Source organism: Clarias gariepinus, chromosome 22, assembly GCF_024256425.1.
Source record: "Clarias gariepinus isolate MV-2021 ecotype Netherlands chromosome 22, CGAR_prim_01v2, whole genome shotgun sequence".
In the NCBI taxonomy this organism is placed as follows: domain Eukaryota; kingdom Metazoa; phylum Chordata; class Actinopteri; order Siluriformes; family Clariidae; genus Clarias; species Clarias gariepinus.
Window position 1 is genome coordinate 27,125,334 of NC_071121.1, and position 72,089 is coordinate 27,197,422.

General features: G+C 38.4%; 4 protein-coding genes and 1 pseudogene across 4 annotated transcripts in view; all 5 read left to right on the top strand.

Moving 5' to 3' along the window:
- Nucleotides 1-6,886, top strand: part of LOC128510769 (cytochrome P450 2B4-like) — a 9,614-nt gene extending 2,728 nt beyond the window's left edge. The window contains exons 3-9 of the mRNA XM_053483274.1: nt 1,125-1,277; nt 1,398-1,558; nt 4,183-4,356; nt 5,227-5,368; nt 5,655-5,842; nt 6,281-6,422; nt 6,583-6,886. Of these exons, the coding sequence (XP_053339249.1) occupies nt 1,125-1,277; nt 1,398-1,558; nt 4,183-4,356; nt 5,227-5,368; nt 5,655-5,842; nt 6,281-6,422; nt 6,583-6,794 (1,172 nt within the window). The 3' untranslated portion in view covers nt 6,795-6,886. The remainder of the gene's footprint in view (nt 1-1,124; nt 1,278-1,397; nt 1,559-4,182; nt 4,357-5,226; nt 5,369-5,654; nt 5,843-6,280; nt 6,423-6,582) is intronic.
- A 9,267-nt stretch (nt 6,887-16,153) lies between these two features.
- LOC128510869 (urokinase plasminogen activator surface receptor-like) lies at nt 16,154-19,120 on the top strand. The gene is made up of 3 exons (XM_053483412.1): nt 16,154-16,274; nt 16,524-16,637; nt 18,906-19,120. The coding sequence occupies exons 1-3, from the start codon at nt 16,154-16,156 to the stop codon at nt 19,103-19,105; spliced, it is 435 nt and encodes a 144-aa protein (XP_053339387.1). The 3' UTR covers nt 19,106-19,120.
- Nucleotides 19,121-22,998: 3,878 nt separating this feature from the next.
- On the top strand, nt 22,999-26,200 carry LOC128510870 (phospholipase A2 inhibitor and Ly6/PLAUR domain-containing protein-like). The gene is made up of 6 exons (XM_053483413.1): nt 22,999-23,047; nt 23,810-23,920; nt 24,012-24,158; nt 25,368-25,466; nt 25,591-25,638; nt 25,828-26,200. Exons 1-6 carry the CDS (start codon nt 22,999-23,001, stop codon nt 26,025-26,027), a joined length of 654 nt encoding a protein of 217 aa, XP_053339388.1. The 3' UTR covers nt 26,028-26,200.
- A 1,458-nt stretch (nt 26,201-27,658) lies between these two features.
- On the top strand, nt 27,659-49,239 carry LOC128510505 (E3 ubiquitin-protein ligase TRIM35-like; annotated as a pseudogene).
- Nucleotides 49,240-61,223: 11,984 nt separating this feature from the next.
- Nucleotides 61,224-66,323, top strand: LOC128510013 (epidermal differentiation-specific protein-like). Its single transcript, XM_053481948.1, has 2 exons — nt 61,224-61,564; nt 65,207-66,323. Exons 1-2 carry the CDS (start codon nt 61,272-61,274, stop codon nt 65,916-65,918), a joined length of 1,005 nt encoding a protein of 334 aa, XP_053337923.1. The 5' UTR covers nt 61,224-61,271; the 3' UTR covers nt 65,919-66,323.
- Nucleotides 66,324-72,089: the final 5,766 nt, after the last annotated feature.

Genomic DNA, 72,089 nt, shown 5'->3' on the forward strand with positions numbered 1-72,089 from the left:
TAAAAACCTGGCAGCTGTGGTTATCAGAAATTTACTCTTAAAAGTACGGTAGCACTATTATTGGTTGTACAGGATTGCACTCATTATACTGTATTTTTAATGGATTTTAATATTTTTTTTCCTACGGTTTATAGCCGTCTAAATTACATTAACCAAGAACTTTAAATTCATGAATGGTTTTCTGCCCTTTGATCACTGTGGTAAGGACAGTCGCTAACACGCGCCACTTTGCCCGCGGCCACCGCTCACCAGCCTGTGCCCGCATGCCAGCAGGGCACTGCCCACCAGAACTGCACGTGCACACCTTTCCTTCCCTTTTTCCCTTCCTCCCTCCTTTAACCCTTTCCTTCCCTAAGTAAAATTACCCCTTTTCCGTAAGACCTCGCCACATGTCTGTTGTTGCCCCAACTTGTGCCAAACCCATTAAAAAAGACAAACATATTTAGCACCCCAGTGCAGTATGCACCTAAAAACCACAATGCAGGACAGAGGACATAAACAATTTTATTATGTTTGATAAAATAATTTTTTGTGTAAAGTTGTAATAAAAGTCCTTCTATAAAATTATATGCTTAGATTGTCTACCCAAAACACTTAAAAATGTCCACCCTGACATTTGTATATTTGATTTTGAAAATTAAAATATTGTTTTGCTCTCTTTATTTAAAAAATACATGGGACCATGCTGATGTCCAAGTCTTGAATAAATATTGATGAAATATCGATGAATGAAGTCACTGTGGTTATTCATAATAAAAAAAAAATAGTCCACCAACAATAGCAATTGTGTAGCAAGCATGGTAGTGTAGTGGTTAGCACTGTCGCCTTGCACCTCCAGGGTCCGGGTTTGACATGTGCTGTACCACCTACCTAAACATTTGTTGCAAACCAGGTACACCCCTTTATGGCAGGGGTGGTCCCTGATAACAATGGCTCATGTGGATCGTGTGCCCTGACACAATGCAAACAAACTTACAGGACTTAAAGCATCTGCGGGATACCACACACACATTCAGAGGTCTTGTAGATTGCAAAACTCAAAACTTGAGGCCGGCGGTTTTAATGTATAGCTGATCATTGTATATTATAATGATGGCTTTAATAACCTCCTCTACTTGTGTCAGGTATCGTGACTGTCACATATGGTCATGCATGGAAGCAGCAGCGGCGTTTTGCTCTCCACACACTACGGAACTTTGGTCTGGGTAAAAAATCGGCGGAGGAGCGAGTGGCAGAGGAAGCCCGCTGTCTGATCACAGAAATGCTCAAACATGAAGGTCAGCCATGTAGACAAAGTCCTAATATTGTCAGGCTGCACACCTGACAATAAGTGCTCAGGTGTTATATTTTTATCTAATCCATTCCCTGAAACTTTTATTTCATTATTCTCCCTTCAGGAAAAGCTCTTGACCCCATGCACCCCATAATGAATGCTGTCTCCAATATCATCTGCTCCATCATCTTCGGGGATCGCTTTGACTATGAAGACAAGCGTTTTGCTAAGCTCCTGGAAATCCTGAATGAAAACGCTCGGCTCTCTGGCTCAGCTGTGGGATTGGTAATGATAATGTGCATTTGGGGTCAGGGGTAGCTCAGTGGTTAAGGCATTGGACTACGGTTCGGAAGATCCCAGGTTCAAACCCCACATTGAACTACTACAGATGTGTAATGAGATAAAAAATGTAAGTCGCTCTGGATAAGAGCGTCTGCCAAATGCCTAAATGTAGTTGTTGGATTTTGAATTGTAATTGGCCTGAAGTTTTTATTGTCACGTTTTTTTTTTTTTTTTTTTTGTGGGGTGTTAATAGCTGCTTTAAGTTAAGTAAGACCAGAACTAACCTTTTTAAATGTATAATGGGTCACTTGTAAATAACAATATATATATATATATATATATATATAAACCCCAAATCCACAATCTCAGAGAATTAGAATACTGTATTGTGACAAGGTTCAATATTCTAGGCTCAAAATGTCCCACTTTAATCAGCTAATTAAGCCATAAAACCTTCAAAGGGATCCTGCAGCCTTTAAATGGTCTCTCAGTCTGGTTCAGTAGGAAGCACAATCATGGGAAAGACAGTTGTGCAGAAAACTATCATTGATAGTCATGAGGAGGGAAAGCCTCAAAAGGTAGTTGAAAAAGAAGTTGGATGTTCCCAAAGTGCTCTATCAAAGCACATTAATAGAAAGTTACAGTATGTGGAAGGGTAAAGCGTGGGGAAAAAATGTGATGACCATAGCCTGGAGAGAATTTCAGGAAAAGGCCATTTAAAAGCGTTGGGGACTTTCACAAGGTGTGGACTGAGGCTGTATTCCTCTTGTCAATTTGCTCTTGAACAACAAACAACATCAGAAGTGTCTTACCTGGGCTAAAGAAAAAAAGAACCGGTCTGTTGCTCAGTGGTCCAAAGTCCTCTTTTCTGATGAAAGCAACTTTTGCATCTCATTTGGAAACAAAGGACCCAGAGTCTGGAAGAAAATAGAAATGAAGAGGTACACAGTGCAAGATGTTTAAAGTCCAGTCGGATTACTGTGCTTAATTGGCCAGCAAACTCGCCTGACATGAACCCTATAGAGAATCTATGGGGCATTGCCAAGAGAAAGATGAGAGACATGAGACCGAACAATGCAGAAGAGCTAAAAGCCACTATTGAAGCATCCTGGTCTTCCATAACATCTCAGCATTGCCACAGGCTGATATCTTTCATGCCACGCTGCATTGAGATTGTCCCTGATGAGCAAGCTGAGTGCAACAGTGCTGAGGGAAAATCTCCCTAAGATGGCAATAGGAAGAAACCTTGAGGAACCAGTCTCAAAAGCAGACCCATCCTCATTTGCGTGAAAGCAGGCATAGCAGGAATTTACTCTGTCTTAGGCAGTTTAATATAACAGAAGATTTAAGTTAATATAAAGTCCAGTTTGTTAATGGAGGCTCAGGAACAAAACTGTAAGATTTACTTCTCAACAGAAGACACAAGTCCTCAGAAAACAGCTCTGACCACTCACGCAGCACGCAGTAATCCATGTAATGGAATCTCCAACCAGAAGCGAGGCACCAGGATGAGTCAGGAATGGTCCAGAGGGCAGAGATGGTCGAGATCACCAGTATCTCAGGAGCAGCATATGTAGCTCAACAGAGAGAGAGAGAGAGAGAGAGAGAGATACAGTAGGGAGAGAAGAGAAGAAAAAGAGAGATAACAGTTAGTTATGGTCACAGTCACATAATGTGTTGTATCAGGTAGATGTATATTTAGTGGAGAGTTCTAGCAGGCATTGTTTAGTGACAATATATTTCTTATTTTGGTGATATTCTGATAATATCATCTACAAGAGCTTTAAATGAAAGATGAGAATCTATAATCACACCAAGGTCTTTTACTGTTGTACATGAAACAGAAAGTCCATCCACAGTTACTGTGCAATAACACTAATAACGATCAGTCAAATAGGATCTGAGCCTGGAGAGGGCTGTTATCTTAATTTCTTCTACATTTAATAATCTGTAAACAAGAATAATATAATCAGTGGTGTCAAAATCTGCACCAAGGTCAAGTACCACAAGCAATTAGATGCAACCCTGATCAGAGGCCAATAGGAGATCATTTACTACTATAACAAGTGCTGTCTCTGTGCTGTAATGAGGTCTAAAACCTGACGGATACAGTTTGTGTATACAATTCCTAGGTAGAAATATATATAGCTTTTATGCTAATATATTTTCTAGGATCTAAGTGATAAAAGGGAGGTTAAATATCAGGCTGTAGTTGGACAGCTGACAGGGGTCAAGGTTAGGTTTCTCAATTATGGATTTAACTACTGCTAGTTTAAAAGATTTTGGTTCATACCGACTGCTGAGTAAGAAGTTAACTATTTTACTCAGTTATTGCTAACACAATCTGTTCTACTTTAGAGAGAAATAAACAGTAATAACTGATATGGTTTATTGCAATCATACACTGTTACCAGCAATTCTGCAGGCTTCCAGTTTATCTGGAGAATTGTAAAGAATAATCAAAACAAAGCTAGACAATGGTTTTCCTTATCTATTAAAATTCCTAGACAATATATTCCTTCAGATAGATAAACTACAGTATATACACGTATAAACCATTTCAGAAATCAGCAATTTTATTTATTTATTTTTTTACTGTACAAATTTTATATTTCTTTTTTAACTAGATCTTCAACTTGGTCCCCTTCATAAGACACCTTCCTGGTCCGCAGCAAAAGGTTCTACAGAATGCCAACGCTTTAATAGGGTTCATTCGTGAGATGATGGAGGATCACAAGAAGACACTCGACTCTGAGAACCTGCGTGACTTTATTGATGCATATCTGGTGGAAATAAGAAAGGTAAAAAGATAAGACTTTAAACCATGACATACTGGGAGTGCAATTCACATCACTTATTTAGATTACTGAGTTCCAAATACCTTCTGACCTTGAACTTTATTGCGTTCTTCTTGTGTGATATTGGCTTGAGTGAGGAGTCGGATTAAGACCAGAGCAACTATATGTTGTTTTAACCAGAATATGTCAAACTAAAGTGTTTTGGTAAAAATCTATGTAAATGCACTATAAAATGTAATTTAAAACTGATATTAAATATACAATATAAATATAAATGTTGACAGGAAGTCCTACCACTGTCATAAAAATATGAATGAATCATATGGTCACCACTCGCCTCCACAGTTTCTGGATGGACAATAGAGGCTCCTACTGTAGGTGGATTGCTGGAATAAAAAGAAAACAAAAAACGAACAAAAAAAAAAACAACACATCCATTAAAAGAACTTAGTTTTTTTTTATTAAAGAAACCTAATTTAAAGCTGTTAATCTCAATTCAAAATTATAGTTAGTTACAGTATAGACAAATCATTTTAATAATTCATAGCCCATCTATGAACATAAGGAACAATTCCTTGTAACATGTAATACGTACTGTAAAGGTTAAAAAAAAGTCTAAATAAATAAAGAATAATCTTAGACAATCTGGCAACCTTAGACTAAATGGTGTTACTGTGATTACGCACAGATTATTTAAATAATCAGAATAAAAATCCCAGGAAATACAAATGCAGGAAGTATGTTTACAACCCTATTCTAAATATGTGGAATTCCCCTCAAGTTAATTTTACTGTAACTTTTGGACTTGTGTGTTTATAGGGAAATAATTAAGTGGTGGATTTAGGCATTACAGAATATTAATGTTTTGAACAGCAAAAGTCAAATGAAGATTCAACATTTCATGAGGACAACCTGCTGATGTCCACCGCTGATCTTTTCCTCGCTGGAACTGAGACCACAGCCACCACTCTCAGATGGGGTCTGATCTTCATGATGAACCATCCAGAAATACAAGGTAGTGTAACAAATAGTCAAGCACTCATGTATAATGATGCAATCACGGAGTCTCACGATCTTGTACTCCTTCATGTATAATTTGGAGCAATTGTTGTAAGAATTAAGATTTTGTACTTTTCTATCATAAACAATGTAAATGAAACAATAAAAACATTAATAATTTCACCAAAAATTAAACTCTGGTACAAACAAATTTTTTTGTTTGTTTTTTAAAAGTTACAAATGTAAAAAGCTAACATACTATTTAAGACACTGTCAACCGATGTTGTGTGTTGTGTACTTAGATCGCTGTCATGAGGAGATCATTCGTGTGATTGGTTACGATCGTCCCCCGACAATGGATGACCGTGCGAGTATGCCGTACACACTCGCCACTGTGCATGAGATCCAGCGCATTGGGAACATCGTTCCACTTGGTGTAGTTCACCAAACTACAGGGACAACACAGCTACAAGGATACACCATCCCCAAGGTATAATATGTAGCATGTTGTCTTTAAAAATGTTTATTTATCATTGGCTTTTCACGATATTGACATGAAATTTTTGTCTCTGTCATTAATTCTGGCACAAAAATTTAATAATATGTTTAGAGGATACCAGGTTTAAAATCCACGACCACCAAGTTGCCACTGTTGGCCCTTGTGTAAAATCCTTAACCCTCAACTACTCAGATTCATAATAACATAAAAAGTCACTCTGGATAAGGGCGTTTGCCAGATGCTATATATGTTACTATGGAGGCATGTACATTTTAGAATGAGTGAATTGATATAAACCTGCAGGTTGTACAGTAGCTGCACTACTGTCAGAGATGCTGTTAGAGAAAAACAATCAACACCCTCTGAACAATTACAATCCAGAATGTAACAGCACCTATACAACATATTTTGTTTCTATTTTTATGCCAGGGAACTGAGAGCGTACCCAACCTAATGGCCATAATGCAGGATAAGGAGCACTGGAAATATCCAGACACGTTTAACCCTGAGAACTTCCTGGATGAGAACGGCCAGTTCTGCAAAAATGACTCATTTCTGCCTTTTTCCCTGGGTGAGACATAATCATCAATTGAAATCATATTTTTTAAAAACTAAGCCACATGTGTGAACTTTAGTATCAGGATGTGTTAGGTTTTTGTACTGTTGTTATATCATGAATGTATGAGGCATGTGCGTTTTGATATTATACCCTGTGTGTATGTGTGCTGTAGGTCCGAGGGTGTGTCTCGGTGAATCCCTTGCAAGGACAGAGCTTTTCATTTTCTTCACGTCTCTCCTGCAAAAGTTGCAGTTCTCCTGGCCACATGATGCCCCGCCCATTAATATGGATGGCATCATGGGTTTGGTCAGGCAACCCTACCCCTTTCATATGATTTGCCGTAGTAGGGAGCGTTCAGTGCCGAGTTCACCAGTAACACTGTAATAACTTTTGGATTTTATTAATATTTGTACATATATTTTAAAATTATTTCACTAACATAAATAAAAAATGCACAATATAAAGATAAAAACTCACACCTGGCTACTGTATATTTTGGCACCTGACCTGGTGCTGTTTTATTTTCACTATTCTATGTGTCATTTCAGAACATTTTCCCTCACCTTGTTCATTATGGATCTAAGTCTAAATCAATTCATAAAACAAAAATGGTGCTGAATAGAACCAAAAACCTTTTTCAGAGTGATGCCATAGAAGAACAAGTTTTGGTTCCTTAAAGTTCTATTTGGAAAAGTTTTTTTTTTTTTTTTTTTAAGATGGTAAATTAAGGCAGCATTACAGGTTTTCTAAGAATTCTTTGTCAGTTCAAAAGATTAAATAAAAAAAAGGTACATATATGTGCGGATATTATATTTTTATAGTTAAGAATAAAAAGGTTAAAAAACGTTGTTGTTGTTGTTACTATTAATAATAATAATAATAACAATAATTCATATTGATAATAATAATAATAATAACAATAATAATAATAATAATAATATTGCCTATAAATTATAATTGACAGATGTATGCCATGTTAAAGACATGATAGATGATCAAGTCAGAAAAATCCAAAAGAAAAATCTCCCTCTTCAGTGTTAATAATTTTTGCCTTGGTTGGCTTTAGAGTTAGGGTTATACTGCCACCTGCTGTTTTTGACATGCTCTGTCAGCATGTGTTTGTGTAGACTGATTTTTTTTTTAAACAAATTCAGAAAAAGTAAGTAAAATAAATAAACTGTTAAATGAATAAGTAAATAAAGAAATAAATTCTGAGCAGTTTTTATCAGGTCATTCTCTGCGGCCATTGACATTTTTGTTATATTGGAAAAGATGAATAAACTAAAAGTTTTGTAATTTTAATTCATTCGCTTTGGATTGTTTTTTATCCTCCCGAGCTGTCGCTAATGTCAGATGAGCAACTCCATGTCTGAGGGTCACATAAGGACACATGACCCTGTAAAGTCTCATTAACACTTAATATATAGAATTATAAACTCACTCACTCACACATCGTCTATACCACTTTATCCTGTTTTAGAGCTTGGGGCCTTTCCCAGGAGACTTAGAGCACAAAGCGGAGTGTTAATCCATCGCAGGGCATACTGTACACACACACACACACACACACACACACACACACACACACCCATTCACACGCTACAGGCAATTCGGAACAACAGTTAGCCTACTCTGCATGTCTTTGGACTGTGGGAGAAAACCGAGTGAATGACACCAAGTCCTGGGATAACATGCAAACTCTGAATAATAGACATGCCTTTACATTTTATATAAAAAGTCTTTAGTGTTAAAGCCAACACTATACATTAACAAATACGTACTGTACCATGTCTTTAGGTGGGAGTTTGATTTTTAGCAGTGACTCTCATTTTCAAGCTTCTTCCCTTTTTAAGAAATTAATCCTGAGGTATTGTTCAAAAATGAAAACAAATCCCTTCCTCCATGTGCATGCACACACACACACACACACACACACACACACACACACACGCAACGCTTTTCTTCAAAAGGTAATGAACCCTATAAAATCATGCTCATTCCCATAAATCATTTGTGTATCGAGTACGTAATGATTTTTTTACCCAGCTGGTTCTGTTTTTTTTAATTATTTTTTTTATTCTCATTTCTCATTAGTTCTCTAACTGACTTGTCAGTGTGAATCAGCATTTGCAGGATGGACCAACAAACAGACAATCTGTCCAGATCAGTGTGCTTTGGCAACCACTTTCTGTATGCAGTAGTGACTGTGTTACTGTGTGAATGTGTGTTAGTGGGATGTGAACTGCGCACCTTGAAAAGTTTCAGTTGGTAAGTTAAAGGGATTTCTGTGCTACCAGTGTGCTGTGTTTAGGGCAGTTTGTAGGGGGATCAGGGTGGTTGTGTGTACTTGTTTAAAATAAAATAAAAACTAAGTGCAAAAACTTTTACAACAGTGTGCGAAACAAGAACAACTGAAAATGCCTTTTCCTTATCATAAGTTTTTCCTTTAACCATACACAGCGGCATAAGGCCACTCTTATACCTAGCGCAGAACCAATGTCCGCTTGGAGACGGGGGTATCTGGGAGCTTTTAAAGATGCGTGTCCAGGTGTAGTATGTTTCACCTGACTGCCTACATGGCAATATTGCCAAGATCTTCCTGAGAGGGTATCCACAATATTATTATTATTATTATTAGTAGTAGTAGTAGTAGTATAAATTAATAATATTGTATATTTCTTTTTAATATTTAATCAAGCCTGGTATACATTGTTGTCTATCACTGACAAACCAATTGAAATAAATATAACTTGTATAATTAAATTCCTATATTTGTAATCACTCTGGTACGTGGAATATTAGGAGTTCAAATAAATAAAAAGGGTCAAAGTGCCAGAACTGTGTCTAAGTGTAAAACCCGGATATGAAAAAAGTGAAAGTGTCCAAATTCTGTTGCACTAATCTCAGCAACACTGTAAAAGTTAAAAGGATATTGAAAGTTGTCTCAGTTATCTTTTCAGTACGTTGCTCTTAACAGTTTGTTACAAAAACGCATGATCAGTAAGCTGTAAGGAGATGAAGATGACTGTGTCTGATAAACAAATGATTCCTGCAAGCATATATTGTCTTCCAAACATCAGACACACACACACACACACACACACACACACTGTAAAAAATGTTTTAGCTTCCTTTCAATTTACATCTTCGATCATTGTCTGTTCTGAATATTGAAGCATTTCCTAAATGTGAACAGATAATTACTCTGTTTACTTTAGGATTCATCTCACTGCTCAGCACTCATATCATTAATAAATCATAATGTTTATCATGGTGGTGTCTTTATGTGTCCCATCTTCTTATTCTCACTATTGGTTCAGTAGATCTCTCAAAACCTCAGAAACAACTTTCATGCCCTGAAAGAGAAATGAACATGCCTGACATTTTAAACTTAAACATAACACTGCTAGTCAAAATCTCTTGCAGCTGCAGTGGGGTACTTTGAAAATTTATAATTGTAGAGTTTCCTTGTCCCAACACACATCTTTATCTATCTATCTATCTATCTATCTATCTATCTATCTATCTATCTATCTATCTATCTATCCTAATGTAAAAATCACATTTTAATTATGTATTATTTAAATAATTGTGCCACGTAGACTATAGAAGCTTTAAACTTGTTTGCTGAAGCTTAGAAACACAAGGCCGAGAATAAAACAGAAACAACCTGATTGTAGTTGTCCCTGACTAAATGATAAGGTATGGACATCTGGTTGGGGTCAGATAAAGAGTTGTGAGTTTGAATGTAGGAACTTCATGTACGGGGCGTTGATTATGTTAGCAGAGATGTTTGTCTATAAAATGCTACAGCAGAGAGAAATAGATCCCATTTCTCCATGCTGCAACTGTTTGCTGTATGAGACAGGTCCTTCTGCAGAAGTTTAAATAAAACCTTTGTGACTTTGCTCTTACCCAGTGTATAAATTACTTGTCTTTATAATGTTTTCAGAATTTCCACCACACAAACAATTGAAAACAATTTGGTGTGTCTCACCTACTGCCCCCTATTGGTCAAAGCACAAACTGATTTGTGTGGTTAAATGCCTGAATTGATATAAAGTGGTCAGTATTTTGCTTATAATTGCCTGTGACAGCATCTCAATTTTTTCCCCTTTATATATCTTCTTGTGCTGTTGGGTTACACCAAAGTGACAGCAAAGAACATAAAATGGCCCACAACTCGACTTTGAATACAAGGAACTTTCCACAGAGTAAATATTGGTCTAACTTGTAAACACAACTCACGAACACTATTTACAGGCCAGCCATGGATGTACATAATAATAATAATAATAATAATAATAATAATAATAAACGGAACTATAATATTTACATGTAGGAACTGTTAACCTGAGGAATCTGAGAAGTAACTTTAATTGTATTTAATTTTTGAGGATATAAATTATACAACACACAATAAAGAGGAAGTTTGATACGCCTCCCTCCCTCAAACTAAAGTCCATTGAATTAATGTCCAGTTAAAGCCGGTAAATCTGATTTAAATATGATAGAAAACAATTTGACTGAACTTTATACTAATATACACCTACAGGCATACACACAACTTGATACATACTGTATACACACTATAAAGTTTCTTTTTAAGGCTCCAGATGTTTAATTATCTTTCAGATGTTTTATGACAAATATACTATGCAGCATAAAAAAGTGTCAAGTCACTGCAACAAGCAAAGAAAACAACTAGGGAGATTTCTGTTGGGTTAAGACCTGTTGTTGTGGAATAATTTAGATTAGATTATAAAAAAATATCCCAAGCTTTGAACATCGTAAAGGGCACTGTCCATTCCATCATTCAAAAATGGAAAGAGTAGCACAACTGCAAACCTACCAAGACATGGCTATTAGGTTAACCTGACAGATTGGCCAGGACAGCCTTAATTAGAAAAGCAGTTAAGAGGCCCACGGTAACTCTGGAGGTGGGAGAATCTGTCTGTTTGTTCACTAATGTTCTCCAACAAATACCACTAAAATACATTTACATTTATAGTTGTAATGTGACACAAAATGTATAAAAAATTGAGGGGTATGAATACTTTTGCAAGGCATTGTAAAAAGTTTGCCAATGGTATAAAATGACCAGTTGAAATGAAAAAGTTTTATAGTGAAACAAGGACGTTTTTACACACAGTGTGAGGAGAACTTACAAAATTGGACTAAACAGTCACATGGCCATAGGTACAGTAGTTAGTTAGTGAGACTATAAAAATAGATTGCTAGAGAGGGAAAAGATTGGACTTTTGAGCAGTGCAAAAAGGTCCTGTGGACTGATGAGCTCAAATGCTTATTCCAGTGCGATAGACACATCAGGGTAAGAAGGGAAGCACATAAAGCAATGCACAAATCATGAATGGTGCCTTCTGTACCAGAGTCTGGAGGCAGTGTTATAATCTAGGGTTGCTTCAGGTGATCAAGTCAATTCTCCAAAGCATCCTGACCCAATCTCATTAAATGCCTTTGGGATGTCCTGGAGAAGACACAGGGTTTGACTCTACACCCATCAATACAAGATAAATGAAATGTTGGATAGAAATAAATGTTGCAACATTGAGTATGTTTGTCAAAACACTGTCATGGCCAATGTGAGCCATAATCAATAGTGGTCCAGCAAAATTGTGTTAAAAAGTGTGTTACATGAGTGTTTTTTATGTTAATGTGGTTTCTCTTAAGTTCCCTGTTTTGCTGCAGTGTGTCATCACTCTTCCCCAACCAGTGTAAACAAATCCTGACATTCGAGTAATAATGGCAAGAAAATCTTAGGTTAAGGTATATTTAAAAAAATATATTAATTTAATACAAAATGCCTATTATTATATGAAACTTAAAAAGTTATTTTTTTATCTGAGACAGAAACTTCTACTATTTATAATATAATAATTTAAGTTAATTTAAGGTAATTACATTTCAGAAAACATTTGGGGGTTTTAAAACTTAAATTTCTTATTTTTTTATTTTTTTATTTTTTTATTTATTTTTACTAAAAATTACTTGTAGTGTTACATAATAACATTATCATAATTTACTTCATTTTCAAAATGATTTTGATTTTTAATAAAGCAAAATTGAGTAATATGTACATATTACTCAATTTTATAATATTATAATATGAATTTTGAACAATCCACTAAGGAATACAGAAAAAAAATAAGTAAAAGAAATTTCAACATGCACTTTTAGTACAGTGAGTTTTTTTCTTTTTATGATCAGTAACCTAACCCTAGCCCAAAGAAAACATTTTAAATCTATATTCAAATAAAAAGTCAACATTTGATAAATACAACAAAAGAAAGAAAGAAAGAAAGAAAGAACACATGAAGTAAGTAAAATCAGGTAAAATCTGTCTTGTTGGGACATGCTATCTTTTTTTTTTTTTTTGATATATGACATTTTGAATGGTGGAAGTTTACAACAAGAGTGTCATGTGATTTGTCTCAACTTCCCAAAGGGCTTTACATATCAATTGCTGATACTTTCCCAAGTTTTAACATTGCAACATTTCTGTATGCAAATATTCTGAAATAAAAAGGGAAAACAGTTTTCTCATCATGTGAAGTTGGTCACACATACAAACAATGTATTTTAGTATTGATTATTACATACTTATATACAGTGGCTTGCAAAAGTATTCGGCCCCCTTGAACTTTTCCACATTTTGTCACATTACAGCCACAAACATGAATCAATTTTATTGGAATTCCACGTGAAAGACCAATATAAAGTGGTGTACACGTGAGAAGTGGAACAAAAAAACATCCTTCCCCATTCTTCTTTGCTAAACAGCTCCAGCTTAGTCAGATTAGATGGACAGCGTTTGTAAACAGCAGTTTTCAGATCTTGCCACAGATTTTCGATTGGATTTAGATCTGGTCTTTGACTGGGCCATTCTAACACATGGATATGTTTTGTTTGAAACCATTCCATTGCTGCCCTGGCTTTATGTTTAGGGTCGTTGTCCTGCTGGAAGGTGAACCTCCACCCCAGTCTCAAGTCTTTTGCAGACTCCAAGAGGTTTTCTTCCAAGATTGCCCTGTATTTGGCTCCATCCATCTTCCCATTAACTCTGACCAGCTTCCCTGTCCCTGCTGAAGAGAAGCACCCCCAGAGCATGATGCTGCCACCATATTTGACAGTGGGGATGGTGTGTTCAGAGTGATGTGCAGTGTTAGTTTTCCGCGACACATAGTGTTTTGCATTTTGGCCAAAAAGTTCCATTTTGGTCTCATCTGACCAGAGCACCTTCTTCCACATGTTTGCTGTGCCCCCCACATGGCTTGTGACAAACTGCAAACGGGACTTCTTATGGTTTTCTGTTAACAATGGCTTTCTTCTTGCCACTCTTCCGTAAAGGCCAACTTTGTGCAGTGCACGACTAATAGTTGTCCTATGGACAGATTCCCCCACCTGAGCTGTAGATCTCTGCAGCTCGTCCAGAGTCACCATGGGCCTCTTGGCTGCATTTCTGATCAGCGCTCTCCTTGTTTGGTCTGTGAGTTTAGGTGGACGGCCTTGTCTTGGTAGGTTTACAGTTGTGCCATACTCCTTCCATTTCTGAATGATCGCTTGAACAGTGCTCCGTGGGATGTTCAAGGCTTTGGAAATCTTTTTGTAGCCTAAGCCTGTTTTAAATTTCTCAATAACTTTATCCCTGACCTGTCTGATGTGTTCTTTGGACTTCATGGTGTTGTTGCGCCCAATATTCTCTTAGACAACCTCTGAGGCCATCACAGAGAAGCTGTATTTGTACTGACATTAGATTACACACAGGTGCACTCTATTTAGTCATTAGCACTCATCAGGAAATGTCTATGGGCAACTGACTGCACTCAGACCAAAAAGGGCTAAATAATTACGCACACCCCACTTTGTAGTTATTTATTTGTAAAAAATGTTTGGAACCATGTATGATTTTCGTTCCACTTCTTACGTGTACACCACTTTGTATTGGTCTTTCTTTAAAATTGATTCGTGTTTGTGGCTTCATTGTTATGTGACAAAATGTGGAAAAGTTCAAGGGGCCGAATACTTTTGCAAGCTACTGTATACTATAATATACTATATATATATATATATATATATATATATATATATATCCTGACAAAAGACATCAATCCAAGTTATATACCCCTATCTCACCTACCCGGTTTTCGCGCGGTGGCCATAAGTACGGTTTATCATGATTCACAGCGAGTTTTTGGCACTGTAAGTAATTTTTTTTTATCTTTTCTGCGCAAAAAATTCAACATGTTTCATTTTTTTGCCGGTCCTTGCGGAAGCTTGCGGCCCTTACAGAACTTACAGAGCGGAATGCCAGCGGAACGTCTGCGGGCAATCGCGGTGCCTCACGGTGCCTAACTCCGCATCTTACCGTGAGTCAAACCGCATAGGTGAGATAGGGCTAGTGGGAACAACAAAGGGTTGGCTCTAGGCTACGTTTATTTGCCCCAAAAAGTCTCTTATTATGCTCTGATTTTGAATTATTTAATTAGGACAGGAAGGTCAGATGTTGCTTAGACAAACGTCTTGTCTGACCACATCTTTAAGCCACAGGTCAGACAGACGCCGTAAGAAAACTGTTCTAGAGGACTGTTCGTTGCTTGTAGAAACCCAAACATGACTGAGCAAATAATTAGAAACTGGGTCAAGACAAAGAAATAGCATACTGTAGATACACACAAGCAGGTGTTTTTATGGTTGTTTTTATGACCAAAAAATTATAAAATTATGCTCATTTTAAGAGTTATACATTTTTGTGACATCATCCCCATATTCCGGTAGTAATCTAACCTTTATAAAAGTAACATTAACTTTTATTTTCCCTGACATACACTGAACATACACTGCCTTACTGAACATTTGAGTAAGGCAGCAGGCTTCAAAGCTTCTATATAGGCACTTTTTTTTTTTACCTATGCTGTGTTGCTGGAATATATTTGTGCTGCTTGGGTTTTTGGCATTTAAACCCTATCTGCACCAGGGTTGCTGTATCCTGGCTGACCTGAATTCTGACACCAGCTCCTAACTAGTATATGCCCAAAAAGTTTTTTCACTGTGCTGTAATGTACTTGTGACAAATAATTTAATTATAATTATTATTATTATTATTATTATTATTATTATGTGAAAAAAGCAAAGCTATTTTGAGGAAATCGAGAACCATAAAAAAAACTTTATATAATATAGTATATTACTTATGCCCAGCTCCACCCAATAAACCCAGCCCACTCTGAGTTAGTATAAAATTCCACACCTTATCATGTCATCTTTTACAATAAATCCAGCCGGCTTCATCTTTTTAATATCTTTCATCCAGCAACAATGAGTACACAATTTACACTGCTGATCATCTGCATGATTTCCTCAGGAGGTAGGCAAGCTTGCACTGCCATTAGTTAGCACAATTTGGTAAGTTATTCCTTGACATATCTCGAGTAACTGACTTTGTTTTGATTCTCATTTCTCTTTAGCATTGGCACTGAAGTGTTTTCCGTATATTTACAATAGCACAATTTACCGTTACACACCCACACAGTGTCCTTCTGCGTGTGCCACTACAACCACCTCTGTGGCCATCTGTAAGTATAAGAACACCTGTTAGATTGTTTTATTTGCTTTTCTGAATTAATATTTTTTAAGGATTTTCATTGGACAATCACTGAACTTTGGACTCTTTTTCAGATCTTGTAGGTGGTATAAGTAGTGTACCCTACACTGACAGGGAGTCAATGGTTTATTGTGGCTCACCATCCACATGCGTCAACTCAAGCATAAATATTGGTTTGGTTAAAATCGCCAATAATACCAGATGCTGCAGTAATGACCTCTGCAACAACTACACTCTGCCAAGTAAAGCTAAGCACTTTTTGTGTATTCAATTAAATATTGAATTTTGCATAAATAAAGGAATAATTTATATATAAAAAGTTTGTAAAAGAAACAAGTGATCATCAGATTTTATTTAGTCTTGCATATTTCTTATTATGCTCAGTAATGCAAAAGTAAAGATATAAAGGAAAGATTTGTCTATTTATAATTTTGGCTTTATACATTTGAAAAATGTTATTTATTTTTTAAAACTTTTATTTCCTAATGAAGTTATGCCAACCCAGTCCGTCAATGGGAGAAGCTGTTACACCTGTGATTTGTCTGATGACTGCTCTAAAAAACTGTATTGTGAGGGACAAGAAGATCGCTGCATCACTGCTACAGGTAAAAAAAAAAAAAAAAGAATAATAACTAAACTAAACTCATCTGCTAATTTAATAATCTAAAATAATCTGCATAAAAAATATTAGAACATTTCTATTAAGCGGAATGTTTTAGTAGCCTCTGTTTTAGTGTTCCTTTAAGTAGTTTAAGTTACAAGTGTATTTTATTTTATTCATATAGTCATTTTATTAATAACATTCTATAAAAAAAGAAAGAAAAATATTGAGGCTGGTGTAACTAATGATTATTTTTGGGTAAAAAAATACAGCTGTAATCCAAATGTGTCAATAGTGTCATTAAATGTTATCATTAAAGATAAAGGTGTAACTAGAATGATATCTAAATTACCCCCAAATTACCCACACATTGACCCACACACTGCCCCAGTCCTATAGCAATCACAATCTGGCTCTTTAAAAAGTCACACAAATCTTAACGCTTGCCCATATTTTTTTTTTTTTTTTTGCTTCCAACATAAAAAGGTTCACTTGCTGCCTAATATATCCCAACCACTTCCAGTCCCCACTGTAATGAGATATAAAAAAAAATAATTTACTGTAAGAAATAGACAATTGGGTCAGAGCAACTCCAAAAATCCAGATCTTATGGAATGTTGCCATGCTGCAATGGTTAGGACGTACCAAAATGATCCAAGAAAGGTTAACTGACCCATGTAATCTGATTAATTAGAAGTGCTAGAGTAAATCAAATGGATAAAATGGGTAATTCTGGTTGTGATAAAAAGGTGTCAGAATACAGTGCACCACTGTTATGATGGCAAAAGGGGGAAACAATGTTATGGTTGATAGGTGTATATTGCCGTTACTTTTTGCGGGTAATTTATGGTGGCAAGGGTTCCTACTCATTATTAAAATAGAATTCAAATAAAAATTTCTTCTGGGATTAATAGTTAAAATTATAAAAAGTTAAAAGTATTCTATTTTAGGTGAATGGTCATATTGTTATGGCTGATGTGTAGATAAATGGGGACTCACCTGACACTGATAAAAACTGCAACTTCTAGTGGTGTGTATAATATGCTATGAAATATTTTTTTTTCCTAAGTTTTGAAGCGCTTGGCATGTAAACAAAAATAAACAAATAAAATAAAATGAATAATGGATTACAAGTAATTAATCACAAGTAAGTAAACAATTAAACAATTGTGAAATATTTGCTACCGTATTGCAGAATTTGTACTTGGTTTCAAAGCAAACTAAAAAAAAAGTGCTAACAAATTATATCACTCACCTGAAGCACCACCAATTTCCGCTAAAGCACTTCCTTTTATTAAATTATAGGAAAAAATAATATAAAACTTATCTTTTTTTTTCTGATTTTGTGTAAAAAAAAATAACAGGAATAAACAGGAACTAATTTTTTAAAAAGAGAACTGAAGAAATGTCAAACCACAGCAACCACATTAAACGTAATCTAAGGCTACGTTTACACTGTCAGGTAAATTGCTCATGTGTGACACATATCGGATATGTTCTATGCCCGTGTAAACAGGAAAAAACGCATGCAATTTGGTATTTCGAGATCGGTTTCAGGCCTACTTCATATGTGGAAATAAATCAGATATAAATCAGATATGTGCTCATGTGATTGTCGTGTAAACAGACAGATCGGATTTCCTGAGGCATTGTGTTCTGTACGTCATTAAAACTGCAACTTCTTCGCGGTTTAATGACGTAATGTTATTCTCTGGTGGAAGCGTGTGTGGAATAATAACATCGCAGGTAACATGGAAAAGGAAAAGCACCCAGCCACCCCTTTTTTTATTGCTTATTAGGGCTAAATAAAATTAAGAAATCAGTATTTGGTGAATAAAGCATATGCACAGGCTGCAATTATCCCGTTTTTTTGTCCTCCTCCGTTTTAAAACCATGGTGACGTTTCGCGAACTTTGCATATATCGCAGAGCGTCAAGCATACTTCACCTTCGTCTATCTTGGCTAGTGTGTAGCGTAAGAACCTCCCTTTAAGTATGCGCGAGGTTTCAGATGGCATGGCAAGTGTAAACACGTGTATCGGATATGAGTCCTAGTTGAAAGAACGTGTAAACAGACAGTCAAAAAAATCAGATATAGGCAATAAATCAGAATTAGGCATCGAGACCTGCAGTGTAAACATAGCCTAAGTTTATTTTTTTTTGGGGGGGAGGGGGGGGGACGGGGGGGTTGATGGAACGAGTGCATATGTGCAGAGTGAACATTGTTACCATAATTAATAAGAGTTTTTTTCCTTTGTCTTTTTCTGTTCTAGTTGCTCAAGGATCCAACGTAATGACCCTGAAAGGATGCACAACCAGCAACAAGTGTAATACGACTTTACTAAGAGCACAGGGACTCATATTGACAGATGTGGAGTGTTGTCAGGGAAACATGTGTAACAATGCTGAGAGATTCACACTGAGTTTCCTCCTGATATTCATCCCGCTGCTCTCCTTCATCCTCTTCTACTGAAAAATGTCAGTCAGTCTGGGAAATCTTTTTTTTATTTAGCTATTAAGGTTAAAGATTCAAGTTTTTTTTTTTTTTTTTTGGTTAATGCCACCGTATGTGCAGACATACAGAGGAATCGAAATACAGTTTTCCTTCTCTCTCATCAAAAAAATTATAACGATAACTACAAGCTTTCTTTTCTCCTTTGCATCTTTTTCGCAGTTTTCTATTTAAAACCAGTGATTGTTGATGTTATTGAATGAATGTACTATACAGTATCATGGATTACACTTCTGTTTGGAAATCACTAATGAAGTTTGTTTCTTGCTCAGACATTAGAATATTCTAATGAATTCAAGGAAATAAACTGATTGGAGACTTATGTGGTTATTCATCTCTTCATCTTTTTCATTTAAATGTCTTGCCTCAAGATTGCAGAAAAACCCATAACACATTGATGCATAATTTTCAAGACAATATATTTTAATGAAAACTGAATTTAAAAATTATTTCTAACTTAGTAGATTGTGCAGACTCTTCTATCAGCATTGTGCAGATTTTAATTTAGCTTCTATAAATTTGTAAACATTTTTAAAAAAAAAAATTAATAGATTTTAACAAACTGAGGTTACTTTTACAAAAGCCTCACAACATTGTAAAATTTTACTTCCATTTAAGATGATCATAATTTTGTAGTCCATATTCTAATAGTCATGACGAATGGATGGTTCATTATAAATAATAATAATAATACTAATAATAATAATAATAATAATCCAAAATAATTCAGATAGGGAAAACATATGGAAATAAATAAATCATGTGGAAAACATAATTACTACATATTTAAATCGAACATCGGAAAATATTTGTGTGTGTGTGTGTGTGTGTGTGTGTGATCTAATGAGGCTATTACCTAGCTGTAACAGGTCAAAATAAACATTAATGGAGAATTCAAATTTAAATAGTAATGAACAGTGGAAGTGGTCAGGTAAATCTTTTTTTTTTTTTTTTTTTTTTGTTCTAAAATAATAATAATAAAAAAGTATATATTATTAGGCGGAATGATGGTGTAGTGGTTAGCCCTGTCGCATTGCACCTACAGGGTCCGGGTTTGATTCCCGTCCAGGTTCGATTTCCGTCTCTGTGTGCTTGGAGTATGCATGTTCTCCCTGTGCTTGGTGGGTTTCCTCCCATGGTCCAATGACATGCAGATTAGACTAATTGGCGTTCCCAAATTGCCCTTAGTGTGTGTGTATGTGTGTGTGAGAGTGTGTGTGTGTGTGTGTGTGTGTGTGTGTGTGTGTGTGCGTGTGTGTGTGTGCGTGTGTGTGCCATGTGATTGATTGGCACCCTGTCCAGGGTGTACCGCGCCTCGTGCCATAAGCCTTCTGGGATAGGCTCCAGGTCCCCACGACCCTAAATACAGGATAAAGCGGTATAGAAGATGAGTAAGTGAGTGAGTGAGTGAGTATTATTAATGAAAACATGTTGTAATTGATTTTCTGTTGTTGTTGTTTTTGTTGTTGTTGTTATCTAAGTTAATTCATTCTTTTACTAAACTTATTCAGTCTTATTTGTCTCCACTATAATACAGTTGGTTGCTCTGTGATTGAAGTGATGGAGGTGAAGGTCATCAGAGGTCATGCTCATTATATCAGCTTGGTATCACTGATAAACAGTTTCAACAAAGTTAAGAGGAGAGTGGGAAACATGTACTGTAGTTAGAAAAGTGTAACAACACACGAGGTTAGTAATTCTTTACTTTGACAAACCTTTTACAGTAATTTCACCTATAATTGTTTGTGCATTTTATTTATGTGAAGGTAAATTTCAATACATTATGTTCTGAAGCTGCACATAGAAGTTTCTATAAACATATTTGGCTTTATGTTGGGAAGGAATCCTTTTCTGAAAAATTAAAGGCATGTGGCCTACAATAAAAAAAAAATCAACAATGTGAAAATAAAATTACTGAAGATGAAACATGAAAATACAGTGGAACCTTGGATTGCGAGTAACTCGGTTTGCGAGTGTTCCACAAGACAAGCAAAGATTTTTAATGAATTTTGACTTGAAAAAAAAAACAAGTCTTGGTTTACGAGTACCTAGTATCATGTATCACGCATGCGTTTCTTGTTTTGATGACAAGTGTCACGTGATCACAACTGATCCAACAGTTTTTCTGTTGGAATTGCTGAGGAATTGTGGGTAATCATTTCCCCTGCTGGGTCTTAGTGCATGTCTCTTACTGGTATAATCAACATCCGTATATGCGTGTACTGTATAATATAACACTGTGACCACGTGTGTGCCCGTAAAACATCTTATATTTTGTGTACAGCGCGCGTGTACTGTTTCTTATAACACACGTGTGCGTTTGTAAAGCAAAAGCAAGTCTCATTAAAGAGATTAAAAATCCATTTTCTTTCTCCCTCTCCGTATCAGCCTGCACTTTGTGAGTTTTTCACACACACACACACACACACACACACACACACACACACACACACTCTCTCTCTCTCTCTCTCTCTCTCTCTCTCTCTCTCTTTCTCTTTCTCTTTGCTTTACACAGAAACACTGCTCTGTCACGATTTTTAAAAAATAAAGTGCGGGTTAATTTGTTTTATTTTTACTGATTCTGTTAGTATTCGCTCACGCGACTGTCATTATGTTCCTTGTGTGTGTGTGTGTGTGTGTGTGTGTGTGTGTGTGTGTGTAAAAAACTCAAATAAGAGAGAAAGACTGTGTAAGACGAGAAGAGGGGAGGGTCTGATTCCTCCTTATTTCTTATGAGAAAATCCACTTTGGTTTATGGGTGTTTTAAAATACGAGCCCGCTTCTGGAAAGAATTATGTTCGTATTCCAAGGTTCCACTGTAGTTGAATCACAAAGAAACATCACTAAAATTCACATGTGGAAAAAAAAAAAAAACAAATTAAAAAAAAAAAAAAAAAAACATGTTGGAACAATTTTTTTTTTAATTGTAAAAATGTAAAAATCAAATTATATGAAAAAAATTATATAAAGTTTGTGTAAGGGTGTGTTTGCCCATTACAGCATTATCGTATCTACAGTACATGATAGTGTGTGTGTGTGTGTGTGTGTGTGTGTGTGTGTGTGCGCGCACGTGTGTTTGGTGTGTGTGTCAGTACATACAGTAGTAAGGGATCAATGCATTCAGGTCTTTCATTTGCTGGTATTTTAACAAATCCATAAAAAAAACGAAACACAGTTTGCCATTAAACAAACAGAGCTATTTAACAGATGTGTTGTCAGGTGCACTAAGCGTGAGAAATCAAGCCTGTTGTCACTTCGATACGAGTTTTATATCTTAATCTTTAACTCCACATACAGGAAAGACATGAAAGGTCACACAGAGAGGTGTGTCCATTTGCATAGTATTAGTAAAAAGAATAAATAAAGAAAAATGTTTTGGAGCATCAAATAAAAGCAGTAAACTTTGTAAATATTTTATATTTTACAGGTACACCACACAACATCTTTACGCAATTTTTTTTTTTTTCCCTTTAAAATAGTTCAAATACATATAAGACTTCTGATATAACATTTAAAAAATCTTTTTAACTGATTTATTGTGTCGATTGCTTTTTAATTTTAGAAAATAATTTTAAACAAATGTTTTACAAATTTGAGAGCATTTAAAGCACAATAAGAAGATACAAAAATCTGTACAAGTTTACTGCCTATTTTCTTAAACTATTTGCATTACTTGTGTTTGCTTAAGTTTTAATTGAATCATTAAAAACATGATGTAAAGGCAAACATTTAAAATGATAACATTGCTAAAGAAGCTGAAGACTGAAGCAGAAGGCCACACCTTCTTTAACATGTTCATATTAAATCTAATCTTCTACCTCCAGCATTTCATCAGGTCCTTGACTCCTTCAGCAATGGAGCTTTTGGTGACTCTGATATCCAGCTGCCTGCTTTTCTCTGCAGGTACACACTGATACATTCATTTTATTTAGCTGTAATAAGTTGTGCTGCCAATTGGTCGAGGTTCTACTGTAAACCTGGGCTCGTAGCTAATAGGTTAATCATAGTGTAATCAGGATTGTTTGGAAACAAGATATTTAGTGATGCATCCTTTTTACAGTATATTTACAGTTAGGCATTTGGCAGAAGCTCTTATTCAGAGAAACTTACAAACGTGCTTTTAAGTTTTCATCATTGGTTAGATACTTAAACTGGGTTATTAGGTTACTACCTACCATCTGTCAAACACTGTTGGGAGTGTGTGGTATTTTGTTTGTTTGTTTGTTTGTTATTTTGTGTGTGTGTGTGTGTGTGTGTGTGTGTGTGTGTGTGTGTGTGTGTGTGTGTGTGTGTACATACACTATTAATAGGAAATCAACGTTGCTGAAGTTACTTATACTGAACATTCTAATTACTATTCTAATTATGTTTTATCATCAACACATTAGTTTTTACATTATATTTACATTTAATGTTGTGAAATGTCTGTTAAACAATAGTTTTAATATAGTGTATAATCACAGACATTTGAAAAATTAAATAAAAAAAAAAAAGACTATTTAATATCAAGTGAACATCCTGGAATGTTGTTCAGGGTAAAAACATGAGTCATAGTTTAACATTTTGTTTGGTTGCTGCTGTATATGTATGTTTATTGATAAGCATTTTTTTAATCAAAGTGTAAACAGTGTAACTGTATTGTTTTGTTGGTTCGGTGTCCTCTAGTGCTGGCGCTGCAGTGTTATCAGTGTATACCCGATACATCAGGAAGTTGTAAAAGTACAGTGATGTATTGTCCAGATCAGTGCGGCAGCATGACCACCACATGGGACACGAGTAAGAAAAAAAATCACCACAAAGAAAGTATTTCAACTTATCTAGAGTCTCCATAAGAAACGTATGATCTTGATTAAACTGTTTTCCGCAGATGGTGTGCTTTCAAACATCAGTGTAAAGTCGTGCCTGACCACTATGCAGTGCGTCAATGGCAGTATACATGTGAAGAATCAACTTACAGTTAACATCAATACAAAGTGCTGCACTACTGACCTCTGCAACAACGAAACAATGCCAGGTACAAATAAAAGATTGGAACACCAAAAATATAATTTTGTAGTTTTTACTGTAGCCATGGAGCATCGACTGTACACGTCCCCATGAAGGACATTTTACTTCAGAAATAATTCAATAAAGTACAACACAGTTTGCATGAACAAACTTGATATTTAAAGTTGTGCTATTGTTAGAGCTGCTGTATAAGAAAACTAATCCTTTAACACCTTCTGACCAATCAAAATTAAACAAAACAATTCTCCTAAGTACATTGTTAATTGATATTTAAAAATTCCTGGCTTGTGGAACTATTTACAGTACAACAGGATATCACTGTTGCATAGAAGGTTCTCACAGAGGAGAAGTCAAGGAAATCTTTTTAAGAGTGTAGACAAATAAACGTTTTTTGTTTTTTCAATTTCAGTTCAATAGTGGAATTAAAAATCTTGACAATTTTTAATTATATTTATTAAATACACTTATGTGTAGTGTTTAATGATTCATCAGGCAAAAAACATTAAATATTATATAAATAAATATTAGCAAAAAAGTGCTAATAAATATTGTGGGGTAAAAAAAATGCCAAAAAATTTAATGTCTTGGAAAAAAAGTGTTTTATTTATTTGAATTTCTTAATATGTTATTGAGTGCGAGGTGGTGTAGTGGTTAGCACTGTCGCCTTGCACCTCCAGGGTCCGGGTTCGATTCCCAGCCAGGCTTGATTCCCGTCTCTGTGTGCATAGAGTTTGTTCTCCCCGTGCTTGGTGGGTTTCCTCCAGGTACCCCGGTTTCTTGCAAAGATATGCAGGTTAGGCTAATTGGCGTTCCCAAATTGTGTGTGAGTGTGTGTATGTGTGTGTGCCCTGTGATGAATTGGCACCCTGTCCAGGGTGTACCCTGCCTCATGCCCTAAGTCTCCTGGGATAGGCTCCAGGCCCCCCGCGACCCTGAATACAGGATAAAGCGATATAGAAGATGTGTGAGTGAGTGATTGAGTTATTGAGTGCCATATAAAGGCTTAAATCCATACAGATTGTAGCATGGTACAGATATGTGTATAAACTGATTGACTAGTGTTTAAAAGATAATAATAATTATCAATAATTTCTATGAAATATACCTACAATTTCTTTTTTACCTTTTAAATAAAAAATTTTTAAATCAAAAATATCACAGGAATAAGATGTCTTACTAAAAATGTTTTAACCTATTTGTTGCACTGTGTGTTAAGCTCTAATGAATGAGACTGCCAATGGACAGAAGTGTTACACCTGTGCTGGACGGAACTGTACCTTTGACTGTCAGGGAGGTCACTGCATCAAAACATTAGGTTGGAAATTACACACATTATTATTCTATTATATACCATAAAATAACCATTCCTGCGTTTGTTTTATTATTATTATTATTTGGTATTCAGTACATGTTAATGTTAATCTGCTGTTTTCTCACAGAAACTGTGGACTGTTTAGGAAATGAAGATCGCTGCATTAATATAACAGGTACAGCTTATATAAAATACAAACAAAACCCATCCCTCTAATATTCTTTCAGGTACAAAATTAATAACTGTGTTTTTATGCAAAATCATTTTATCTGCTTTCTGTTACATTTAAAGTTTGTGAAATGAGTTACTTACTATGAAGATTTTTCTTTTTGCTCTCTCTCTCTCTCTCTCTCTCTGTGCCCAGCTACTGCACTTGGCATTACAACATCTCTGGAAGGATGTGCAACCAAAAGTGCTTGTGACTTGGTTGCAGTCCAGGCAATGATCGGAATCGGTACAGATGTAAAGTGTTGTCAGGGAAACCTGTGTAATGAAGCTGAGAGCTTTAACCTCAGTTTCCTCCTCATGCTCGTCCCTTTGCTCTTCTCTGTTATATTTTACTGAGACTAATCTCTCTTCCTGTATTATTATAAAGAATTCATGATGATACTTTGAGTTTATGATGAGTCAGTAATTTGGTAGTCTATTGTCAAAATTAAACTCTGTACTGAATTTAATTAGAAAAGCATTTTTAGTTCTTATTCTTTTAATGAAATGCAAATAAAAGGTGAATTTGATGTTAAATGTGTTTCCTCCACAAATGTATATATATATATATATATATATATATATATAGAGAGAGAGAGAGAGAGAGAGAGAGAGAGAGAGAGACATTAAAGGTCACTGCTTCAGTTATTGCCTCGCCAAACATAAAAACTACTTGAATTGTCCCAAGAACTGTCCAATTATATTACCACCCAGGGAGGATATGGCTGAATTATCAACTTCATGAAAGAAGTATGGTCCAAAACAAAATCATGAATGACCATTACTGGAGATCATTTGAATGCTTGGTGAAGGTGACTTAGCGATGGAAAACGGTCATGTGACCTAATAAGTCCAGATTGAGGTTCAAAGGCACTTTAAAAGTTTTCTTTGGAAAGACTTTGGAATCTTAGACAAACACTATGAATATTTGTGTATCCCACGGCTCATACTGTATCTTAATTCTGAGATATGGTCTTATCATGTTTGAGTTGGTAGTTTGGCTCAGCAGCACAGCAGTTTTTAAGCAAGATTAAAGATTAAGGGGTAAATAAATGCATCACAGCAAAAAAACATTATATTGTGTTTGTCATGTAAAATTTATTATTATTATTATTATTATTATTATTATTATTATTTAATGATTGCCAATGAATTCATTGGTATCATGAGAGTTTTCAGCTCAGCTAGAATTTTATACAATACTACTACTACTAAAATCAACTAATAATAATAATAATAATAATAGTAGTAGTAGTAGTAGTGGCAATAACAACAACATTTGGACAAATTAATAGAGCATTCGTTAAAGTAGCAAGTACCAGCATGCTTTACAGTGTTGGGTTTCTACCAAATATACAATAGTGCTTTGTTGGCATGTGGTGGCATCACACCAGAGAACTTTTCACATTTGTTCAGGCTGCATCATCTTTGCTGGCACACTCCAAGACAATTTTCAGGAAAAAATAAATAAAAAATCCTAGACATATTTTGACTTTTTCAGTTTCGGCATGTTTTGTAACAAATCCTGGATTTTCCAGAAACTGGTGTATTTATACTGAGAGTTTATGACTCATTCAAACAACTCATTTCAGCTAATTACGAGACATCATAAGGCAACAGTGCTAATTTATCTACAGTGCATTTACTTCTCACCATTTTTAAACCATAAATTATTTTGAACCTGAGGCCTTTCCACCCACTTAAAATCCATAAAATATTCTATTTTTTGTAGATGTATGAAATTCAGTTCCAGGTTTAAGTAAAGTGTGGAAATGTTAAAGGAGATGAATACTTTGTTCGCTAAAGTATATGAAGGATATTCAGTTATTTATTTTTACATTGATTCCCTCTGGTGAAAAAAACAGTTCTCTCTCTCTCTCTCTCTCTCGTTCTCTGTACATGACACCATTTTTGTTTTATGACTCATAAGTTTTACTGTAACTTTGCCCTGGTGAACTGTGTGTAAAGTCTACTGACAAACATGAACACCAAACTATACCGGACAACTGAGTGTTGTTTCTCTGCTTTAAACATAACCTCTGTAAATAGGATCAAGTGGACTACAGGACTGACCACTGTTTCCTAAACTGCTCAAATCATTAAAACTGAAAGTGAGATCTGGACATAAGATTTGGAATTCCATTGGAACTAAACACATTGGAAGTTTAAGGAAATGGCTTCCACAAGACATCTTTCGGAGGAAGAATTTTGCTGTCCTGTTTGCCGTGATGTTTTCAGAGATCCTGTTCTACTCCCATGTAGTCACAGCTTTTGTAGAACGTGTCTGCAGAAGTGCTGGGAAATCAAAAAGTATCCGGAATGTCCAGAATGTAGAAGCAAATCCTCTAGCCTGGATCCTCCTCTGAACCTGGCACTAAAGAAGCTGTGTGAATCGTTTTTGGAGAGCCGTCGTTATAGATCTTCAATGGTGTTTGACGACCTGTGCAAGCTGCACAACGAGAAACTCAAACTGTTTTGTGTGGAAGATCAGGAGTCTGTGTGTGTGGTGTGTGAGAAGTCAAAGAAACATAAAAATCATGAGCTCTGCCCTGTAAATGAAGTTCTGTGTGACATTAAGGTATGACTTTTATTCTGCCCTTTTTGTATTAAAAAAAAAGATAGATCAGCAATACAGTGATGTTTTCTGAATCCCCAGCATAAGGAGATTATTTTTTATCTAATTTACTCCGAAAGAGAGAGAAAAAAGAAAAAAACGGTTTGTAAAGCAATGTTTGTAACAGCAATAATGTAAGTGAGAGTCTTTTCAAATGACTAAAACAAAATGCAAAGTGTGATTTATTTTTATAGTATAAAAAATAATATCAGTTGCTCAAAAATTGCTGTGGTATATGGAAACACGGGTATAAGAAAATAAACTACTTTAAAATATGAACACTACTGAAACTATGCTTAATCACACCACACCATGGTTTATAAAAAAAAAGTGTCTCTTTTGATATTTATGATCCTTTGCATGAGGTCAATGTACCCTAAGAACAAAGTCCGTAAAGCCAATAAAGTAATTATAAACCTAATTATAGTTGCAAGCAGTGATGATTGAGTCCATGCACCTGTGCCATCACCACCCAGTTACATCAAACTGATCCGGGCACACTAGGCACATGTACAGTATTCAAAGGGGATATAAAAAAATTTTGGTTGCAGTGAAACAGATCTTATGTCCACTGACTCTCCCTGTAAACTATATTACTACAGCATATCAGTGTGTGTGTGTGTGTGTGTGTGTGTGTGTGCGTGCGTGCGTGCGTGCGTGTGTGTGTGTGTGTAAAAAATAACAAATATTGTGTGTTGAATTTTAAGTACTGCAGTTCAAGATAATGTGAACAGCAACTGTCATCTGCAAGCAGCTGGATTGTTTTGACAGCTATAGAACTTCCTCATTTTGAATAATATTTAACTTTTAAAATGTTCTTTAAATCTTGCTTATGTAAAGTGATATGTTTCTTTTCAGGAAAAAATCAGGGCTGCTCTGGAGCCACTACAAAAGAGTCAGACACTTTTGCAAACTGCTAAACAAAATTATAACAAAGCAGCTTCACACATTAAAGTAAGTCATTTTTTATTTAATTTTAAAGCATAAAATAAATTTTAATTGATTAGACATATGGCACATATGGCAAAATAAACACTGATATAGATATTTGGAGCACTACATTTCAATGTGATCTGATTTTTATTTTTAACCATATTCATCTTTTTCCTTGTTTGCAATTTATTTCAGGGATTCACCATTTTTTTATTATTTTTAATTTTTGTCTATAATCAAACTTATATGGGTATATGTTTTTTTTAGATTATTTAGTTTAAGGATGGATCATTTAATATGTACAGTAGGCTAATTAAATACTTTTGGTCAGTTGATGCAAATATAAAACTTTGTATGTTTGCATGCATTCTGCTTCTGAATGGCTTACAGATTGCTATTAGATGCTTTGGCAGTTTAGGTTTTATGCACAAAGTGCATATTTAGAGATATAATGCATTTAGAGATCTGCCTCGAACTGCCACGATCACTCTGGAGCACATCATAATCAAAGCCACTATGCAGTTAAAAAACTATTAAAAAAACTAAGAAAACTCTAACATATGTGATGTAGGTTATGGTCTCTATTATAACAATAGTGAAACCTTATATCACGAGCATAATTCGTTCTGGAAGCTGGTTTCAAAACACTTGTAAACCAAATTATTTTTTTCCACAAGAAATAATGGAATATTATTTCCATAAAACTTAAATTTTTCGTTCCACAGTAAAAAATAAATACATAACAATAATTAATACAAAATATTAAGTAGAAATAAAACAAATTAACCTGCACTTTACCTTTAAACAAATAATAAAAATTCAGATAAGTTTTCCGTTTTGTGCGCACACGCTGTGTATGTGTGTGTGAATCAAAAGTAAGCTCCCCTCTCCCCCTTCTCATCTTACACAGTTACCCTTCCTCCACTATTTTTACACACACAATGGAAACACAATTGGAAAAATAAACAAGAAATCTCTCTAATCTCTTCTCTCAAACACTCGATTGAGCGACACACTAACGGAATCACTGCTGTAAAGTAAAAATAAAACAATTAACCTGCACTTTACCTTTGAAAAGAATCGCGACAGAGCAGTGTTTCTGTGTAGAGCAGAAAGCATGAGTGTGTGTGTGTCTGTGTGTCTTTGAAGGCAAAAGTAGGAGGGGTCTGTGTGTGTCTGTGTGTGTGTGTGTGTGTGTGTGTGTGTGTGTGTGTGTGTGTGTGTGAGATACATGATACTCAGTACTCATAAACCAAGACTTGCTCGTTTTCCAAGTCAAAATATATTAAAAATCTTTGCTTGTCTTGCGGAACACTCACAAAGCACATAACTTGCAATCTGAGGCTTCACTGTATTTCTTTAACAGTGCATACCTTCATGGCGTCATGGCCATCACAGATATTTTCCATTGCTGTGTTTATGATTCAGTGTACTTTTTGTAGGTGTGTTTTGTTAACATCAAAACATTATTGATGGTAAATAATAAAATAAACAATAAATTAAGAAAAAGCCCTAGCAGTAAATTAATTAAAACTAATTGAATACTTTTAGATATTTTACTTAAACATAACTGTTAGAAATGTTCATATTAATTAATAGAGATACCAGGTCTATCCAACTGTCCAGGACACCTTATGTTAAAAATGTGAAAGACTTCCATACTACTTCAGCAGAACTTCTGTCATGTTCCAGAGTCAAGCCCGGTGCACAGAAAGGCAGATAAAAAAGGAGTTTGAGAAGCTTCATCAGTTTCTGAGAGATGAAGAAGCAGCAAGGATAAGTGCCCTGAAACAGGAAGAGGAGCTAAAGAGCCAGATGTTAAAAAAGAAGATTGAAGAGATCAATCGTGAAATAGCCCGTCTTCAAGACATAATCAGAACAACTGAGAAGGAAATCGACATTAATGATGTATCACTCTTACAGGTAAAAATTCTGTATTTATTTAATTATTGACTGTATATTTGTCTTGTATATTGGGCTCACCAAATACACCACATTGCCAAAAGTATTTGCTTGCCTGCCTTTCCCTGCATATGAACTTGAGCAACATCTGATTCTTCAACTCTTCAGAAGCCTTTCCACAAGGTTTAGGATTTTGTTTATGAGAATTTTCAGTCACTAATGTTGGACGAGAAGGCATGGCTCACAGTCTCCACTCTAATTCATCCCAAAAGTGTTCTATCAGGTTGAAGTCAAGTTCAGTCCAGTTCTTCCACACCAAACCGCTCATTAATGTCTTTTTGGAGCGTATCTGTGCTTTTAAGACATTTTGAACAATTACATACTCCCAACTTTGTGGGAACAGTTTGAGGATGTTCCAATATTCCCATAAACACACTCTTAGCGTAGTTTCAGCTCAAGACGCTAGTTGCCGCCACTGAGCAGCAGTCTATAGTGTAGCAGCAGCAGTGTATAAATCAGCGGTTTATGCAAGCACATTATGGCACGTTATCAAAGTCGTATTAATGATAAATATACCGTAGGCCTGTTTAAGAATTTTATTTTATTTGATATCAGAACTAATAGAGTGACTTTTAATTAGCCTTTTCCATAATGTGACTAATGCATTCAAATTGGCAATACTTTTTAATATTAAACAGGTGGCAAACAATTTGGCAGCGATACAGCGTGTTGTTGTACTAAACCGAAGACGGCGCTGTCCGCGGAGCTGTGTGGTTCATGTACATTTTTCCATTAGGCGAAACTTTAGCCCTTTTCATATTTTGCCTGAGGTGGATATTTAAAAAAAAAGGTTTCGCCTTCCAAGGCAACAGATTATGGAGCTTCTTGACCCGCTCAGACCTGCACTTGGCAGGCCAACGCGTCATCTTCACGCTCTTGTTCAACGTCCCGATGTCCAGCTGCTTGCTGCTTTTTGTTTAAAATATGTTTCATTGATCATTAGCCATCATTCATAACTGGTTAGACTTTTATTTTGACAAGTTTTATTTTATGATGAAAGTTGATTTAGTTAAATAAGAAAATAAACTTGGGAGTTTCAAACCCCGCATCCATTCATTTTTCTGAGTGATTGCAATGCTTTATACCCCTATCTTACCTATGCGGTTTGACTCGCTGTGGGATGCAGTGTTATACCCTTATCTCACGTATGCGGTTTCGCGCAGTGGCCGTAAGTAGGGTTCATCATGATTCATCACGAGTTTTTGCGCTGTGATTATGTTTTCATCTTTCTGCATGAAAAATTAAACATGTTTGATTTAGTTAAATTAAGTTAAACATGTTTAATTTTTTTGGCGGTCCTCGCGGAAGCTTGCAGAACTTCGCGGAACGTTAGCGCAACGTCGGCGGAAAATCGCGGCATCTCCTTGTGCCGAACATCGCATCATACTGTGAGTCAAACCAAATAGGTGAGATAGGGGTATTAGGCACTTTTTTTTTTGCGTTAAACCTCTACTTTGGCATCTCATTGTATTCATTCCATAAGTGCGCTATACAACCTCAACAACTGACCGGCTTTACATTGTTTTTGAAGCTGGCGAAGTGTGTTTTCAGCTGTTTGTCAATCAACTATGATTGTATACCCAGTTCGTTTCACCGCCACTACAGAATTTTGTGCAATGTTTAATCTTAAATTTTCTTTCTCAACGCTGTCATGCAAAAAGAGTGAAAAATCGATTTCTAAACAACCGATGTCAGCTAATTCAAGACCTTCACTGTAGACAGCGCCTTGTAACGTTGGACGTAAGAGCCAGCGACTTAAGAAGACTCCTAAGGGACATTTTGGGAAACACACTTAGAAAAGTAATCACTTTACGTAAGATATATCTTAAGAGTCTTCTTAGTGCGCTAAGAGTATGCGTTATCGGGAAACCGGGCCCTGAATTATAGGCTTGGCTTCAACTGTGATTTTGTAGTGTACAGTCTTTATCTTTAATCGCTGTCTCATTTTTATTTGGTAAATAAAAAAAAAAACTCACCCACAAAAACAGAAATGTGCCCCAATGCGGACTAAACCAACGGCCCTAAGATTACCCAAAACCTGCTTAAATAAACAGAAAAAAGAAAACAAGCAAAAAACTTAAGACTAGCATTTTTTTTTAAATACTGTAAATACATACACTACTGAACGCTGGTTAAAGAAGCCAAAGAAACTATCAGTTCACTTTTTTTTGTTATTAAAACTTGCAGCTGAGCCTTGAACATGAGACTGAATGAAGTTTGCCCCATTCAAACTGACCCATACCCAGCTGAGTGCCTCTGATTATAATTGGGACAGGGCAAACTAGTCTCTTGACAACATGGCTTCTTGTTCTGGTTGCTCTCTGCTTCCTTCTAGTGTTGGTACAAGTACTGGTCAGCTGTTTTCTTACACTAACTATGTAGTTCCACAAAATTTCCACAAAATTAAATAATTATAAATGGATACAAATTATACTTTATCATAATTTAATTAAAAAATGCTTAGATATAAAAGGAATAAAGAAATAGGATAGCCTGTTATAGCAAAGTAATTAAGTTCATAAGGGTAACAGTAACACTGCTTAATCACAGGGCGGTTGTTGATTAGTTTTCTATTACAGCACACTGAGTCCTTTATTCCTTACTTACTAAACTCTCCACTAATACTAAATATTATAAGTTTTACACAACTATATAAATGTTTTCAGATTTTTAAGTGTATAGAGTCTATTTTTTTTCTAAACACACGAAACAGTAAATTGCAATGTCAGGCATAAATATATCTCTTTTATAATTTTTTCTTGTTACTTAGTAAAATGTATTTATATATGTAATTATATATTTTTTTGTTTTATGTGGTTAAGCAAACATAGACAAAAAAAGCATGTTTATATGAATTCTTGTTGTAATGATTTGCAGTTGTCTTTTTTTTTTCTTTTTAGTATATGGAGTCCTCAGTGACACAGTAAGTATATCTTTGTTTGTTTTATGATAGGGATTATTGTTTTATATAATTACAACCATGCTTGCCTATAAAAAAATGTGATCAAAAGAAAGACAAATGTTGAGCAATACCTCTGCATACCTTTATGTATAGAATGATACAGAAATGTTTAAATTATCCTTTTATAATTTCAGGGCAAAATGCACAGCAAAGCATCCAGAGAGTGAGACTAATATGCTGATCAATGTTTCTAACCACATTTCTAACCTCAAGTTCAGAGTCTGGGAGAAAATGCAGGAGGTCTTCCCATACAGTAAGTGTTTTTGTAGTTGTTGCTTGTTTGTTTATTTGCAATTAAAGATTAACGCTACAATTGCAATGCAATCTACTGTATAATAACTGCATCAGGGTTCCTTTCTATCATCAGGATTACTGTAGCATGTAGTGTATATAATGATGTGATAATGGTAAAATACAATTTAGGTTGACATGGTTTTTATGCTGCTATTTTTGCCTTTGTGTAACTTTGTGGACTTGACTGTAGATTTGGTTTTGTTGTGAAAAACATTTTAAAATTTATAAACCATATTTAATTGCATCTCTTAAGCATCCACCTTGATGCTTTTTCCATCACACAACTTTACAGCAGCAATATGTGAATTCATTCGCTTATTAGAATACAGATAAATGCTTTCCCACTTTGAGAAAAAAAAAAATCTACTTCGACGAAAAGATCTTTAAAGAAATGGGCGTTAAAGTCCCAGGCGGTCCCAGTTTGGATTTAAATAATTAAATACTTACAAGCCATTTATGGATAATTAATGCAGTGTTTAATGTTAAATTCAAATTAAATTTTTTTAGATTTACAGTAGTACACAGTATGATTTGCAGTGAAATGTTTTTAAAAACACCCATGATCTCTCTCTCTCTCTCTCTCTCTCTCTCTCTCTATATATATATATATATATATATATATATATATATATATATATATATATATATAAGCAATTTCCCTCTGGGATTAATAAAGTTATTTGAATCTTGAATCTTGAATATATATATATATATATAAATATATATATATATATATATAATAAAAAAAGAAAAATAGAACATGAAAAAGAAAATATTCAAATAAGGAATATAAATAAATTAAATAAGAATATGATAAAAAAAAACATAAAAATATACAGAAGAAAAAAAAATTAGCAGCTGAATTTACACTAAGTACAAGTAATAAAATAGAATTAAAATGGAATTAAAATGGAAATGTCCAGTCATGAGCACAACAACCTAACAGTGTGCAAAGTATTAAAAGTGCAAATGTTTCAGTTGGCAATATTTCTTTTAACTCTAATTAATGCAGTGAGGAGTTATTATATGTATATGTATTTTCTTAAACAACCATGTCTGTGGTCATGGAAAAGATCTTAGTGTTTAAAACGGTAAAAGTGTAAAAGGTATTAATCTGCATTAGGCAAAAATAAAAACTAAGGAGATTGCTGAAATGACTGGAATTGGGTTCAGAAGAATACAACACATTATTTAAACCTGGAAGACACGGCTGATCCATCAACTTTACAGAATAAATGTGGTTGGAAAAACATAACGAATAAGCATGTTCAGAGATCAATTCAACAATTAGTGAAGTTGCATGATAAAAAAAAAAAAAAAATCTGTGTTCAATAGTAAAAGTAAGAGCATTTGCACATATACACAGTGACAAGAACTCACAGAATTAGAAATTAATAGCTGTGTCCATTAGACAAATACTTGTCAGTTTACTACAGAGCACAAAGACTGAACTTTCGATGGAAAAATGGAGCCTGTTCCAGAGTGACGGCCAAGCCAGGGTAAGACGGGATGAGTATGAACCAATGCAAAATACATGAAGGAGCTGTTTATTATTAATTACAACACACAGCACACTATTCATTCGGCACACTGCATAAAAAATAATCACTTTTATCCTCATTATCTTCCATTGTTTTCTTTTAAGTTTCTGTTTGTTCTCTTTTTCTGTGAGGATTTCCATGTCAGGAATAGTTACATATGTTCTTCCTTCATGGAACAATTTATTCCTTCATCTACATCAGTATTTGATTTTGTTTTCTCTTCTCAGCTTCTGTTACTCTGGACCCCAACACGGCACATTCACAGCTTCATGTGTCTGATGATCTCACTAGTGTTGAACACAGAAAACAGGAATTACTGCTTCCTGATAATCCAGAGAGATTTGATAGCGTTACATGCGTCCTGGGCTGCGAGGGCTTCAACTCCGGCTCACACTGCTGGGACGTTGAGGTCGGGGACGGTGATATCTGGGAACTGGGTGTGATTAAAGAATCTGCTCCAAGAAAGAAGAATTTCTTCTCTAATGCAGTATGCAGCATAAGTTACAACTAGATACAAAAGTTTGTTTAGACAAACTTTAAGTTGGCTTGAGAAAGCCGGAGATCGAAGTTTAAAAGTGTGAAAAGTTTAAAATAGTTTAAGAAGTTAAAAAAGTTAAAACAGTTTAAGTTTAAAAGGTTTAAAAGACAGATAGATAGATAGTGTCAGACAGATAGACAGTTACAGATATATAGATTGATAGATAGATAGATAGATTCATGATTGAGTCCATAGATAGATAGAAATAGTCAGATTACAGATAGATAGAAAGATAGATAGAAAGATAGATAGATAGATAGATAGATTAGTTAGAAATAGTCAGATGATAGATAGATAGATAGATAGATAGATAGATAGATAGATAGATAAGTTAGAAATAGTCAGATGATAGATAGATACATAGATAGATAGATAGATTAGTTAGAAATAGTCAGATGATAGATAGATACATAGATAGATAGATAGATTAGTTATAAATAGTCAGATGATAGATAGATAGATAGATAGATAGATAGATAGATAGATAGATAGATAAGTTAAAATAGTCAGATAAGAGATAGATTAGAAAAGTTAGATAAGTTTGAATGAGTTAAAATGTGTTAGAAAGAGTACATGGAAGGGAAGTCTATAGATAGATAGAAATAATCAGATTATAGATAGATAGATAGATAGATAGATAGATAGATAGATAGAAATAGTCAGATGATAGATAGATAGATAGATAGATAGATAGATAGATAGATAGATAGATTAGTAATAAATAGTCAGATGATAGATAGATAGATAGATAGATAGATAGATTAATTAAAATAGTCAGATGATAGATAGATTAGAAAAGTTAGATAAGTTTGAATGAGATAAAATGTGTTAGAAATAGTACATAGAAGGGAAGTCTATAGATAGATAGAAATAATCAGATTACAGATAGATAGATAGATAGATAGATAGATAGATAAATAGATAGATAGATGAGTTTGAATGAGTTTGAATGGGTTAGAAATAGTACATAGAAGAGAAGTTTGATTGAGTCTAATTGGCATTAACAAGTCGGTGGTGTGGGGGATGGGTCGTGCATGCGCACACACACTCTTCTGTGACAGACACAGAGAACCGCAAACTGTAATAATTAAGCTCTCAAACAAACGCTTCCCAACCGAGAACCGTAGGTCCGATCGCAAAAATTCTTTCACCGTAAGTGGCAGGAACTTCCTGACTACGACATATTGAATCCTCATGCCCGTAAAGTGTATTATATTGACGTGGTGACAGTGTAAAGACACCCTCCGATTCACACTCTGTGAATATGGCAGTTGACAGTCGCACGCATGGTGAAAAATCAAAATTTTCATCAAACTTAAACTGCTCTCGTGAAGCAACCGTGCAAGTTTTTAAAACATGGACCCAATCCGTAAAAGTCCAAAGTCTTGTGACCCGTTTAAACTTTGAATGATGTTTCTAAGACGAATTATGGCCGAACGGTAAGCTTTCAAAGTGACCCATGTTTTCACCCTTTTTCGGGCCATTTCCCATTGAAATGAATAGGGGAAAATGGGGTGGTTATTTGGGAATTTCGGGAAAACCGTGCGACGGATCCCTACCAAAAGTCATAGCACACCATTCCCGAAAAAGGCGCACGGTTTGACACCTCACTCATGGCACTCGGGCAAAGTTAGTCTCAATGTTAAGTCTGTGGGGGGTTAATTGCCCCCTGCGAGGGCAATTGATCACTCACCCCTTAGAAAAGTCACAGCACCCTATTCCCGAATAAGGCGCTCGGTTTGACACCTCACTCATGGGACTCGGTCAAAGTTGGTTTTAATGTTAAGTCTGTGGGTGGTTAATTGCCCCTGCGGGGGCAATTAACCACCCACCCCTTAGAAGAGTCACGGCAACCCATTCCCGAATAGGGCGCACGGTTTGACACCTCACTCATGGGATTCGGTCAAAGTTGGTGTCAATGTTAAGTCTGTGGGTGGTTAATTGCCCCCTGCGGGGGCAATTAACCACCCACCCCGTAGAAGAGTCACAGCACCCGATCCCCGAATAAGGCGCACGGTTTTAACACCTCACTTATGGCACTCGGGCAAAGTTAGTCTCAATGTTAAGTCTGTGGGGGGTTAATTGCCCCCTGCGAGGGCAATTGACCACCCACCCCTTAGAAGAGTCACGGCACCCCTTTCCCGCATAAGGCGCACGGTTTGACACCTCACTCATGGGACTCGGTCAAAGTTGTTCTCAGTGTTAAGTCTGTGGGTGGTTAATTGCCCCCTGCGGGGGCAATTAACCACCCACCCCTTAGAAGAGTAACAGCACCCGATCCCCGAATAAGGCGCACGGTTTAACACCTCACTCATGGGACTCGGGCAATGTTGGTCTCAATGTTAAGTCTGTGGGTGGTTAATTAGAAGAGTCACAGCACCCGATCCCCGAATAAGGCGCACGGTTTGACACCTCACTCATGGCACTCGGGCAAAGTTAGTCTCAATGTTAAGTCTGTGGGGGGTTAATTGCCCCCTGCGGGGGCAATTAACCACCCACCCCTTAGAAGAGTCACGGCACCCCTTTCCCGCATAAGGCGCACGGTTTGACACCTCACTCATGGGACTCGGTCAAAGTTGTTCTCAGTGTTAAGTCTGTGGGTGGTTAATTGCCCCCTGCGGGGGCAATTAACCACCCACCCCTTAGAAGAGTAACAGCACCCGATCCCCGAATAAGGCGCACGGTTTAACACCTCACTCATGGGACTCGGGCAATGTTGGTCTCAATGTTAAGTCTGTGGGTGGTTAATTGCCCCCTGCGGGGGCAATTAACCACCCACCCCTCAGAAGAGTCGATCCCCGAATAAGAGTCGATCCCCGAATAAGGCGCACGGTTTGACACCTCACTCATGGGACTCGGGCAAAGTTGGTCTCAATGTTAAGTCTGTGGGTGGTTAATTGCCCCCTGCGGGGGCAATTAACCACCCACCCCTTAGAAGAGTCACGGCACCCCTTTCCCGCATAAGGCGCACGGTTTGACACCTCACTCATGGGACTCGGTCAAAGTTGTTCTCAGTGTTAAGTCTGTGGGTGGTTAATTGCCCCCTGCGGGGGCAATTAACCACCCACCCCTTAGAAGAGTAACAGCACCCGATCCCCGAATAAGGCGCACGGTTTAACACCTCACTCATGGGACTCGGGCAATGTTGGTCTCAATGTTAAGTCTGTGGGTGGTTAATTGCCCCCTGCGGGGGCAATTAACCACCCACCCCTCAGAAGAGTCGATCCCCGAATAAGAGTCGATCCCCGAATAAGGCGCACGGTTTGACACCTCACTCATGGGACTCGGTCAAAGTTGGTCTCAATGTTAAGTCCGTGGGTGGTTAATTGCCCCCGGGGCAATTAACCACCCACCCCTTAGAAGAGTCACGGCACCTTTTTCCCGAATAAGGCGCACGGTTTGACACCTCACTCATGGGACTCGGTCAAAGTTGTTCTCAGTGTTAAGTCTGTGGGTGGTTAATTGCCCCCTGCGGGGGCAATTAACCACCCACCCCTTAGAAGAGTCACAGCACCCGATCCCCGAATAAGGCGCACGGTTTAACACCTCACTCATGGGACTCGGGCAAAGTTGGTCTCAATGTTAAGTCTGTGGGTGGTTAATTGCCCCCTGCGGGGGCAATTAACCACCCACCCCTCAGAAGAGTCGATCCCCGAATAAGAGTCGATCCCCGAATAAGGCGCACGGTTTGACACCTCACTCATGGGACTCGGGCAATGTTTGTCTCAATGTTAAGTCTGTGGGTGGTTAATTGCCCCCTGCGGGGGCAATTAACCACCCACCCCTTAGAAGAGTCACGGCACTCCTTTCCCGAATAAGGCGCACGGTTTGACACCTCACTCATGGGACTCGGGCAAAGTTGGTCTCAATGTTAAGTCTGTGGGTGGTTAATTGCCCCCGCAGGGGGCAATTAACCACCCACCCCTTAGAAGAGTCACGGCACCCCATTCCCGAATAAGGCGCACGGTTTGACACCTCATTTGTTGGTTTACGATGAACGGTGCGGGACCAGTTATAATTCGCTAAAATCCCCATTATAAGTCAATGGGACGGTTAATTGCCCCCTGCGGGGGCAATTAACCGCCCACCCCTTAGGAGAGTCATAGAAAAATTCTTCCCGAATATTCTGCACGCTTTGACACCTCACTCATGGGTCTACGATAAATGGTGCGGGACTAGTTCATCGCCAAAATCCCCATTATATGTCAATGGGGCAAATTGGGGACCTCTCCTGCCCCGGGGGTAAAACTTATACCCTTGTGCATGGTATCTTTTGACAAAGGCTGCAAACATCTTCAAATAGGGTTAATTTAACATTTCTACAAAATTCCCACTCTGCGCAACAAACCGTCAAAATTCGTCTCAATGTTAAGTCAATGGGATTTTTGGGCCGCTTAATTGCCCCTGCGGGGCAATTAGTAAGTCCGATCAGTTAGAAAAGATATAGCACACCCCGTGAGATCAGTTTGAAGGTCTGGGCCGAGTTTGGAGTTAGTGGAGTTAAAGCTCTAGGAGGAGATAGAGTTTATAAATTTAGTCTCGGAATAATAATAATAATAATAATAACTAGAGAGGTACATTTCCTGAAGAAAATGTGAGTGGTGCTTGCCGTGGTGAAACTCTGGCCCTCCATATCTCTACGACAATGGGATCTTGATAGTAACATGCTAATATAGCTAGCATCAAGCTAGCACCATGCTAATCAGCTAAACATTATGCTAATTACACTAGCATGATGCTAGGACCATTCTATAGATGTGATTAGCGAAAGGTTAGCATAATGCTAGCGACATGCTAATAGCGTTAGCATTATGCTAGCGATGTGCTGATGAAATTAGCATACCGCTAGCAAGATGCTAATTTTGTTAGCATCATGCTAGCAAAATGCTAATCGCGTTAGCATCATGCTAACAGCATGCAAATGAGGGTGCTAGGGGGCGTGGCTTATGAGCATGATAATAAATGCAAAAGAGTGTCTCTACGACAGTCGGTTCCACAGTTAAATCAATGTTAAGTCTGTGGGTGGTTAATTGCCCCCTGCGGGGGCAATTAACCACCCACCCCTTAGAAAAGTCACAGCACCCCGTTCCCGAAGATGGGCCGCACGGTTTGACACCTCACTCATGGGACTCAGTCAAAGTTGGTCTCAATGTTAAGTCTGTGGGTGGTTAATTGCCCCCTGCGGGGGCAATTAACCACCCACCCCTTCAAATAGTCAGAGCAGCCTACTCCCGAATAAGCCGCACGGTTTGACACCTCATTCATGGGTCTACGACGAACGGTGCAAGACTCAGTCAAAGTTGTTCTCAGTGTTAAGTCTGTGGGCGGTTAATTGCCCCCTGCGGGGGCAATTAACCACCCACCCCTCAGAAAAGTCACAGCACCATGTTCCCGAAAATGGGCTGCACAGTTTGACACCTCACTCATGGTACTCGGTCAAAGTTGGTCTCAATGTTAAGTCTGTGGGTGGTTAATTGCCCCCTGCGGGGGCAATTAACCACCCACCCCTTCAAACAGTCAGAGCACCCTACTCCCGAATAAGCCGCATGGTTTGACACCTCATTCATGGGTCTACGACGAACGGTGCGGGACTCAGGCAAAGTTGTTGTCAGTGTTAAGTCTGTGGGTGGTTAATTGCCCCCTGCGGGGGCAATTAACCACCCACCCCTTCAAACAGTCAAAGCACCCTACTCCCAAATAAGCCGCACAGGTTGACACCTCATTCATGAGTCTACGACGAACGGTGCGGGACTCAGTCAAAGTTGTTGTCAGTGTTAAGTCTGTGGGTGGTTAATTGCCCCCTGCGGGGGCAATTAACCACCCACCCCTTCAAACAGTCAAAGCACCCTACTCCCGAATAAGCCGCACGGGTTGACACCTCATTCATGGGTCTACGACGAACGGTGTGGCACTAGTAATTTTTTTAAATTCCCATTATAAGTCAATGGGCTAAGTCACCAAATTCCCCATTCAAATTCTATGGGGCAACTTTGGGGACCTCTCTTGCCCCGGGGGTCGAACTTATCCCCCTGTGCCGGGTATCTTCTGACACAGGCTGCAAACCTCTTTAAATGTGGTAAATCTGACGTCTCTACAAAATTCACTCTCTGCGCTACAATCCGTCAAAGTTGGCTTCAATGTTAAGTCTATGGGACTTTTCGGGGCGGTTAATTGCCCCCTGCGGGGGCAATTAACCACCCACCCCTTAGAAAAGTCATAGCACCCCATTCCCGTATAGGCCGCACGATTTGACACCTCATTCATGGGTCTACGACAAACGGTGCGGGACTAGTTACGCGCCGAACTTTCATACGGAAGAAGAAGAATAAGATAAAGAACTAGAGAGGTACATTTCCTGAAGAAAATGTGAGTGGTGCTTGCCGTGGCGAAACTCTGGCCCTCCATATCTTTACGACAATGGGATATTGATAGCAACATGCTAATATAGCTAGCATCAAGCTAGCACCATGCTAATCAGCTAAACATCATGCTAATTACACTAGCATGATGCTAGGAACATTCTATACATGTTATTAGCGAAAAGTTAGCATAATGCTAGCGACATGCTAATAGCGTTAGCATCATGCTAGCGATGTGCTGATGAAATTAGCATAATGCTAGCAAGATGCTAATTTTGTTAGCATCATGTGTTAAGTCTTAAGTCCCCTTTCAAAAGTGAGAGTACCCTACTCCCGAATGAGCCGCACGGTTTGACAACTCATTCATGGGTCTACGACGAACGGTGCAAGACTCAGTCATAGTTGTTCTCAGTGTTAAGTCTGTAGGTGGTTAATTGCCCCCTGCGGGGGCAATTAACCACCCACCCCTTCGAACAGTCAAAGCACCCTACTCCCGAATAAGCCGCACGGGTAGACACCTGATTCATGGGTCTACGACGAACGGTGCGGCACTAGTAATTTTTTTAAATCCCCATTATAAGTCAATGGGCAAAGTCGCCAAAATCCCCATTCAAATTCTATGGGGCAACTTTGGGGACCTCTCTTGCCCCGGGGGTCGAACTTATCCCCCTGTGCCGGGTATCTTCTGACACAGGCTGCAAACCTCTTCAAATGTGGTAAGTCTGACGTCTCTACAAAATTCACTCTCTGCGCTATAATTCGTCAAAGTTGGTCTCAATGTTAAGTCAATGGGATTTTTTGGGCGGTTAATTGCCCCCTGCGGGGGCAATTAACCGCCCACCCCTTAGAAAAGTCATAGCACCCCATTCCCGTATAGGCCGCACGATTTGACACCTCACTCATGGGTCTACGACAAACGGTGCGAGACTAGTTACGCGCCAAACTTTCATACGGAAGAAGAAGAATAAGAAGAAAAAAAATAATAATAACTAGAGAGGTACATTTCCTGAAGAAAATGTGAGTGGTGCTTGCCGTGGTGAAACTCTGGCCCTCCATATCTCTACGACAATGGGATCTTGATAGTAACATGCTAATATAGCTAGCATCAAGCTAGCACCATGCTAATCAGCTAAACATTATGCTAATTACACTAGCATGATGCTAGGACCATTCTATAGATGTGATTAGCGAAAGGTTAGCATAATGCTAGCGACATGCTAATAGCGTTAGCATTATGCTAGCGATGTGCTGATGAAATTAGCATACCGCTAGCAAGATGCTAATTTTGTTAGCATCATGCTAGCAAAATGCTAATCGCGTTAGCATCATGCTAACAGCATGCAAATGAGGGTGCTAGGGGGCGTGGCTTATGAGCATGATAATAAATGCAAAAGAGTGTCTCTACGACAGTCGGTTCCACAGTTAAATCAATGTTAAGTCTGTGGGTGGTTAATTGCCCCCTGCGGGGGCAATTAACCACCCACCCCTTAGAAAAGTCACAGCACCCCGTTCCCGAAGATGGGCCGCACGGTTTGACACCTCACTCATGGGACTCAGTCAAAGTTGGTCTCAATGTTAAGTCTGTGGGTGGTTAATTGCCCCCTGCGGGGGCAATTAACCACCCACCCCTTCAAATAGTCAGAGCAGCCTACTCCCGAATAAGCCGCACGGTTTGACACCTCATTCATGGGTCTACGACGAACGGTGCAAGACTCAGTCAAAGTTGTTCTCAGTGTTAAGTCTGTGGGCGGTTAATTGCCCCCTGCGGGGGCAATTAACCACCCACCCCTCAGAAAAGTCACAGCACCATGTTCCCGAAAATGGGCTGCACAGTTTGACACCTCACTCATGGTACTCGGTCAAAGTTGGTCTCAATGTTAAGTCTGTGGGTGGTTAATTGCCCCCTGCGGGGGCAATTAACCACCCACCCCTTCAAACAGTCAGAGCACCCTACTCCCGAATAAGCCGCATGGTTTGACACCTCATTCATGGGTCTACGACGAACGGTGCGGGACTCAGGCAAAGTTGTTGTCAGTGTTAAGTCTGTGGGTGGTTAATTGCCCCCTGCGGGGGCAATTAACCACCCACCCCTTCAAACAGTCAAAGCACCCTACTCCCAAATAAGCCGCACAGGTTGACACCTCATTCATGAGTCTACGACGAACGGTGCGGGACTCAGTCAAAGTTGTTGTCAGTGTTAAGTCTGTGGGTGGTTAATTGCCCCCTGCGGGGGCAATTAACCACCCACCCCTTCAAACAGTCAAAGCACCCTACTCCCGAATAAGCCGCACGGGTTGACACCTCATTCATGGGTCTACGACGAACGGTGTGGCACTAGTAATTTTTTTAAATTCCCATTATAAGTCAATGGGCTAAGTCACCAAATTCCCCATTCAAATTCTATGGGGCAACTTTGGGGACCTCTCTTGCCCCGGGGGTCGAACTTATCCCCCTGTGCCGGGTATCTTCTGACACAGGCTGCAAACCTCTTTAAATGTGGTAAATCTGACGTCTCTACAAAATTCACTCTCTGCGCTACAATCCGTCAAAGTTGGCTTCAATGTTAAGTCTATGGGACTTTTCGGGGCGGTTAATTGCCCCCTGCGGGGGCAATTAACCACCCACCCCTTAGAAAAGTCATAGCACCCCATTCCCGTATAGGCCGCACGATTTGACACCTCATTCATGGGTCTACGACAAACGGTGCGGGACTAGTTACGCGCCGAACTTTCATACGGAAGAAGAAGAATAAGATAAAGAACTAGAGAGGTACATTTCCTGAAGAAAATGTGAGTGGTGCTTGCCGTGGCGAAACTCTGGCCCTCCATATCTTTACGACAATGGGATATTGATAGCAACATGCTAATATAGCTAGCATCAAGCTAGCACCATGCTAATCAGCTAAACATCATGCTAATTACACTAGCATGATGCTAGGAACATTCTATACATGTTATTAGCGAAAAGTTAGCATAATGCTAGCGACATGCTAATAGCGTTAGCATCATGCTAGCGATGTGCTGATGAAATTAGCATAATGCTAGCAAGATGCTAATTTTGTTAGCATCATGTGTTAAGTCTTAAGTCCCCTTTCAAAAGTGAGAGTACCCTACTCCCGAATGAGCCGCACGGTTTGACAACTCATTCATGGGTCTACGACGAACGGTGCAAGACTCAGTCATAGTTGTTCTCAGTGTTAAGTCTGTAGGTGGTTAATTGCCCCCTGCGGGGGCAATTAACCACCCACCCCTTCGAACAGTCAAAGCACCCTACTCCCGAATAAGCCGCACGGGTAGACACCTGATTCATGGGTCTACGACGAACGGTGCGGCACTAGTAATTTTTTTAAATCCCCATTATAAGTCAATGGGCAAAGTCGCCAAAATCCCCATTCAAATTCTATGGGGCAACTTTGGGGACCTCTCTTGCCCCGGGGGTCGAACTTATCCCCCTGTGCCGGGTATCTTCTGACACAGGCTGCAAACCTCTTCAAATGTGGTAAGTCTGACGTCTCTACAAAATTCACTCTCTGCGCTATAATTCGTCAAAGTTGGTCTCAATGTTAAGTCAATGGGATTTTTTGGGCGGTTAATTGCCCCCTGCGGGGGCAATTAACCGCCCACCCCTTAGAAAAGTCATAGCACCCCATTCCCGTATAGGCCGCACGATTTGACACCTCACTCATGGGTCTACGACAAACGGTGCGAGACTAGTTACGCGCCAAACTTTCATACGGAAGAAGAAGAATAAGAAGAAAAAAAATAATAATAACTAGAGAGGTACATTTCCTGAAGAAAATGTGAGTGGTGCTTGCCGTGGTGAAACTCTGGCCCTCCATATCTCTACGACAATGGGATCTTGATAGTAACATGCTAATATAGCTAGCATCAAGCTAGCACCATGCTAATCAGCTAAACATTATGCTAATTACACTAGCATGATGCTAGGACCATTCTATAGATGTGATTAGCGAAAGGTTAGCATAATGCTAGCGACATGCTAATAGCGTTAGCATTATGCTAGCGATGTGCTGATGAAATTAGCATACCGCTAGCAAGATGCTAATTTTGTTAGCATCATGCTAGCAAAATGCTAATCGCGTTAGCATCATGCTAACAGCATGCAAATGAGGGTGCTAGGGGGCGTGGCTTATGAGCATGATAATAAATGCAAAAGAGTGTCTCTACGACAGTCGGTTCCACAGTTAAATCAATGTTAAGTCTGTGGGTGGTTAATTGCCCCCTGCGGGGGCAATTAACCACCCACCCCTTAGAAAAGTCACAGCACCCCGTTCCCGAAGATGGGCCGCACGGTTTGACACCTCACTCATGGGACTCAGTCAAAGTTGGTCTCAATGTTAAGTCTGTGGGTGGTTAATTGCCCCCTGCGGGGGCAATTAACCACCCACCCCTTCAAATAGTCAGAGCAGCCTACTCCCGAATAAGCCGCACGGTTTGACACCTCATTCATGGGTCTACGACGAACGGTGCAAGACTCAGTCAAAGTTGTTCTCAGTGTTAAGTCTGTGGGCGGTTAATTGCCCCCTGCGGGGGCAATTAACCACCCACCCCTCAGAAAAGTCACAGCACCATGTTCCCGAAAATGGGCTGCACAGTTTGACACCTCACTCATGGTACTCGGTCAAAGTTGGTCTCAATGTTAAGTCTGTGGGTGGTTAATTGCCCCCTGCGGGGGCAATTAACCACCCACCCCTTCAAACAGTCAGAGCACCCTACTCCCGAATAAGCCGCATGGTTTGACACCTCATTCATGGGTCTACGACGAACGGTGCGGGACTCAGGCAAAGTTGTTGTCAGTGTTAAGTCTGTGGGTGGTTAATTGCCCCCTGCGGGGGCAATTAACCACCCACCCCTTCAAACAGTCAAAGCACCCTACTCCCAAATAAGCCGCACAGGTTGACACCTCATTCATGAGTCTACGACGAACGGTGCGGGACTCAGTCAAAGTTGTTGTCAGTGTTAAGTCTGTGGGTGGTTAATTGCCCCCTGCGGGGGCAATTAACCACCCACCCCTTCAAACAGTCAAAGCACCCTACTCCCGAATAAGCCGCACGGGTTGACACCTCATTCATGGGTCTACGACGAACGGTGTGGCACTAGTAATTTTTTTAAATTCCCATTATAAGTCAATGGGCTAAGTCACCAAATTCCCCATTCAAATTCTATGGGGCAACTTTGGGGACCTCTCTTGCCCCGGGGGTCGAACTTATCCCCCTGTGCCGGGTATCTTCTGACACAGGCTGCAAACCTCTTTAAATGTGGTAAATCTGACGTCTCTACAAAATTCACTCTCTGCGCTACAATCCGTCAAAGTTGGCTTCAATGTTAAGTCTATGGGACTTTTCGGGGCGGTTAATTGCCCCCTGCGGGGGCAATTAACCACCCACCCCTTAGAAAAGTCATAGCACCCCATTCCCGTATAGGCCGCACGATTTGACACCTCATTCATGGGTCTACGACAAACGGTGCGGGACTAGTTACGCGCCGAACTTTCATACGGAAGAAGAAGAATAAGATAAAGAATAATAAGTTTGCAAGAGAATAGTAGTGATGCTTTGCAAGCACCACTAATAATAAGTTTGCAAGAGAATAGTAGTGATGCTTTGCAAGCACCACTAATAATAATAATAAGTTTAAGTCGGATATCAGTAAGTTGGCTTTCTCAAGCCAACTTAATAAAGGAAATTACCACATGCTCTGTCCAGGAAAGGATGCAGATATTTTCAGAGCTAAAAACAATCCCCGTAGGGTCAAAGTGCATCTGGACTGGAACAAGGGGAAGGTGACATTCATTGATATTATAACTGATACACACCTTCACACTATAACCCACACTTTTACTGAAAGAGTGTTTCCATTTTTCTATAACGGCTCAACATCTCGGCCTATGAGGATCTTACCGGTAAAAAAGACAGTAATGGGAAAAACTTACTTTTAAAACCACAGAAACATCATTGTCATTTTAGAAACAACTAAAGAAGAAAAATTAATCTTAAACACATATTAAAAAGCATTAGAGTGTTCTCTTTTATCCTGTATTATTACAGTATAGTCATTCAGTACTGTATGGAGTTTGACCATGTCCAATGTAAATGTACAGTCGTGTAAAAGTTAGTACCTTTAAATTATCATCAGGGGCTGAAGATTAGATTCTAATTTAGGGGATGACGAAAAAAGGTTCATTTCTTTAAGCTTCATTCAGGGGCTCATTGCCATCTAGTGCACAAATTTTGTGTAGCAACTATTGTAACACTACAAGCAGCACAATTAAGATAGACGTACAGCTGCAAGTACTGTAATGTTGCATTCATCATTGACAGCCGTGTGTCAGTTGTGTGTGTGTGTGTGTGTGAAAATCCATTGCTAAAAGAAAATGTTTGTGCACATAATCACAATTTCTAAATCTTTAAAGATTAACTAATAATCAAGAATAGAAAAGACATGTGAAGAACCAATGACAGTCAGTTGCTTTCTTTTTTTTTCTTTTTTTATTATAATAAAGGACATGAATACAACTACTAAGTCACAGTTTGGAATAGTTGACCAGCATGTATAAATCCATCAATCAGTGTTAAGTATTCAACACACAAGCCAATGGTTAAAAAACACAATTAAGAAAATTAATAGAGGAGGGAATTAAATAAAGAGATAAAAAATCTAGATACAGTAACACTAAAGTGTATGAGATACAATGAGGTAATTTTAATGTCATGTATTTTCCTTCTTCATATATTATACTAGAAGTAAAAGTAAAGTTTATTGTGAATATTAACTTATGAATTTAAGAACATAATGTGTGTTAAATAAATAATGGCACAGTAAAAAAAAATATGTTGTTTGTTTGTTTAAAGACATTGCACGTGTAAAGTGGTTGATCTGCTAAACGTATTTTAAAAAATATATTTTTTAATTTTCTTTAAGGAAATGTTTATGCAACATTAATAAATAATGAATAATAAATAATTTTTATTTAATGCATTATTGATCAAAACAGTGTGACTATTAAAACTAAAACTAAAATGACTAGTTTCACAACAAGCAATGTATTGCAAAATGCTCAAATGCTGCAAAGTCAAAAGTGTACCAGTAAAGCAGAAGAAAGAAAATATATATTTTTAACAACTACCAGGAAATCCATGAAATATTCCTTTCTTTTATTTAAATAAATTTTAAAAAGAAAGAAAGATAAATAAGTTTTGACTATGTCAGGAGATAGGTTATAATATTTTGTAAACCAGGAAAATTGTAGTCAGATTCAAAACAAGAAGTTATACAATACACAATACCAAACTATGGTGAGATAAAAATGTATCTGCATTTACTTATACTGCTTATAAAATAAAGTCAACAGTGTAACAATCTAGCTAGAAACATGAATTTACCCCAAATTACAAAGTTTCACATGCAAATCAGGTTTGTGGAAAACTTCTGATTTGAGGGGCTGCTTAGAATTAAAACACAAATAGACTCCAGATCAAATATAATACATTTAATATAATAAATAAAACAGGAACATCAACACTGTGTAGCACTAAAATGTAAAAACAGTGTAATAATCCAATATAATAATAATAATAATTATTATTATTAGTATTATTATTATTATTATTATTATTTTAAAAAAACAATATTAACTTTTGCTTTTATGTGTTAAAAATCATTAACAAAGGTTAACATTGTCTGAAGAGTGTTATCTGTAGCATTTCCCTTCTATGTAAATGTTAAAGACAATATTCAGTCATGTGAAGGCTTTTACTGGGATGCTTTTGCTTTGATTATTGCACATCCTGTAATAGAAGGATTTAAATTTTTCCATTTTTAATGAATGAATAAGTAAGTAAATTCAAGTAAATGTGTTTAATTTCTAAGAAGTCTACACTTGCAAATAAAGTTGTAAGTAGATATATTTGTGTGATTCTGACTCTAATATCCGTAATATTCATGTATTCATGCACTAAAAATATCATATATAATTAAGTGATGTGTGTTCAAATAGCCCCCTATATTAGAGCCCAGTATAATGAACAGAAAAGCTTATTATTAAGTATTGTACTTTTGACTAGCTGTTTTCTTTTTATTGCTTCTCATCTGAAGTTCAGCTAGACATCTGGGTTGGGGACAGAGGGAACATATCTGGGACCTGGGTGTTATTAGTGAGTCTGTGCGGAGACAAAATAATTTCTTCTGTAATGCAATGTTCTGAATAGGCTATAATAAAGTAAATTACTTAGCTTTAATACCACCAGTAACATCACGACAAAATCTAAAACAACAAACAATAAAAATAAATCTTTTTTCTGTGTATTATTTCTGTAATTCAGTATAAAGTATTGTGTTTGTTTAAATATGTATTAAAACAATTGTAATCAAATATTTATTTACATTTAATAATTATGATTTGTTTTTGCAGCTAAAACAGGTTTTACTGTAGTAAAGGCAAAAAAACTAATCTATAATCTATGAGGATAAAAGCCGAACGCCTAAATGTAAATACATTTTTTATTGTACTTAGTGTCTTGATTGTGTAATTTGTGATGGGATTTTATGGCTCTCTCTCTATTATTAGAAAATGAATTTAGGCTTAAGTGTACTCATGGTGTCATAGTAATTTAAATCTTAACAATGACTCAGTTTTAGAATGCAAGCTATTCAAAATAAAACCTCAATGTTATTTTTTTGTCTTTAAAAATGCCCTCATGGTCCTGGGCATTTCAACAGCCTCTGGACTTCTCTTTCGAGGAGATGATCCTCCTCAGGTCCGGTCTTTTAGAGGCAGACTGTGAAGCGCGGCGAGTCGTACCCCAGTCCTTACCAGGGGGGTGCTCGCCTCGCCACACTCTCCTTTTGCACTTCACGCCTCATTAGAGCTGGACCTGGTCAGGACTGGGTGGCTGGCGGTCCCGACTCTTGAGCACTCACGAACGCTTCTTCGCCTCGCGAAAACCTAGTGGTGACAGTATTAACGGCGTCGCCGTATAGGCCGAAGGAACGTACAATCCTTATCCTTGATGCCAGTAAGGTTAAGCCACAGATGTCACTCTGTGGCAATCATGGCAGCCATAGAACAGCCAGTAGCACGGGCCGTCTGCTTGGCGGCAAGGACAGACAAATCCATCGGACCCGCTGGTGCTTAAGTCCTTCAGCAGGTCAGCCTGGTATGCCTGCAACACATACAGTAGCTGTCTATATAAGGTCCCACAGTTAAAAGTCAGAGTACAAACCAAGACATGGAGTCGAAGGATTTGTCTGTAGACCTCCCAGATAAGATTGTATTGAAGCAAAATCTGGGGAAAGGATACAGAAAAATGTCTGCAGCATTGAAGGTCGATATGAGCACAGTGGCCTTTACCATCCATGGATAAAAGAAGTTTGGAACTATTAGGCCTTTTCCTAGGGCTGGCCGTCTGGCCAAATTGAGAGGCTGGGAGAGAAGGGCCTTAGTCAGGGAGGTGACCAAATACCCAATGGTCATTCTAAAAGAGCTCCAGTATTTTTCTCTGGAGAGGGAAGAACCTAGATTTCGAAAGGTAGTAAAATCCAAATGTGACCACAAAATTGTTTTGTAAGAACTAGATGAAACAAAAAGTAATCTCACATGAGTGGTAATTTGTTAAAACAGAGGAACTCCTGAGAAAACTAGAACTTTTGTAAGAATGAGTTAAGAAATACATTTTGTGTTAAGTGTTCAAAAAGTTTTTCATTTGCCTTAATGTTTTATTTTTAGGTAGTAATTTTAGTTTCTAATTGCTAGTTGTTGTTTTTTTCTTATCATGATAGCTTTATTTCCATGAGTACAGTGGAACCTTGGATTGCAAGCATAATTTGTTCCGGAAGCAGGCTTGTATATCAAACACTTATAAATCAATGTGAATTTCCCCATAAGAAATAATGTAAACTCAGATTTTTCATTCCACAGCCTAAAAAATAAATACATAAAATCATTAATACAAAATATTAAGTAAAAATAAAACAAATTAATCTGCACTTTACCTTTGAAAAAAAAATCCAGACAGATAAGTTTCTGTTAGTGTGTGCTCTGTGTATGTTTGTGCGTGTGTGTGTTTGTGCGCAAATGCGCCTTAAAAGGTAAGCCCTCCTCCTCTCTTATTTGAGAGAATTTCACACACACACACACACACACAAACACACACACACACACACTAATGGAAACACTGCCTTGTCACGAAAATGAACAAGGAACATCTTTAATGACACTCGGACTTACTGCTTTAAAGTAAAAATTTAAAAATTAACCTGCACTTTACCTTTAAAAAGAATTGTGATAGAGCAGTGTTTCTGTTAGAGGTGTGTGTGTGCTCTCTATAGCCGGAGGTCTAGAGAGAGCTGATTGGCTGAGCTTTCTCAGGGAGAGAGATGAAAGGTACTTAGTGCTCCCACATTAATCACGGCTCTACAGCCAATAAGGGGCATCTGTGAGCTTACACAAACGGAAGGAGTGGATAGTGCTGTTCTCAACGGTGCGTGAGTGAGCAGTTCGAAAAGATGCGGTTGGCTGGCGTCACGTGTTTCCTCCGAAAAAGTCTTCGGCCCTTCTAAATGAGTGATAGTAGGAGCCTTAATGTGGTAGCACACACATAACGGAATCAGTGTAGACTGTCACAGAGAGAGAGAGAAAATAGATCTTTAACTTCTCTAATTAGACTTTCTTTTGCTTTACACATACGCACACAAGTCTGTTATAATAAACAGTACACGTGTGCTGTACTAGATGTTGTAGAGGATAAGGAGGCGCCGGTGAGGTCGGCTGCCGTTATGACTGCTCCGATCTCTTTTACTTTGTTTTTGTCTTTTAACCTAACTTTCAGTAACTTAAAACATTCACCATTGAGTGCATTAAGTCTGATAGAGATACTCTTATTTCTATTAGTTTACAATGTACTTACAATTCTAAGTTTTTATCTCCAAATTTAAGCTGGCTGAGTGAGATCCTGAGGGAGAACAAAGGATGCAACGCAAAGCGGTGGCCCCGAGCGAAACGAGCCGGCATCAGGCTGAGAACTATTGACCATCAAATGTCGTTCTTTTTACCTTCCTCTGGAGTTAACATTGGTCATAATCTAGGCCGTTTATATTCCACCAAAAGTGGACACGGACACTGCCTTATGGGAGCTGCATCGAGGCACTAACACAGCACCAGACACAACACCAGGACGCTGCAGGAGATTTCAACAATGCCAACCTCAAAGGCGCAGCGCCAAACTTTATTAGCACATCACCCGCCCGACCAGGGACGAAAGGACACTGGACCACTGTTACATTACAACCAAAGAAGGCACAATCTCTATTTAGGAAATCCAACCATGCCGACAACTTCCTCATGCCAAAATATGAACAAAACCTCAAACAGGACGTTCCGGTTCAGAGAGAGGTCACGCGCTGGACGGTCTAATCGATGGCCGCTTTGCAGGACGCATTCGATGACGAAGACTGGGACATGTTCTGAAACAGCTCTGATGACGTTAACGTGTTTACGGAAGCAGTTGTGGGATTCATCAGGGAAAATAACCGATAATACCGTACAAAAAACGACCTTCAGAACATTTTCCAGTCAGAAGCCGTGAGTGGTTAAAACCATCCGCGACACTTTAAGATCTTGCACCGCTGCCTATAACGCGGGACTTGTGTCAGGGGACATGGACAGGGACATACAAGGCTGCGTCATACAACGTCCGGAAGGCGATGAAAGAGCAATGCTACGGGACAGCCACAGCTCCAACAAAGTGACTCTAGGAGCCTGTGGCAAGGACTAAAGACAATAACGGACTACATATACTACCTTATATATATATATATATTTTTTTTATTCTACTATTTTATTTTCATTATCTTATTGCTTGTATAATATGTAAATTTAAAAGTATTTTATTTATCTTCGCACTTAAACCTTCTTTACTTTCTTTGGAAATTTCTTTGTAATATTGAGGTCAACAGCAGTCATATAGACAGTATGATTTGTATGTGACAAATAAAATTTTTATTTAAATTTGTACACATACTGTACACACATACAAAAACAAAATAAAAGATGCTTTACACACACACACACACACACACACACACACACGTGGTCACAGTGTTATAGTAACCGGTAATGATATGGTTACATTGGAGAAAACAAAGTATAAACAAAATGGCGTTGACGTCCTGCAGACCACTTTATACAGAATTATATACAAAAAGTATTTACAAAAAAAAAATTCAAGCAAAAAAATCCAAAAAAAAGGCAAACCCAAAGCGCAGTTAAAAACAAGCAAATAGTCATACACAGAGGAGTTTATTAAATTCCAATTAATATTAACTGGGGAAAAACGTAGTCAAGAAAACGTGGCACAGGGTCATACGCTATCATTTTCACAACCATCATAATATAAGCAGTAGGCAAAGGCACGTCTGCAGCACTGTAGTCTGAAGGGCCTACGTAGGCCTTTTGGTCTCCTGGGTACCCAATCATCAGGCAGGAAGCAGTATCAACAAGGGTAGGGCAGGACAGCAACCAACAGATTGCAGATACCAACTGCAGTGGGCGGGACCTGAAACATTAAGGGACACACCCCATCCCCCCACCAGCAGAAACAGAAAAAAGCATAAGCAGAGTATCCAATATATTAACAATGTTGACTTGTTTAGTTGACTTAAGATTTTGTACATATTGTGTTAACTAAACAGCAATGTGAAATATGTAAAATACTGTATGTTTGACCAGCAAATTTCTCTAAATGTTTAGTAAACTTAAAAAACCTGTGCAACTTGTTACAAAACATTTGGCTTATTTATTAATTTTTTTTGCAGTGATATGAATGCCACATTATTCATGGAGAACTATTTTTCTCTGAGACAAGGTTTTCTATCACAAACTGTTTCATTTAAAACCTTATTTTAGAACTTTTCTACACATGTATGTTTAAAACAAATTCAGGACCAATTTAAACTTAAAATTGGGGATGACTCACATCTGAGATTTAATTGGAGAATTATAATGTTTTTTTTATAACTAACCAAGACAATGTCAAAATTGGTCTTAGCAGAGTCCACAGAAATAACCTGTCTTCAAAAAGCCAACTGAATGCTTAGATGGCACATCCAGATTCTACCTTCTCAGTAAAATATTGTGCTATTTAAATATATTTGAAGAAAGCCAATGCTAATATGGTACTGAACGGACATCACCACTTTTGCACTGCCGTTGTTGTGGACAGCCAGAAAGCACACATTCACAGAGCAGGAAATGCTGCATGGGTGAAGAGAAATTACCATCTACACTTCAGCAGATGGCAGCGCATTAAAAATGGGTGCCACCAAAATAGGCAACCAAGTTATGTCCTGACTAATCCATTCTGGAAAACATTCCTTGTTTTGCAGAGAGCTATGGTATCAAGACATTATTTCTGAATATCACTGATGACCAATGAATTCCTGTCTATGCAAACGTCCTGTATAACGTCCCTGACCACTGCTCTGCCACTACCCTCCCACTTCTGCTGCATTTCACTTCCTCACCCTGGCACAAACATGGGAGTGGCTGAATGGCTGGTTCTGAACAAGAGGACCCAGCAACCAGTGGCCACTTGATGACTGTCAGGGTGACTGGACTCTTGAAGTAGCCTTGATCCTGGATTCTAATATGACTCTAACTATAGGACAGGTGTCCAACCTGTAAACCGGAACAGGCATCTCACCAATCCCACACTGAACCTTGGCCTGCCTGCATTAAGATTCTTTCTTTTTACCATGTTCTTCTGTTCCTCTACAGCATTAACTGCAAGTTCCTGGTAAGCAACCTGATTTTCAATAACACTTTAGAAGTGGCACAGGCTGATCGCCTCCATGTCATGCTGAATTGATTCCATAATTTGTGCTGAAAAAAATAGCCCTGTCGAAGTATTGAGTGCACTTTTGATTAATCTTACAAAAGATTTTTAAATATTTTAAGATATTAGATTTTTTATGTACGAATTGAAATAAAAAAAATAAGAAAGATTTCATGTTTCAATGTTTCAATCTCTTCACCAACATGGATTTTTAGCAAGTTGTGCTTAAAACACTTTTAAACCAAACCAAGCAACTGATATACATACATAAGGCTGATTAAATATTTGCACAGCTATATTAAAAGTTCTTTGAGTTTCATGTTTAAAATAAAACCAAGTTAAATCATATACAATCTTTTTTTTTATTACTTATGATGTGATAACGGCACCAAACAAAATATAAGGACAAAAAAATAATAATAAAAATAGAGAGGTTTTGGGGAGAAAAGTGACAATTTAATAAATCTAATAATCTGGATGAATATGTGTGTACACACTTTAAATAATAACTCTGTGGAATTTATGGTCTATAAAACGAAGAGAGGAGCTGATTATTATTATGATGTAGTGTCTCATTGAAAATTATTTTTGTCTTTTCTTACTGCTAGGAATTTTATCTTGGTAAACTTTGCACATGTTCTTCCATCATGGAGGTAGTAACAGTTTTAAAGTTTCAAATTGAGTCACGTTATTGCTTGACCAACCTAAATTCAACTAAAGAGAATAACTTGCAACAAATGCAACCATATTCGATCTTTAATTCAAAATTTGATTGTCAGGCAACCTCACTATTGAAAACAAGAATGACCTTTTCCTGATAATCTGGAGAGATTAGATAGTGTTACATGCGTCCTGGGCTGTGGGCGCTTTAATTCAGGATCACACTGCTGGGAGATTGACACTCTAACATCCAGTTCCCAGATATCACCATCTCCAACCTTAATGTGAAGGCAGTGTACAATATAAGCTGCAATAAAGGAAATTACCTACCTTAATCAGCACAGAATAGAAACATCATCACACTTGTTGAAATCAACTCTCAATTCCTCTTTGAACATCCCCCAAGTCACAACTGATGGTTTCCCACAGCATCGCAATATGTAGAATGAGACCATCAACTGCAACAAAGAGGATCTTCAGAGAGGATTCATGAGTTGAGTTCAACAATGGCAAAAATGCATAGTACCTTTGTATGGATAAAGAGTTACTCTTCAATAAATATGTGCAATCCATTCCAACTTTATTTATAGAGCACTTTAAAAAACAACAAGGTCAGCCAAAGTGCTGTACACAGCCTAAAAAGAAAAGGTTACATCACAAAAAAATTTGTATCAGTTTTAATAAAACACAGGAATATCAGTCAGCTGAGTTTTCAAACTGAGCTGAAAGCAAGAGTAAAAAGATGTGTTTTAATTGATGACTTAAAAACCATAAAAGATTCAATCTGTCTAAGATACAATGGTTAATCATTCCATAGTTTAGGACAGAGAAACAGAAAAGGAACGGTCCCCCCTGAGTTTTTTCAGTGTTTTGGGGACAAACAAACGAGACTGAGCAGCTGACCTAAGAGAGCGAGCAGGGCAGTAGGGCTGGTGCATGTCTGACATCTACTGAGGGCCAAGACCATGTAGGGATTTAAAAACAAATAAGAAAATTTTTAAATCAGTACGAAAATGAATCAGGAGCCTGTGCAATGACTTTAAAATCGGAGCAATGTGCTCTCGTTTTTTAGTACTAGTTAAAAGCCGTGCAGCAGCATTCTGTACAAGCTGCAATCATGCAAGTGACGCCTGGCTGAGCCCATAATAAAGTGCATTGCAATAATCTAAACGATTCGTAATGAAAGTATGAATTAAAATCTCAAAATGATGCCGAGAAAGGAATGGTTTGGCTTTGGCCAGTTGTCTCAGTTGAAAAAAAACTTGTTTTAACAACTGCACTGATCTGAGCATTAAGTTTCAAATTTAAGTACAATTTTACACCAAGATTTGTTACAATGGACTTTTGATATTGTGTCAGAGCACCCAAGTCTACATCAGCAACAGAGGCACCTCTAGGCACAAACAGTATGACCTGTGTCTTTGTTGTGTGCACAGTCTAAAAGTTGTTGAACAGAATGAGTTTGCTTTTGTTTTAAGGGCATGTAAATTTGTGAATCGTCCGCATAAAAATGGAAAGAAACACCGTATTTGCGAAGAATCGCCCCGAGAGAAAGGAGGTATAGGGAGAAGAGGAGTGGAGTCAAAATAGAGCCTTGGGCCATTTCACAAGTGAGGGGAGCAGCAGAGGACTCAGCAGACCCCACACGGACACTAAAACTTCTCCCTGTCAAATACAGTATGATCTAAACCACTAACGCACTGCCCTGGATTCCCACACAATCTTTTAGTCGAGACAGGATATTATCGTGGTCCACTGTGTCAAAGGCCGCAGTTAGGTCAAGCAGAACCAAAATGACACAGTGGCCAGAGTCTGTGGGTAAAAAATTATCGTTAAAAACTTTTACTAGTGCAGTTTCCGGACCATGTTTGGTTTTAAAACTTAACTGGAACACCTCGAAAATTTTATGTTCATCCAAGAACACATTCAGCTGAGTAAACACAACTTTTTCTAAAATCTTTGAAATAAAAAGAAGTTTTGAGATTGGCCTAAAATTTGAGAGGACAAAAATGTCAAGACCAGGCTTCTTAATCAATGGCTGTACCACGGCATGCTTAAAACCACCTGGGACAATACCATTTATCAATCTGCTGTTAATAATATTTAGTACATCTGGAGCTATGGTTGGAAAAACCTCTTTAAAGAGACGAGGTGGAAGAAGATCATTAGAGGAACCAGAGGGCTTCATATGACCAACAATTTTTTTTAACAAAAGCAGACCAACAGGAACAGCTCTCTTCTTCATTTCATTTCTGACATTAATGTTCATGCACAAAAATGTATCAAGACAATGGAAAAATGGTTAGTTTCAGGATTAGGTTTTAATTTTTACCCAAAAGCACCAAACCTAAAAATGAAACAGGGAAGCAGAAGAACTTCTTCTTGGACACTTACCACAAAATGCATTTCAGAACTCATTCTTATAAAAGTTCCTCTTTTTGGAAGGATTTCTTCTGTTTTAACAAACTAAGAATGCAACTAGTTCTCAGAAGTCCACACTTTGTTATATGTTTATCATGTCTGCACTATTATGTACAAAACTATTCATTATTTCCAAGCATACTTTAAAAATATAAATAGCATTACAATGCAAGTATATTTGCGTGCCTGTAAAGAAAGCAACACATTACCTATATTACCTAACGTAACCTCCTGGATTTCCATAGTGGTGTAATTATTTTAGTTTGTTCCATTATTTATGAGCCAGATTCTGTGTGTGTGTGTGTGTGTGTGTGTGTGTGTGTGTGTGTGTTTGTGTTTATGAAAATGGTGGTTAAGTGCATTCATTTTATGTTTTAATAACACTGATACAGAGCTCATAAAAGATTTGTTTGGACAAAAATGTAATAATTTTTTTAACTTAACACATCACACGAAGTATGCAACTGTTTCATTAAAGAACATTTCATAGGTTGTCTCCGCAGAAGACTGTTATCTAATGTTTTTTTTTCAGTAACAGTCAGAAATAATAAATCTTTGCTTTTACAATGAAGCAGATCATGAGCAGATTCATACATTTCCCCACCATGCAGGATCAAATCAATAAAAAACAAGCAGTATCCATGGTACACACATTTAAATAATCATATTTACATATACTGTACATTTTATGTATTTATATAAATTATTTTAGTGCACACAACTTTTCCTTATTTTTAAGATTCTCTGTTATAAGCAGCACTTCATCAGTTTCTTAACATTGTGTACCCCCATTTTTTACACTCCTTGGGGGTACATGCAGCAAACTGACAGGTGGGATTGATTGGAGTTTTACAAATTGCCATCCACTCGCTTTTTATATTTTATACACACAGTACTGTGCAAAAGTTTTAGGCAGGTGTGAAGAAATGCTTTAAAGTAATAAGGCAAAGATACATAAAATATACATATATTTTAATAATATCTGGTACTTTTTAACTTTTTTTTTTTTTTTACATTTCTTAAAAAAGAAATCTTTAAAAATGGTTTAATGTCTTAATAAAAGTCACTTATTGTATATTTAGTGAATAAAGGTAACAATTTCACACATTTGATGTCACTTTTTCACAATTGTATTACATGTTAAGTAACTGCAAATAAGATTTCTTTATGACAAGGCTGCAAAGTTTCAGCAATTTCTGCATTTGAGGAGCTAAAGAACTTTGTTTGAATCTCTGGACTACATTTAACATTTACAACATCCATTAGCTGTACTAAAGCACTTTACTTCCTGAACATTCCTCATACATAATACACCATTTAACATTACAAGCCCATCCTTCAACTCCACCCCAGACTGAGAAAGTATATATCTACACTATATAAACTTGAGCACCCTTCACAGATCCTCACTCTTCTTGCTTTCTGCACTGCCTGTGAGTCTCTGAGCCGCCTGCGAACTCCTTCAATCATGAACAAGATCATCGTCTATGAACATTCTGACTTCCGTGGCAACAGCAGGGAGTTCACCTCTGACGTCCGTAATTTAGTTGAGCAGAACTTTAATGACTGCATCTCCTCGCTGAAGGTCATCGGGAATCCATGGGTGGCGTACAAAGATGTAAATTTCAGTGGTGAACCGACCGCCTATGAGGAAGGAGAATATAGTAGCGTGTCCTACAATGATGCAATTTCCTCACTTGAACTGGTGACAGACGACCTGGATAATCCTCAGATTACACTGTATGAACATGATAACTACATGTTTGCTTCAAAAGTATCAGTATCAGCTCCTCTCTGACAGCATGGTGGGAGTTTCTTAAAATGACTGAGTCTTCACTAATCCCATGCAAACGCACTCCCATATGGAACAACCCTGACATAGTACAAAACAATAATATGATAAACTTCAGGGACTGGGGTGGTAAAGGTATTAAATACTTGGAACATATATTCGAAGGGACAGATTTTATTCCTTTTGATATATTGGTCAATCAATATGGGATGAACAAGAACAGATTTTTAGAATATCAACAAGTTAAATCTATAATAAAAAAGAAATTTAATTCCGATCGTATCAAATTACAAATACCACCAAGAGTGGCAGAATTCCTTAACCTCAGGACCCCCAAATTATTATCTAAAATATACAGGACACTATCCAAAATAGATGAATCAGTATCGATTCCTATTGCAAAATGGGAGGCAGATTTATCAGTCAGCTGGGACCACAATTTCTGGTCTCAGATATGTTTAAAACCTTTTGAACTGATTAGAAATCCCAGTTTACAATTAATACAATACAAAATTCTGCATAGAGTGCACTACACAGGTCATCGGATGTCCCGGATGGGTCTTACAGCTTCTAACAACTGCTCACACTGCCAAAACAACATACCTGACAATTACATACATGCTCTATGGTTCTGTCCACCTGTTCAGAAATTCTGGTATGAGATTTGTGAAGACTTATCAAAGTGTCTTAAATGTTCCATTCTAGCCTCTCCTTCAGTTTGCTTGTTAGGTGACCTAGAGGGTGTCACTACAGAGGTCAACACAATCCACATGGCTTTCACCGCCTTATGCATCGCTAAGAAAACTGTCCTCATGAACTGGAAAAATAGAAATAATCTTAATATCAACCAATATAGAGATCGTTTGTTAGACTATATTAGTCTTGACACGGCGTCTGCTGCCACATTAGATCAATCTCTCTGGGCTCCTTTGATCGGCTCCATTACCTAGTGTGGCTGGGGGCCGCAGTTCTGTCCGGTTTTGGTCCTGGTTGCTGATGCGGCGGGGGGGCATGCTGGCCTGGGGCGTCTGGGCGTTCTCGGGGGGTGGGTTTCTTGGGGGGTCCGGCGCTGGGGCTGCGGTCCTGGCCTGGAGGGCGCGTGGGTGGCTCCTGGGCGGTGGTTTTCCCCACCCTACCGTCCGCAACGCGGCGCTGCTGGGGAGGCCCGTGTCGGCGGACGTAGGTTGCCGGCCTGGCGGCCGCACCGCTCCAAGTTAGGTCCGGGGGGGGTTTGGGGTCCTGGGGGCGCTCTACCTCTGGGCTGGGGTTCCGGCTGGGTCTGGGGGGCCTGGGTCCTGGCTGGTGTGCTGCCGGGATGTGGCTTGGTGCTTGCCCTGGTGCCCGGCCCTGGGCGGGGACCTTCGACGCATCGGTGGAGCTGGGGGGCCTCTTCAGCTGGTGAGTGTGTTTCTACCATCTCTTTGCAGGGGGGGGGGGTCCATTACAGGAGGAGGACGGGCCTAACTTGGGTGTCTATTGTTCTATGTAGTCTGGGAGTCGACTGAATGTGGGGGTGGGAGTATTTTTATTTATTTATTAATTTTTTTTCCTTCTTCTTCCCCTCTGTTGTGGGGCCTGGTGGGCTGCCCCGGGCTCTGCGGTGGCCGGTGGGGCCGCTGCCATGGGCCCTGGTTTGGATGGGCCTGGGCCCCCGGCCCTGGGCGGGTTTTTTTTTTTTTTTTTTTTTTTTTTTTTTTTGGGCAACGGGGGTGCCTATGGGGGTCAGTAGGGGAGCTGGTCCCAAGGGGGGGGTACTTGCCCCCTCCGATTATTTTCTCCCCATCCCCGATGCTTCCCTCTCCCCGCTCCATCACAACACCATACAGGTAGGGCTTTGGGGTGCGGGGGTGTTGCTGGGATGCAGGGGAGGTTTTCCTTCCCTGTCTCCTTGTGACCACCTGCATCTCAATTTTATATCACATCTTAGACACTCTAATTACTTACTGTCATGTTACACATACATATAGGGCCTTGGGGGTGGGCACACTGAATGGCGTTCAGAGGGCGGGCTGTTTAATCAGCCTTACCTCTGGTGCCAGTGCCCACTTCCCAATTTTAAGTGGCATGTAGACATTTAGGGTTATTGGGAGGGGCAGAGCTGACACGAGCTGCCTGAGGGTGGTTAGTGTTTTGCCCCTCCCTTGTTTTAAAGCACTTTAGAACAACACACACCAACACTACATTAGAGCGGGAGGAGCGAAGCGGGGGTCTTCCTTTTTTCACACCCCCGTTCTCTATCCGCGGTCCAGGGCCGGGGGCTGAGAGGAGGAGCTGGCCGTTCGGTCGGGGTCTGGGCTGGTGGTCCTTTCCGCTGCTGCGGGGACCAGGGGGGGTCTTTCTGTCCCCACGACGGAGGGAAGTGGGTATATGGGGAATGTGAGTGTGTATACTGTCTATTTTTGTGTGTCTACATGTGTGAGTGTGTGAATATTTGTTTGTGTGTATGAGGGTGGGAATGTATGTTTGTGTATGTGTGTGCCTGGCTGTCTACGTTTAGGTGTCAGGTCAGGTCCTAGACTCCACCTCTCTCAACATCCCAGGCCCCCCCTGCTTTGCCACCACACACAGCTGTGGGGTGCTCCCAGCCGCTGGTGGGTTGTTGGTTTCTGGCTCCGGGGCGGGGCGCTCGGGTGAGCGCTGGCTCACTCGCGGCGGTCGCTGGGCGGAATCTGGCTCTCCTGGCTTGGCTGGGCACCGGCTGGTGGAGGGGGGGGGCCCTGGGATCTCTGGACCCAGGGACCGGACTGCCTCGGAGTGGACGACCACCGGCGGAGCCTGCGGTCCTGTCACCACGGCCCCCTGGGGCGTCTACACTGGGGCTGCTAGATGACCCCCCTCTGGGCTCTCCGCTGCCCCTTTCGGGGTGGGGGGGGCTGTCCCTGCGGTGGTTCTCCTGAGACTCCTGTGCTCTGGGGGGCCTCTGGATGTCTGGGACCCGTGTCTCCGCCGTATCTGCTCCATGCCTCGCGAGACGGGACTGTGGTCCCCCACACACACTATTAAACATTTACATGGAGGAGCCCTATGAACACAAGCGCGCTCACACACACAGGTGTGCACACAAACGTTCACACTGGTGTACAAACAGGTGCTCACACACACACTGTCTTTGCTGTTGCTTCAAAACAAAATGTTTATTTCAAAATATTTTATTAATCAACAGGTTTTGGGATTTGTGGTTTGCCGCGAGTCGTGCAGGTGTTGGTTGTGGCTGCGGTTTCTCTGCTGTTGTGTCTTCTGTTGTTTTTTTTCTCTTTTTCTTCGGCAGGTGCGGAAGCAAATTTTGATTGTATTCTCTCCCCCCTCCCACCCCCCCCTCCCTTTTTTTTTTTTTTTTTCTTCTCTTTTCCCTTTTTTTTTTTTTTTTTTTCCCCTCAATTGTTTGTTTGTTTATTTATTTTTATTCCCTTTTTTTTATTTTTTTTTTTTTACTCTCTTCTCTTTTTTTGGTCCCCCGGTCTTGTCTGTTATAATATGGGAAACAAAAAAAAAAAAAAAAAAAAAAAAAAGAAATGGCTGTGAATGATGATAGAACAGCTACACATACACTCTATGTGTTATCTGTGATACTGACAGGCCGGATAAAAAAAAAAAAAACATGATAACTACAGAGGCCAGAGCCTGGTTCTTAACTGTGAGACCAACTTGTCTTACGGATCTTTTAATGATAAAGCATCCTCTCACAAGGTGCAGAGAGGAGCCTGGGTTCTGTATCAGCATAAGGACAGAGGAGGATTTTGCATGGTAGCCAGAGCTGGTCGTGATCTAGCTAACTATGGCTGGTTCAATGACCGTGTGACCCACCTCCGTCCTCTTAAAGCGGGCAGATCCACCATTAAAGCTGAGATTGAATGGGACAAGAAGAAAGAAGATGTGAAAACTGTTAAGATCGACTCCCTCACTGGTGTGAATGATGGATCAGAGAAACAAACCTTCACCACTGAGATGACTCGAGAGTATTCAGGATCCGTCACTGAGAGCTTCAACTTTAGCAATTCCACACAGATTAGTGTGGGAACCAAATTTGAAGTTACACTGTTTGGTGCCAAAACAGAGAACACCATAAATATCAGTAACACCTTTACCGTGGAGAAGGGTCACAGCGAAACCAAAACCACAACTAACAGTGTTAAAGTCTCCTTGCCGGCCAGCATTCCTCCTCACACCAAGCTCACGGTGAACATGGTGAGGAAGCAGGTGTCTGTTACGGTTCCAGTCAAGCTGACCATCACCACCGGCTTTACCACTAAGGTTGAGTATGGAGAGTACAGGTGTGAGGATGGGAATTCTATTTACGCTGAATACAAGGAGGAGAAGATCTAGTACAGCTATGTGAGGAACAAAACACAGAGAAGAGTTAATGTTGCAAATATTCTAAAAAAAAAATAATAATAATAATCAATAGCTTTTGCCCAATCAGAATTGAGAAAGGCTCTGTGTTGTTAAATTAGATTTAGATGCATGTAACAAAACAGAAGACCCTTCTAATCTTACGTAAGGTTTTTCTTTTTTTTTTGCCTTTTCATTAAGTATAAAGTATTAAAAAAATACTTTTTTGCTATGTAACGTTAGTTTCTCTTTGAAAATTATTTTATATAGTATACACCCACTTACATGTATAATGATAATATGTTAAGGTGTAATTTTTTTTGGTTTAATTATGTCTTAATTTTACAAACAGGAATAATGAATGGAAACAATTAATCAATAGCTTACATGTTAAATATGTTTGCACTGAAATGGGATTTAGTTATAATTTTCATGCTGTATGTTTCACTGTAATGTGATTCAGTCTAAGTTTTATGTTGAAGTTTACTAGTTTACTTAATTTACTAGTTCTACTCATCTTCACATGTATCTTTAAAAAGACTGAAGGACCTGAAGAGTGTTTAATCCTTATTTCTTATATTTCCCTTTTTGTGTCATTATGATTTATAATCTAACATTAAAAAAGTAATTACATTAAAAAAATTAAGTGTGTGTTTCTTATTCATGAAATCCTCATTTTGTATCTGATTTGTTTGATTATAATTATTTAAAATATGTAACCCTTTTAATAACAAAACCTACTTAATCAGTGGTATTATTCTTACAGAGTATGGATGTCAATATTTCTTTAATATTTTATGTCTAAATAAAAGAGCCTATGACTTTAAAACTAGTCTAAAGTTACCAGTTTCTGTCTGCCTTCCCCTAGTGATGCCACAGGGATGAGGCGGAATTTTCCCCTTCCACTCTTCACAAAATTATATGCTAACTATAAATAGATAACAAGTAGAATGTGTAACTTTTATATAGACATATATTTTATCTTGAGAACTGAGAAGATGTCCAGCACATAATATTGTTTACTGTAAAATTTAGAAATAATTCATATTTTGATTATAGCCTGAATCAACACAGCATAACATTTTTTTTTCAGTCCTGCTTAAAATGTTTTTTATTTTAATTGTTAGAGTGTCCCACTAGACCTGATAAAGCCCTTGTTCAGAACAAGGGTTCACATTTTTAAATAGCTAAAAAAAATAAATATTTATTAAAATATATGAAATAATCACTTATTGAATGCTAAGTAAAATAGGTACATGTTAATTGATTACTGGCTGTTAAAAATAAATTATTAAAATTTTTTACCTCTAATTTTTACCTTGCTGAATTAGTGTCATTAGTAGTGTCATTACTTTCTCAACACCATCAGATACAGACACTTTAAGGGTCAGAAATCTGGCTGATAAGCAAGTGATCAAATACTTATTTCAAATTCAAATTTTATTCGTCACATACACAGTCATACACAGTACGATATGCAGTTAAATGCTTATTTGACACAGTAATTTACAAATAAATTGTAAAAAAAATCATACAATGTGATTTCCAGATTTTTCTTTTTAGATTTTGTCTCACAGTGGAAATGCACCTATACTGAAAATTGTAGACCCCTCCATGATTTCTAAGTAAGAGAACTTGCAAAATCACAGGGTGATTAAATACTTATTGACACTGTATATATACAGTATATATATATTTAGATATTTATATATTTAGATATTTAGATATTTATATTGTATTTAATGCAATTATCTAATCAACCAATCACATGGCAGTTGCTTCAATGCATTTAGGGGTGTGGTCCTGGTCAAGACAATCTCCTGAACTTCAAACTGAATGTCAGAATGGGAAAGAAAGGTGATTGGAGCAATTTTGAGCGTGGCATGGTTGTTGGTGCCAGACGGGCCGGTCTAAGTATTTTACAATCTGCTCAGTTACTAGGATTTTCACGCACAACCATTTCTAGGTTTTACAAAGAATGGTGTGAAAAGGGAAAAACATCCAGTATGCGGCAGTCCTGTGGGCGAAAATGCCTTGTTGATGCTAGAGGTCAGAGGAGAATGGGCCGACTGATTCAAGCTGATTGCAACAGCTGGCTGCTCAGATCACAGACACAGGGCAACAACACCCGTTATAATTATACTTGGGAATTTTAACAAAGCAAACCTCAAAACTGCCTAAATATAAACAGCCTATTTCGTGCCCCACCAGAGACAAAAATACTTTGTATCACTGCTACACCACAACAAAGGTTCATCTTCTCCCGACCTATAGGCGAAAACTTAAATTTGCTAATCCTGTAGTAAGGACAGTAAAGAGATGGACCAGTGAAGCAGAGCAGGAATTACAGGCCTGTTTTGACTGCACTGATTGGAGTGTTTTTAAAGCTGCTGCCACCAATCTGGACGAGCTCACAGATTCTGTAACATCCTACAAGTGGCAACATTCATGTTACCTACTGGTTGTATGCAGTCACAGGCGCTTGATTTTATGTACCTTGTGATGTCACCGTCCTTTGCAGTCTCTCCTGTATAAGCAGAATGAAGGGTACAACAGACAAATACTTGTGTGTCAATCCACTTCAAAAATATAAGAGGCCCATTCTGAATGCCACATTTATTGTCAGAATAAAAAACCATATAACAAATCTATTTAAGCTACAATAACCAAATTATAAAAGCACATTTTGTGCTTTATGTAAATTAAGGAAAAGGTTAAAAGTAAGTTAAATGCAGGAACTGACTAAAATTTGCTGAAAGTGGGAAAGGGTGCTTTTTTCGCATTTAAATGTTGTCTGACAGTGTAAAGCACACATAGCAACACTAAAACTGGAATCGAGAATAAATAGCAAAATAAGAGACCCTGATTATACTGCATAAGTATTATTTAGTACAAAATCCCTGAAAATAAACCCTATGTAACATTTACACAAATCTAAGGCTTTACATAATTATTTATTTATTCTAATTTTTCATTTTGAAAGTAAATTGTTCTGTACATGAACTTGCACATGAAGAATACTTGTTTCTCGATTTGAATTGTCCAAATTCAAGCTTTTGTCAAGTATTCACTGAGTTTAAGATCTCTTAGCAATGCGTTTTAGAAAGATATATTCACAGAGACTAAGGAGGCTGAAAGCCTTTATTTTTTCTTATTGTACAAAAACACAATAATTTGTATATATTGTGACTGTACATAAATACAAGTAGTCTTTTTACAGATTTAAATGATGTATTACACAGATGTGTATGATATATACAATATATATATATATATATATATATATATATATATATATTGTAGCGTTTTACTCCCAGAAATGATGTTGGAGAGACGAGTGAGCTTACTTGCTGCCCAATGCAATGGCTGGGAGTACTTTATTTTATACATGCAGTCATTCAAAAGCATAAGCAGCACATTTACACGAAACCTACCTCCAATTCAGCCTAAGCATGAACCGGAGCACATTCTACATGTCACACACACACCACACATAAATGTAAAAGTGGAGAGGCGTCTCTTATTCATATGTACTGGACATGCCCGAATTTGGAAAAATTCTGGAAGGATGTTTTTAAAACCTTGTCGTACATATTGAAATGCAACCTTGAACCAGACCCTCTGATCGCTCTTTTTGGTATCACTGGAGAGGAAGATAAGCGTCTAACTCCAGCTAAACAGCGTCTGTTATCTTTTGCGACACTCCTGGTTAGGCGTATGCGACACTCCTGGATAGGAGACTTAAAGTTTTCGCATGTGGGGTGGCCCTTCCTTCGCTTTTTTCATATACATTTATAGTTTGATTCCATTCTTATTTAATTGTTTCTGTTTGTTTTCTTTTTTTTCCTTTTTTTTTGCATGCAGAACTAAAAAACTTCCAGCTCCATATTAATATTATTATTATTATTATTATTATTATGTTTTTCATTTTTTTAGATGCCTGGCGCCTAGCCTTTCTTATACATGTAAAGCTGGCTTGGAGTCAGGGAGGGGTGGGGTGGGTGCTATAGGGTTCATAAGGGGGTCATAAAATCTACAGTATATTGAAACATTACCCTGTTTACCCTGAAATGTTTACCCTGTTATATCCTTGTTTAAAATCAATAAAAATATTGTTAAACACACACACCACACACAAACAGCCGCCGTCAGCCGCCGCCCCACCCACGCCACATTGCCCCCACCCGAGCTGTGACCGTCCCGGGTCACCATAACGAACTCCGTTTCGGAGGCGTGGAGGCGGTGAGTCCTTTGGCGGGTGAGGGATGAGCACAACTCGTGCCGACCGCACCCGGTAGATGACATCAGAGAGCCGTACAGGGGCCCACCCAGGGGAACATAAGCTTGGCCGAGATCCCCTTTTCCTTCCAGAGGAACACACCCATACCTGCTCTCCAGCAGCAAAATCTCGCCCCCGGCTGTGAATGTCCGCGCCCATACGCCCCATAGATGTAAGTCTTGCAGCGGCAAAGTAGCCCTGTCCCCGGCTAGGTTCACCTATCGAGCGCCGGCTGACTTCGCACAGAGCTGTATCTTGCTCCGGCGCTTGCGCAGTGTCGGCCTCCTCCCCGAGATCCAGTGCGGGGATTTTCATCTCGCCGCTTCGCTTTGGTTGCCGTGGTGTGCTCGCGCTAGCTCGTTTGGGAAAGAGCTTTTTCTTTCAAATTCAAATTCAAATTTTATTTGTCACATACACAGTCATACACAGTACGAAATGTAGTGAAATGCTTATACGACTGACAGCGACCCTAAAAGAGAATTAAAGTTTACAATAAGAAATAAATATGAATAAAAGAAAAACGATAGAAAAATTAAATAAAAGAATTTAATTAAACTAGGAAAAATAGAAATAAAAATAGAAATATGCTAGGAAAAATGGAACTAAAAATAAAAATAGAAATATGATGTACATAAAAATAGAAATATACTGTACAAATTAAAATATACTGTACTGAGAAATATACTGTACAAATTGAAATATACTGTACTGGGTGTGCAAATATGCATAGAACAAAGTGTCTTTGTGCAAAGGTTATTTAAGTGTCTTTGTGCACTGGTCCAGGATGTAAACGTAAACATGTAGTGTAGTTGTGAAGGTAAGTGTGCAAAGTTATTAAAGTGTCTTTGTGTAATGGTCCAGGATGTAAATGTACAACATGTAGTGTAGATATAAAGGAAGGTGAGCGTGTAATTGTCCACAGTGTCCATGGATGTAAAAAGATTGATTAATTGATCAATTATGAAAAGATTGTGTTAGTTCTGCATAGTGGTGTGGTTGAGAGACCTTATCGCCTGCGGGAAGAAGCTCCTCCTCAGTCTCTCTGTGTTGGCCTTCAGGGAGCGGAATCGTTTTCCAGACCGCAACAGAGTAAACAGTCCGTTGTTGGGGTGGCTGAGGTCCTTCACGATCTTCCTGGCCTTGGTCAAGCACCGCTTGCTGTAGATCGAGTGCAGGTCAGGGAGCTTGATGCGGATGATGTGCTCAGCTGATCGCACCACCCTTTGTAGAGCTCGTCTGTCCTGCATGGTGCTGTTCCCGAACCAGGTCGTGATATTTCCCATCAGGATGCTCTCTATGGTGCAGGAGTAGAAATTCCTGAGCACCTTGGAGGGCAGTCTAAAGTCTCTCAAGCGCCTGAGGTGGTAGAGACGCTGCCAGGCCTTTTTCACCACGGTGTTGATGTGACAGGACCATGCCAGGTCCTGCGTGATGTGAACACCGAGGTATCTGAGGCTGTCCACTCTCTCCACTGGGCTCCTGTTGATGACGGGGGTCTGGTAGTTCCTTACCTGCTTTGTACTGAAGTCCACTATCAGCTCCTTTGTCTTACTGACGTTCAGGAGGAGATTGTTCCTCTGGCACCAGTTCTCCAGATTTCCAACCTCCTCCAGGTAGGCCGTCTCATCGTTGTTCGTGATCAGGCCCACCACAACAGTGTCGTCAGCAAACTTGATGATGGTAGTGGAGTTGGTAGTGGCCACGCAGTCGTGGGTGTACAGAGAGTACAGCAGGGCTCAGAACACAACCCTGGGGGGCTCCAGTGCTGAGAGTGAGGAAGGCTGAGACATGTCCGCCCATCCTTACTTTCCAAGTAGTCGCTCCGCTATTTGGCGGCCCGCTTGGATTTTAAGAATGTCCTCCGTTGTGCGCTCCAACCCGTTACT

Coding starts and splice junctions, on each gene's coding strand:
- LOC128510869 (XM_053483412.1), top strand. CDS start 16,154: ATGGTTTATTGTGGCTCACCATCCACATGCGTCAACTCAAGCATAAAT. Junction 16,275..16,523: donor CAACAACTACACTCTGCCAA/GTAAAGCTAAGC, acceptor TTCCTAATGAAG/TTATGCCAACCCAGTCCGTC. Junction 16,638..18,905: donor TCGCTGCATCACTGCTACAG/GTAAAAAAAAAA, acceptor TTTCTGTTCTAG/TTGCTCAAGGATCCAACGTA.
- LOC128510870 (XM_053483413.1), top strand. CDS start 22,999: ATGGAGCTTTTGGTGACTCTGATATCCAGCTGCCTGCTTTTCTCTGCA. Junction 23,921..24,011: donor GACCACCACATGGGACACGA/GTAAGAAAAAAA, acceptor TGTTTTCCGCAG/ATGGTGTGCTTTCAAACATC. Junction 24,159..25,367: donor CAACAACGAAACAATGCCAG/GTACAAATAAAA, acceptor CTGTGTGTTAAG/CTCTAATGAATGAGACTGCC.
- LOC128510013 (XM_053481948.1), top strand. CDS start 61,272: ATGAACAAGATCATCGTCTATGAACATTCTGACTTCCGTGGCAACAGC. Junction 61,565..65,206: donor TATGAACATGATAACTACAT/GTTTGCTTCAAA, acceptor TGATAACTACAG/AGGCCAGAGCCTGGTTCTTA.